The 70,484-nt window shown below is 43.7% G+C and overlaps 3 protein-coding genes and 2 non-coding genes across 56 annotated transcripts; 2 read left to right on the plus strand and 3 right to left on the minus strand.

Annotated features, from left to right (window-relative positions):
- Positions 1-6,442: 6,442 nt before the first annotated feature.
- cct2 (chaperonin containing TCP1, subunit 2 (beta)) lies at positions 6,443-21,391 on the minus strand. Of its 48 annotated transcripts, none has more exons than XM_052509838.1 (18): positions 21,249-21,391; positions 20,136-20,210; positions 18,505-18,570; positions 17,707-17,818; positions 16,519-16,595; positions 16,127-16,239; positions 15,283-15,485; positions 14,447-14,547; positions 14,057-14,184; positions 11,503-11,726; positions 10,798-10,926; positions 10,451-10,654; positions 9,211-10,161; positions 8,856-9,160; positions 8,375-8,699; positions 7,495-7,549; positions 7,390-7,444; positions 6,443-7,179 (listed from the first exon to the last, which is right to left on the minus strand). In XM_052509838.1, exons 1-13 carry the CDS (start codon positions 21,249-21,251, stop codon positions 10,016-10,018), a joined length of 1,581 nt encoding a protein of 526 aa, XP_052365798.1. In that variant the 5' UTR covers positions 21,252-21,391; the 3' UTR covers positions 6,443-7,179; positions 7,390-7,444; positions 7,495-7,549; positions 8,375-8,699; positions 8,856-9,160; positions 9,211-10,015. The 48 variants fall into 48 exon arrangements, with proteins under 48 accessions (XP_052365798.1, XP_052365794.1, XP_052365791.1 ...); XM_052509834.1 differs by having other exon boundaries at positions 8,325-8,699; XM_052509831.1 differs by having other exon boundaries at positions 8,275-8,699.
- LOC127925073 (small nucleolar RNA SNORA47) lies at positions 11,192-11,333 on the minus strand. The gene has a single exon (XR_008119641.1). It is a non-coding gene; the product is annotated as a small nucleolar RNA SNORA47 (small nucleolar RNA).
- LOC127925074 (small nucleolar RNA SNORA47) lies at positions 14,887-15,028 on the minus strand. Its single transcript, XR_008119642.1, has one exon. It is a non-coding gene; the product is annotated as a small nucleolar RNA SNORA47 (small nucleolar RNA).
- Positions 21,392-21,735: 344 nt separating the features above from the next.
- cpsf6 (cleavage and polyadenylation specific factor 6) lies at positions 21,736-41,700 on the plus strand. 4 transcript variants are annotated; one of them, XM_052509786.1, is made up of 12 exons: positions 21,736-21,890; positions 23,579-23,791; positions 24,026-24,129; positions 24,370-24,515; positions 24,882-25,061; positions 29,870-29,983; positions 32,808-33,318; positions 33,748-33,885; positions 34,478-34,593; positions 34,975-35,128; positions 35,663-35,866; positions 41,172-41,700. In XM_052509786.1, the coding sequence occupies exons 1-11, from the start codon at positions 21,831-21,833 to the stop codon at positions 35,859-35,861; spliced, it is 1,935 nt and encodes a 644-aa protein (XP_052365746.1). In that variant the 5' UTR covers positions 21,736-21,830; the 3' UTR covers positions 35,862-35,866; positions 41,172-41,700. The 4 variants fall into 4 exon arrangements, with proteins under 4 accessions (XP_052365746.1, XP_052365747.1, XP_052365748.1 ...); XM_052509787.1 differs by having other exon boundaries at positions 35,678-35,866; XM_052509788.1 differs by lacking the exon at positions 33,748-33,885.
- Positions 41,701-46,023: 4,323 nt separating this feature from the next.
- Positions 46,024-49,515, plus strand: yeats4 (YEATS domain containing 4). Of its 2 annotated transcripts, none has more exons than XM_052509840.1 (7): positions 46,024-46,281; positions 46,548-46,694; positions 46,806-46,872; positions 46,962-47,056; positions 47,569-47,658; positions 47,764-47,851; positions 48,557-49,515. In XM_052509840.1, exons 1-7 carry the CDS (start codon positions 46,231-46,233, stop codon positions 48,724-48,726), a joined length of 708 nt encoding a protein of 235 aa, XP_052365800.1. In that variant the 5' UTR covers positions 46,024-46,230; the 3' UTR covers positions 48,727-49,515. The 2 variants fall into 2 exon arrangements, with proteins under 2 accessions (XP_052365800.1, XP_052365801.1); XM_052509841.1 differs by having other exon boundaries at positions 46,025-46,281; positions 46,575-46,694.
- Positions 49,516-70,484: the final 20,969 nt, after the last annotated feature.

A 70,484-nucleotide genomic window follows, 5' to 3' on the forward strand; every position in this document is an offset into this window, starting at 1 on the left:
GTCAGTGGCTGCTGCAGACCAGACGCTCACTGAACACAGGCTGTCTGGCTGCCGTTCAGCACTGAGAGGAAAGGGAGGAGGTGAAAATGGGTGGATCTCATTTCCTTGATTCCTCACGTCCTCTCTTTATGCCTCCTCTGAATTCTCATTCAATGGATTTGGAGGTGAGGAGTCAGAGAAACGCAATTGATATTCCCCAATGGACTTCTGATCCCAGTAAGACCAGCCCTAACACAGCCCAGCATATCCCTCCAGGGGAAATGACAGAGAGACAGTAAAACTACGAGGATCTGTGTGTTATGCATGTGTAACGTCCAGGATTGATGCATTCTTGAATGCTTTTTCAAGTGGATATTGTACTTCCTTGATTCTGGGTATTTGAGATTGTTGGATTCCAAAATATACATAAAAACACCTCCCATATTAGTCTAAACATCTATCTGGATACGTTTACCAGACTCTCAGGTTGAGGTGACCGAGACCTGCTAATGGTGTTCACGTTAGGTAAATACCCGTGTTTACTAGAGATCAAAGAGTCAATCAGACGATAACCAAAAGCAGCTCAGGTAGTACAATGTGTACAGAAGGGACTTTAGATGTCAGAGTCAAACGCGTGATTGTCTTCTTGTCATGGTGTTACGTTAAAAATAGAGTCATATCCTTAACATTATAGTACATCTATATCCTTAATATGTTATAGTACATCTATATCCTTAATATGTTATAGTACATCTATATCCTTAATATGTTATAGTACATCTATATCCTTAATATGTTATAGTACATCTATATCCTTAATATGTTATAGTACATCTATATCCTTAATATGTTATAGTACATCTATATCCTTAATATGTTATAGTACATCTATATCCTTAATATGTTATAGTACATCTATATCCTTAATATGTTATAGTACATCTATATCCTTAATATGTTATAGTACATCTATATCCTTAATATATTATAGTACATCTATATCCTTAATATGTTATAGTACATCTATATCCTTAATGTGTTATAGTACATCTATATCCTTAATGTGTTATAGTACATCTATATCCTTAATATGTTATAGTACATCTATATCCTTAATGTGTTATAGTACATCTATATCCTTAATATGTCATAGTACATCTATATCCTTAATATGTTATAGTACATCTATATCCTTAATATGTTATAGTACATCTATATCCTTAATATGTTATAGTACATCTATATCCTTAATATGTTATAGTACATCTATATCCTTAATATGTTATAGTACATCTATATCCTTAATATGTTATAGTACATCTATATCCTTAATATGTTATAGTACATCTATATCCTTAATATGTTATAGTACATCTATATCCTTAATATGTTATAGTACATTTGGGCTTCCGGGTGGCGCAGCGGTCTAAGGCACTGCATCTCAGTGCTAGAGGTGAACACTACAGGCCTTGGTTGGAAACCAGGCTGAATCCCATAGGGTGGCGCAGCGGTCTAAGGCACTGCATCTCAGTGCTAGAGGTGAACACTACAGGCCCTGGTTGGAAACCAGGCTGAATCCCATAGGGTGGCGCAGCGGTCTAAGGCACTGCATCTCAGTGCTAGAGGTGAACACTACAGGCCCTGGTTGGAATCCAGGCTGTATCACATCTGGCCGTGATAGGGAGTCCCATAGGGTGGTGCAGCGGTCTAAGGCACTGCATCTCAGTGCTAGAGGTGAACACTACAGGCCCTGGTTGGAATCCAGGCTGTATCACATCTGGCCGTGATAGGGAGTCCCATAGGGTGGCGCAGCGGTCAAGGCACTGCATCTCAGTGCTAGAGGTGAACACTACAGGCCCTGGTTTGAATGACCAGGCTGTATCACATCTGGCCGTGATAGGGAGTCCCATAGGGTGGTGCAGCGGTCTAAAGGCACTGCATCTCAGTGCTAGAGGTGAACACTACAGGCCCTGGTTTGAATCCAGGCTGTATCACATCTGGCCGTGATAGGGAGTCCCATAGGGTGGCGCAGCGGTCTAAGGCACTGCATCTCAGTGCTAGAGGTGAACACTACAGGCCCTGGTTTGAATCCAGGCTGTATCACATCTGGCCGTGATAGGGAGTCCCATAGGGTGGCGCAGCGGTCTAAGGCACTGCATCTCAGTGCTAGAGGTGAACACTACAGGCCCTGGTTTGAATCCAGGCTGTATCACATCTGGCCGTGATAGGGAGTCCCATAGGGTGGCGCAGCGGTCTAAGGCACTGCATCTCAGTGCTAGAGGTGAACACTACAGGCCCTGGTTTGAATCCAGGCTGTATCACATCTGGCTGTGATAGGGAGTCCCATAGGGTGGCGCAGCGGTCTAAGGCACTGCATCTCAGTGCTAGAGGTGAACACTACAGGCCCTGGTTTGAATCCAGGCTGTATCACATCTGGCCGTGATAGGGAGTCCCATAGGGTGGTGCAGCGGTCTAAGGCACTGCATCTCAGTGCTAGAGGTGAACACTACAGGCCCTGGTTTGAATCCAGGCTGTATCACATCTGGCCGTGATAGGGAGTCCCATAGGGTGGCGCAGCGGTCTAAGGCACTGCATCTCAGTGCTAGAGGTGAACACTACAGGCCCTGGTTTGAATCCAGGCTGTATCACATCTGGCCGTGATAGGGAGTCCCATAGGGTGGCGCAGCGGTCTAAGGCACTGCATCTCAGTGCTAGAGGTGAACACTACAGGCCCTGGTTTGAATCCAGGCTGTATCACATCTGGCCGTGATAGGGAGTCCCATAGGGTGGCGCAGCGGTCTAAGGCACTGCATCTCAGTGCTAGAGGTGAACACTACAGGCCCTGGTTTGAATCCAGGCTGTATCACATCTGGCTGTGATAGGGAGTCCCATAGGGTGGCGCAGCGGTCTAAGGCACTGCATCTCAGTGCTAGAGGTGAACACTACAGGCCCTGGTTTGGAATCCAGGCTGTATCACATCTGGCCGTGATAGGGAGTCCCATAGGGCGGTGCAGCGGTCTAAGGCACTGCATCTCAGTGCTAGAGGTGAACACTACAGGCCCTGGTTGGAATCCAGGCTGAATTGACCCAGCGTTGTTCAGGTTTGGCCGCCATTGTAAATAATAGTTCTTAACTGACTTAGCTAGTTAAATAAATAAATAAATCTATCCTTAATATGTTACAGTATCATCAATACAATTTATATGTTATAGTAAGTACATCTACAGTTGAAGTCGGAAGTTTACGTACACTTGAGTCATTAAAACTTGTTTTTCAACCACTCCAAATTTCTTGTTAACAAACTATAGTTTTGGCAAGTCGGTTTGACATCATGAGAAAATCTAAAGAAATCAGCCAAGACCTTAGAAAAAGATTTGTAGACCTCCACAAGTCTGGTTCATCCTTGGGAGGAATTTCCAAATGCCTGAAGATACCACGTTCATCTGTACAAACAATAGTACGCAAGTATAAAACACTATGGGACCACACAGCCATCATACTGCTCAGTAAGGAGACGCGTTCTGTCTCCTAGAGATGAACGTACTTTGTTGCGAAACGTGCAAATCAATCCCAGAACAACAGCAAGGGACCTTGTGAAGATGCTGGAGGAAACAGGCATAGAAGTATATATATCCACAGTAAAATTAGTCCTATATTGACATAACCTGAAAGGCCGCTAAGCAAGGAGGAAGCTACTGCTCCAAAACCGCCAGACTAAGGTTTAAAACTGCACATGGAGACAAAGATCGTACTTTTTTGAGAAATGCCCTCTGGTCTGACTAAACAAAAATAGAACTGTTTGGCCATAATGACCATCGTTATGTCTGGAGAAAAAATGGGGAGGCTTGCAAGCCGAAGAACACCACCCCAACCATGAAGCACGGGGGTGGAAGCATCATGGTGTGGGGGTGCTTTGCTGCAGGAGGGACTGGTGCACTTCACAAAATAAATGGCATCATGAGGGAAAATTATGTGGCTGTACTGGAGCAACATCTGAAGACATCAGTCAGGAAGTTAAAGCTTGGTCGCAAATGGGTCTTCCAAATGGACAATGACCCCAAGCATACTTCCAAAGTTGTGGCAAAATGGCTTAAGGACAACAAAGTCAAGGTACTAGAGTGGCCATCACAAAGCCTTGACCTCAATCCTATAGAAACTTTGTGGGCAGAACTGAAAAAGCGTGTGCGAGCAGAGGCCTACAAGCCTGACTCAGTTACACCAGCTCGGTCAGGAGGAATGGGCCAAAATTCACCCAACTTATTGTGGGAAGCTTGTGGAAGGCTACCCGAATTGTTTGACCCAAGTTAAATTTAAAGGCAATGCTACCACATACTAATTGAGTGTATGTGAACTTCTGACCAACTGGGAATGTGATGAAAGAAATAAAAGCTGAAATAAATCACTCGCAACTATTATTCTGACATTTCACATTCTTAAAATAAAGTGGTGATCCTAATGGACCTAAGACATGGCATTTTTACTAGGATTAAATATCAGGAATTGTGAAAAACTGAGTTTAAATGTACTTGGCTAAGGTGTATGTAAACTTCCAACTTCAACTGTATATCCTTAAAAGTACATCAATATTCTTCATATGTTATAGTAGTACATCAATACAATTAATATGTTATAGTAGTACATCAATACAATTAATGTTATAGTAGTACATCAATACAATTAATGTTATAGTAGTACATCAATACAATTAATATGTTATAGTAGTACATCAATATTCTTCATATGTTATAGTAGTACATCAATACAATTAATATGTTATAGTAGTACATCAATACAATTAATGTTATAGTAGTACATCAATACAATTAATGTTATAGTAGTACATCAATACAATTAATGTTATAGTAGTACATCAATACAATTAATATGTTATAGTAGTACATCAATACAATTAATATGTTATAGTAGTACATCAATACAATTAATGTTATAGTAGTACATCAATATTCTTAATGTTATAGTAGTACATCAATACAATTAATGTTATAGTAGTACATCAATATTCTTCATATGTTATAGTAGTACATCAATATTCTTCATATGTTATAGTAGTACATCAATATTCTTCATATGTTATAGTAGTACATCAATATTCTTCATATGTTATAGTAGTACATCAATACAATTAATATGTTATAGTAGTACATCAATACAATTAATATGTTATAGTAGTACATCAATACAATTAATGTTATAGTAGTACATCAATATTCTTCATATGTTATAGTAGTACATCAATATTCTTCATATGTTATAGTAGTACATCAATACAATTAATATGTTATAGTAGTACATCAATACAATTAATATGTTATAGTAGTACATCAATACAATTAATGTTATAGTAGTACATCAATACAATTAATATGTTATAGTAGTACATCAATATTCTTCATATGTTATAGTAGTACATCAATATTCTTCATATGTTATAGTAGTACATCAATACAATTAATATGTTATAGTAGTACATCAATACAATTAATATGTTATAGTAGTACATCAATACAATTAATGTTATAGTAGTACATCAATATTCTTCATATGTTATAGTAGTACATCAATATTCTTCATATGTTATAGTAGTACATCAATACAATTAATATGTTATAGTAGTACATCAATATTCTTCATATGTTATAGTACATCAATACAATTAATATGTTATAGTAGTACATCAATACAATTAATATGTTATAGTAGTACATCAATACAATTAATATGTTATAGTAGTACATCAATATTCTTCATATGTTATAGTAGTACATCAATATTCTTCATATGTTATAGTACATCAATACAATTAATATGTTATAGTAGTACATCAATATTCTTCATATGTTATAGTACATCAATATTCTTCATATGTTATAGTAGTACATCAATACAATTAATATGTTATAGTACATCAATACAATTAATATGTTATAGTAGTACATCAATATTCTTCATATGTTATAGTAGTACATCAATATTCTTCATATGTCATAGTAGTACATCAATACAATTAATATGTTATAGTAGTACATCAATACAATTAATATGTTATAGTAGTACATCAATACAATTAATGTTATAGTACTACCTCAATACAATTAATATGTTATAGTAGTACATCAATACAATTAATATGTCATAGTAGTACATCAATACAATTAATATGTTATAGTAGTACATCAATACAATTAATATGTTATAGTAGTACATCAATACAATTAATATGTTATAGTAGTACATCAATACAATTAATATGTTATAGTAGTACATCAATACAATTAATGTTATAGTAGTACATCAATACAATTAATATGTTATAGTAGTACATCAATATTCTTAATATGTCAGTAGTCCATCTATATCATGAATATAAAATATAAATCTATAAAGTCTAAATATACATTTCAAACTAAGGTTCTCAGGGCATAAAACACTCCACAGACACGGATTCAGAGTGAGTTTTTTTATTTATTATTATTTCAGTAAACAAACATGTCCATACAGCCATCTGCATGAGATATCAAGTGCGTTGACAGTCTGGCCTCTGCAGTGGTTCGTAACACACCCCCGACAGACTAAAAGGAGCATTTAGACTAACCAACCAAAAGAGACTGAAGCTTTGACTTTGGGACAACGGTACAGAACACATCAGGGTTTTTTATTTCAAAGTGACGTATGGTACACAGCCTTGGACAGGAGTATCATAAATACAGGCTTTTCTGTTCCCCTTCCCCTACCAGCAACTCCTGTTCCCCTCTCTCATCTTCCTCACCCCCCCTCCTCTTCCTCCTGGTGGTATTAACAGGGGTGATGGTCTGGTACTCGCTTCCTGCAAGGGGAAAGAGGGAGGAATCAGTAATAAAGGTGAATTACTACGTTTTACAGGAATGAAAACAACCTACTCACCATTTCAGAGCAGTAAGCAAATGATCAACGTACAAAATGAGAACAACTGCATTTGCAAAACATGTTTTTGACTGTCTACTGCAAAGCAGTTTGGGAAAACAAGGATGCTCTACTCTAGTCATGTGGTAGACTGCCATCTGTAGACTTGACCAATCAGAATGAACCAGGCATTGAGGATAGAAGCAGAATTACAAGGAACATTCTGGTAGCGGAAGATACTGGACCTGTTATCCCTCCATAACAGACAGGAGAACATTCTGGTAGTGGAAGACACTGGACCTGTTATCCCTCCATAACAGAAAGGAGAACATTCTGGTAGTGGAAGACACTGGACCTGTTATCCCTCCAGACAGGAGAACATTCTGGTAGTGGAAGACACTGGACCTGTTATCCCTCCATAACAGACAGGAGAACATTCTGGTAGTGGAAGACACTGGACCTGTTATCCCTCCAGACAGGAGAACATTCTGGTAGCGGAAGACACTGGACCTGTTATCCCTCCATAACAGACAGGAGAACATTCTGGTAGCGGAAGACACTGGACCTGTTATCCCTCCAGACAGCAGAACATTCTGGTAGCGGAAGACACTGGACCTGTTATCCCTCCATAACAGACAGGAGAACATTCTGGTAGTGGAAGACACTGGACCTGTTATCCCTCCAGACAGGAGAACATTCTGGTAGTGGAAGACACTGGACCTGTTATCCCTCCATAACAGACAGGAGAACATTCTGGTAGTGGAAGACACTGGACCTGTTATCCCTCCAGACAGCAGAACATTCTGGTAGTGGAAGACACTGGACCTGTTATCCCTCCATAACAGACAGCAGAACATTCTGGCAGTGGAAGACACTGGACCTGTTATCCCTCCAGACAGCAGAACATTCTGGTAGTGGAAGACACTGGACCTGTTATCCCTCCAGACAGCAGAACATTCTGGCAGTGGAAGACACTGGACCTGTTATCCCTCCATAACAGACAGGAGAACATTCTGGTAGTGGAAGACACTGGACCTGTTATCCCTCCAGACAGCAGAACATTCTGGTAGTGGAAGACACTGGACCTGTTATCCCTCCAGACAGCAGAACATTCTGGTAGTGGAAGACACTGGACCTGTTATCCCTCCAGACAGCAGAACATTCTGGCAGTGGAAGACACTGGACCTGTTATCCCTCCATAACAGACAGGAGAACATTCTGGTAGTGGAAGACACTGGACCTGTTATCCCTCCATAACAGACAGGAGAACATTCTGGTAGTGGAAGACACTGGACCTGTTATCCCTCCAGACAGCAGAACATTCTGGTAGTGGAAGACACTGGACCTGTTATCCCTCCAGACAGCAGAACATTCTGGTAGTGGAAGACACTGGACCTGTTATCCCTCCAGACAGCAGAACATTCTGGTAGTGGAAGACACTGGACCTGTTATCCCTCCAGACAGCAGAACATTCTGGTAGTGGAAGACACTGGACCTGTTATCCCTCCAGACAGCAGAACATTCTGGTAGTGGAAGACACTGGACCTGTTATCCCTCCATAACAGACAGGAGAACATTCTGGTAGTGGAAGACACTGGACCTGTTATCCCTCCATAACAGACAGGAGAACATTCTGGTAGTGGAAGACACTGGACCTGTTATCCCTCCATAACAGACAGGAGAACATTCTGGTAGTGGAAGACACTGGACCTGTTATCCCTCCATAACAGACAGGAGAACATTCTGGTAGTGGAAGACACTGGACCTGTTATCCCTCCATAACAGACAGGAGAACATTCTGGTAGTGGAAGACACTGGACCTGTTATCCCTCCAGACAGCAGAACATTCTGGTAGCGGAAGACACTGGACCTGTTATCCCTCCATAACAGACAGCAGAACATTCTGGTAGTGGAAGACACTGGACCTGTTATCCCTCCCAGACAGGAGAACATTCTGGTAGTGGAAGACACTGGACCTGTTATCCCTCCAGACAGGAGAACATTCTGGTAGTGGAAGACACTGGACCTGTTATCCCTCCAGACAGGAGAACATTCTGGTAGTGGAAGACACTGGACCTGTTATCCCTCCAGACAGGAGAACATTCTGGTAGTGGAAGACACTGGACCTGTTATCCCTCCATAACAGACAGGAGAACATTCTGGTAGTGGAAGACACTGGACCTGTTATCCCTCCAGACAGGAGAACATTCTGGTAGTGGAAGACACTGGACCTGTTATCCCTCCAGACAGGAGAACATTCTGGTAGTGGAAGACACTGGACCTGTTATCCCTCCAGACAGGAGAACATTCTGGTAGCGGAAGACACTGGACCTGTTATCCCTCCATAACAGACAGGAGAACATTCTGGTAGTGGAAGACACTGGACCTGTTATCCCTCCATAACAGACAGGAGAACATTCTGGTAGTGGAAGACACTGGACCTGTTATCCCTCCATAACAGACAGGAGAACATTCTGGTAGTGGAAGACACTGGACCTGTTATCCCTCCAGACAGCAGAACATTCTGGTAGTGGAAGACACTGGACCTGTTATCCCTCCATAACAGACAGGAGAACATTCTGGTAGTGGAAGACACTGGACCTGTTATCCCTCCATAACAGACAGGAGAACATTCTGGTAGTGGAAGACACTGGACCTGTTATCCCTCCATAACAGACAGGAGAACATTCTGGTAGTGGAAGACACTGGACCTGTTATCCCTCCATAACAGACAGGAGAACATTCTGGTAGTGGAAGACACTGGACCTGTTATCCCTCCATAACAGACAGGAGAACATTCTGGTAGTGGAAGACACTGGACCTGTTATCCCTCCATAACAGACAGGAGAACATTCTGGTAGTGGAAGACACTGGACCTGTTATCCCTCCAGACAGGAGAACATTCTGGTAGTGGAAGACACTGGACCTGTTATCCCTCCAGACAGGAGAACATTCTGGTAGTGGAAGACACTGGACCTGTTATCCCTCCATAACAGACAGGAGAACAGGGAGACAGCGTGCATGCCAGGAATGGAGGTTTAAGTCAGGCATTTGACTGCACCTACAGCAAGGATTTCTGGGATATCTGGAACAATAAAAGAGAGCTGCAGGGTGTGTGTGTGTCAGGTGTTGGTCCTCACCTGGGCGCAGCCTTGATGATGTTGTCGACACGGAGGATCATCTCTGCAGCCTCGGCAGCAGACAGCAGAACCTGCCTCTTGACCTGGAAGCTCTCCGTCACCCCCATCTCTGACATGTCACCGATGGTACCCTGGTTCATATCTGAGGGACCCGGGGACACACACACACACACACACACACACACACACACACACACACACACACACACACACACACACACACACACACACACGAGCCTAAGTGTGATGGTGTGATGTATCGGATTCACATATTCAATCTGTTTTAATTAATCTGGCCCCGTTCAAATAAAATGACTACAAGAAGAAGAAAAAAAAAAGGTCACAGGTCAAAAGGAAGGAGAATGAGGCACATGCCAAAAGCCCGGTTTGAAACATCTAGGAGAGCGGAGGTGTCCTGAGACGGTACTCACTCAGACCCATGGTGGTTTTCCCCTCCTGGTGAGCAGCTCTCAGCTGGGCCACCAGATCGGCGCTGTCGTAGCCGGCGTTGTCTGCGATGATGGTGGGCAGCATCCGAAGAGCTTTGGCGAAGGACTCCATGGCCACAGCCTCTTTGCCCGGTGTCCTGAGAGCCAGGTCTGTCACCACCTTGGCCATCAGCATCTCAGAGCAGCCTGGAGGGACAGCAGAGTGGTGATTCTCACACTGGGTTCAGACAGTAGGGGGGCTGTGTTGAGCTTGTTGTTGGACTTTCAGCCTGTTATTTCCCCACAGTATCCATGTAGATGGGCAGTGTGTGTGTGTGTGTAGACCTCACCTCCTCCGTAGACGGTACGTGTCTCCTTGACGGTCTGAGCCAGGACACACAGGGCATCGTGGAGAGACCTCTCGGCCTCGTCCAGGATCTGCTGTGTGGCTCCACGCAGCACCACGGTACACGCCTCACCTGGGAGAGGCAAAGATGGTCAGGACTTACAATCCAGAGAAAACACGAGGAGGATAAATCCCTGACCATCAAGCCGTTATCCTCCTATAAACCTCAGAAGTATAAACCATTTGTAAGTCAGCCGTTGTATCACTGACCCATGGCCACTCAACCACACTTCTGTATTAAAGAATATTTCATTCAGATCTAGGATGTGTTATTTATGTTCCCTTTATGTTTTTGAGCAGTATATGTGTATATATATATATATACACACACAGTCCACTAGTTTTGTGCACAGACGCAACATTGGCTGTAATGAAGGTGTCATGAAGCCAGTTTGCTGCGTCGACCTGTTTTTCATTTAGGAGGTTATTAACCAGTAATAACAGCACAGTGTGAAGCTGCTACACCTTCTCAATCCTCCCAGAGCCCCTACACACGCACACACACACCTCACCTGGGAGAGGCAAAGATGGTCAGGACTTACAATCCAGAGAAAACACGAGGAGGATAAATCCCTGACCATCAAGCCGTTATCCTCCTATAAACCTCAGAAGTATAACCCATTTGTAAGTCAGCCGTTGTATCACTGACCCATGGCCACTCCTGAGAAGTGGATCAGAGTGTCCTCGCCGATCATCACCTCCTCGATCAGCTTGCAGTGGCCCAACTTCACCAGCTCGGGGTGGTCGAAGGTGGACGTGATCTCTCCCCCCGTGACGAGAGCCAGGCGCTCCACTCCGGAGAAGTCTGCGTGTTCTATGGCCATGACGCCTGCCGCAGCAAACAGCTGCTCTGGGTAGTTGTAGATCAGCTGTCTGGTGATCAATCCTTATTGATTACTACATTACTACATTACTACATTACTACATTACTACATTACTACATTACTACATTACTCACATCACTGGAAAAACCCTTGATGAATAGGTGAACTTGTACTTAGTACATGTGTGTGTGTGTGTGGTGTAGTGTGGTGTAGTGTGGTGTAGTGTGGTGTAGTGTGGTGTAGTGTGGTGTAGTGGTGTAGTGTGGTGTAGTGTGGTGTGGTGTGGTGTGGTGTGGTGTGGTGTGGTGTAGTGTGGTGTACGTGTGGTAGTATGTGCGTGGGGTGTGTGGTGTAGTGTGGTGTAGTGTGGTGTAGTGTGGTGTGGTGTGGTGTAGTGTGGTGTAGTGTGGTGTAGTGTGGTGTAGTGTGGTGTAGTGTGGTGTAGTGTGGTGTAGTGTGGTGTAGTGTGGTGTAGTGTGGTGTAGTGTGGTGTAGTGTGGTGTAGTGTGGTGTACGTGTGGTGTACGTGTGTGTAGTATGTGCGTGGGGTGTGTGTGTGTAGTGTGGTGTAGTGTGGTGTAGTGTGGTGTAGTGTGGTGTGGTGTGGTGTAGTGTGGTGTGTGTGGTGTAGTGTGGTGTAGTGTGGTGTAGTGTGGTGTAGTGTGGTGTAGTGTGGTGTATGTAGTGTGTGTGTGTGTGGTGTAGTGTGGTGTAGTGTGGTGTACGTGTGTACTTAGTATGTGCGTGGGTGTGTGTGTGTGTGTATGTACTAGTGTGGTGTAGTGTGGTGTAGTGTGGTGTAGTGTGGTGTAGTGTGGTGTAGTGTGGTGTAGTGTGGTGTAGTGTGGTGTAGTGTGGTGTAGTGTGGTGTAGTGTGGTGTGTACTTAGTATGTGCGTGGGGTGTGTGTGTGTATGTACTTAGTAGTGTGGTGTGTGTGGTGTAGTGTGGTGTAGTGTGGTGTAGTGTGGTGTAGTGTGGTGTAGTGTGGTGTAGTGTGGTGTAGTGTGGTGTAGTGTGGTGTAGTGTGTGTGTGTGGTGTAGTGTGGTGTAGTGTGGTGTAGTGTGGTGTAGTGTGGTGTGTGTAGTGTGGTGTGTGTGGTGTAGTGTGGTGTACTGTGTGTACTTAGTATGTGCGTGGGGTGTGTGTGTGTAGTGTGGTGTACTTAGTAGTGTGTGTAGTGTGTAGTGTGGTGTGGTGTAGTGTGGTGTAGTGTGGTGTAGTGTGGTGTGTGTGGTGTAGTGGTGTGGTGTGGTGTAGTGTGGTGTGGTGTAGTGTGGTGTGTGGTGTGGTAGTGTGGTGTGTGGTGTAGTGTGGTGTAGTGTGGTGTAGTGTGGTGTAGTGTGGTGTAGTGTGGTGTAGTGTGGTGTAGTGTGGTGTAGTGTGGTGTAGTGTGGTGTGTGTATGTACTTAGTATGTGCGTGGGGTGTGTGTGTGTGTGTGTGTGTGTGTATGTACTTAGTACGTGTGTGTGGTGTAGTGTGTGTGTGTGTATGTACTTAGTGTGTGCGTGGGGTGTGTGTGTAGTGTGTGTGTGTGTATGTACTTAGTGTGTGGAGTGTGGTGTAGTGTGGTGTGTGTATGTACTTAGTGTGTGTGTGTGGTGTAGTGTGGTGTGCGTATGTACTTAGTATGTGCGTGGGGTGTGTGTGTGGTGTGTGTGTGTGTATGTACTTAGTACGTGTGTGTGTGGTGTGTTTGTGGTGTGTGGTGTGTATGTACTTAGTGTGTGTGTGTGGTGTAGTGTGGTGTGTGTATGTACTTAGTGTGTGTGTGTGGTGTAGTGTGGTGTGTGTATGTACTTAGTGTGTGTGTGTGGTGTAGTGTGGTGTGTGTATGTACTTAGTGTGTGTGTGTGGTGTAGTGTGGTGTGTGTATGTACTTAGTGTGTGTGTGTGGTGTAGTGTGGTGTGTGTATGTACTTAGTGTGTGTGTGTGGTGTAGTGTGGTGTGTGTATGTACTTAGTGTGTGTGTGTGGTGTAGTGTGGTGTAGTGTATGTACTTAGTACATGCGTGTGTGTGTGGTGTAGTGTGGTGTGCGTATGTACTTAGTACATGCGTTGGGGTGTGTGTGGTGTAGTGTGGTGTACGTGTGTACTTAGTATGTGCGTGGGGTGTGTGTGTGTGTATGTACTTAGTACGTGTGTGTGTGGTGTGTTTGTGGTGTGTATGTACTTAGTACATGTGTGTGTGTGCGTGTGTGGTGTGTGTACATGGTACGTGCGTGTGGTGTGTGTGTGTATGTACTTAGTACGTGCGTGTGTGTGTGGGGTGGTGTGTGTGGGGTGGTGTGTGTGTGTGGTGTGGTGTGTGTGTATGTATGTACTTAGTACGTGCGTGTGTGTGTGTGTGGGGTGGTGTGGTGTGTGTGTGTGTACCTGTTGATGAAGCAGTTGATCCCGTGCTTGAGGATCCGTTCCACCTTCTCCTTCATCTTCTCCTTCTCAGCCATCTCTATCTCCGCCACCTTGGCCGTGGAGTCCACACGCACTCTGGAGCCGAAGATCTGACACAAGACCACACAGCTGGTTGGTTACAAACGGAAAGGGGGATTTTCACAACACTTCTTAAGAGGCTAATAGGAGATAGTAGGGATGAATATCAGGGACGGATTTAAATCAGATTCACTCAGCTGGAATTTAAAAACAAAAACATGTTCCCTGTTGTTTTTCCAAAGAGGAAAATTGGAACAGGAGTTTACAGTTGACTTCCTGATTTGATAAAGAATTGCTGGTCTGTAACCCTGAGAGCAAATAAAAAGGGCAAACCTTGATCTTATCGGTGTCCATGCCAGTGTTGGAGATGAGGATGTTGACGTTCTCCAGCCTCTTGGGCTGGTTCACACCAATCTTCTTGTCCAGCAGAAAGCCTAGCGAGACAACCAACACATGAAGCTACATTAAAACACAACACAGAGTAGATGTTAGAACAATCTGTCCTCTAACTAAGAGAGTGGTTTATTATAATTAATGTTCACACACACACACACACACATATATATATCACACACACACACACACATATATATACCCACATATACACTGCTCAAAAAAATAAAGGGAACACTTAAACAACACAATGTAACTCCAAGTCAATCACATTTCTGTATTTAATAAGAATATTTCATTCAGATCTAGGATGTGTTATTTTAGTGTTCCCTTTATTTTTTTGAGCAGTGTATATATAATATATATTACACACAGTCCACTAGTTTTGTGCACAGACGCAACATTGGCTGTAATGAAGGTCTCATGAAGCCAGTTTGCTGAGTCGACCTGATTTTCATGTAGGAGGTTATTAACCAGTAATAACAGCACAGTGTGAAGCTGCTACACCTTCTCAATCCTCCTAGAGCCCCTACACACGCACAGCTCTGGGTCAGACTAGAGCTCTTTAGACCTCTTCATTAGGTCACACCGTAGCAAAGGTTTAGCAACGTGAACCCCCCCGACAACGTTTCTTATTGGTCATCTTCAGGTAATCCCTCCCCGTTTCAGTCAGTTTTATTTCCGTTTGGTACCCGAATGAATATGACCCAGATGAGACCAACTGCTGTTTTCTGTCAGAGGCAGAGAATATGCATCAGCCTCCCCAGTGGTCTCACCCTCGTCCAGGTAGGAGTCGATGAGGCTGCCTCCGAGCTTCTTGATGACGTGGATGGCCTCCAGGTTACCGGAGCTCTTCAGCCGGAGCACAGCCTCCACAGCCAGCTTGGCAAAGTGGTCCTTGTGGTGGGTCAGCAGCTTGGACGACAGGGTGGTGCGGGAGATGTTCAGGAGGTCCTCCTGGAACTTCACCTGGTCGTTACTGAGGGGGAGAATAAACAGGAGGAGAGGGAGAATAAACAAGAGGAGAGGGAGAATAAACAAGAGGAGAGGGAGAATAAACAGGAGGGAGGAGGAGAATAAACAGGAGGGAGGAGGAGAATAAACAGGAGGGAGGAGGAGAATAAACAGGAGGGAGGAGGAGAATAAACAGGAGGGAGGAGGAGAATAAACAGGAGGGAGGAGGAGAATAAACAGGAGGGAGGAGGAGAATAAACAGGAGGGAGGAGGAGAATAAACAGGAGGGAGGAGGAGAATAAACAGGAGGAGGAGAATAAACAGGAGGAGGAGGAGAATAAACAGGAGGAGGAGGAGAATAAACAGGAGGAGGAGGAGAATAAACAGGAGGAGGAGGAGAATAAACAGGAGGAGGAGGAGAATAAACAGGAGGAGGAGGGGAATAAACAGGGGGAGGAGGGGAATAAACAGGAGGGGGGGTAGGATGGTATTTTTCACAGCTTAGCAATGTGTGTAGTCTTTCTTTATGCTTTTGGATGGGTGATTACTCATCTATGTAAGAGCCTATTAAGAACGTATAACATCTCATGACATTAGCGGAGTTGTGTGATAGAGACCTCGTAGTTAAACATGACATCTAGAAATGCTTCATCATTGAAGGCCTACCCATGATCCACAGCAGCCTCCTTCAGAGCCTGGCGGGCTGCCTGGGTGGCCTTCCTCCAGCCAGAGATTATGATCTGGGGGTGGATCTTCTTGGCGATGAGGAGCTCAGCTTCCTAAAAGACAAGACACCAGGGTTGTATTCATTTGGGTACACCGTAGAAAACCCATTTTGCAACGAAAAAAAAAAAAAAAAAAAAAAAACATGCATTTGTTATTGGATCGTTGATAACTTAAGGAAGTATCACCAAGACAACACACTACAGCTGGTGTTGATAACGGTTTTACTCCCAGGAGTTAATCTCTTCACAACAGACTGCGATGTGAAATACAGTATTAGCTAGATGTGCTGAAGAGGGTGATTAAGGGTTGTTAAGTAAATCATCCACTCTTACCCTGAGCAGTTCAGCAGCCAATACCGTGACAGAGGTGGTGCCATCTCCAACCTCATCATCCTGGGTCTTGGACATGTCTGGAAGACAGAAGGACTAAAGGATCAGAGAGGGTCTTGGACATGTCTGGAAGACAGAAGGTGTAAAGGATCAGAGAGGGTCTAGGACATGTCTGGAAGACAGGAGGACTAAAGGACCAGAGAGGGTCTTGGACATGTCTGGAAGACAGAAGGTGTAAAGGATCAGAGAGGGTCTAGGACATGTCTGGAAGACAGAAGGTGTAAAGGATCAGAGAGGGTCTAGGACATGTCTGGAAGAAAGGAGGACTAAAGGACCAGAGAGGGTCTAGGACATGTCTGGAAGACAGAAGGTGTAAAGGATCAGAGAGGGTCTAGGACATGTCTGGAAGACAGAAGGTGTAAAGGATCAGAGAGGGTCTAGGACATGTCTGGAAGACAGAAGGTGTAAAGGATCAGAGAGGGTCTAGGACATGTCTGGAAGACAGGAGGACTAAAGGACCAGAGAGGACAACAACAGTGTCCAGAAAGACAGCATAGCAGAGGGCCACTGCCTTGGGGAGCAGCATTATACCGTGTGAAGGCCTTTCATATTTCCCTACAGCCACATAGTTCAACTGGTGAACACAACACTCACCAACCAGAGAAATACACAACGCAGAGGTCAAGAGGAGGAAAAGTCAGAGTAATAACGATCAATGGAAATAGTGTTTTTATGTAATAGGGGATTAACGATCAATGGAAATAGTGTTTTTATGTAATAGGGGATTAACGACCAATGGAAATAGTGTTTTTTATGTAATAGGGGATTAACGATCAATGGGTCAGAGACATGGGAGGAATTTCAGTCCGGGACTCATAGCTACATGGCAAGTTCTCATTGGTCCAAATTGTTTATACATTGAACCTGAAATAGGATACTTGTTATTTAGCCATGGGCCCAGTTTCATTTCAGGGAATTATAATTCCTCAACCACAGGCTAGGGCTGGGTTATGAAGTACATCCTGTCCCCTTGTTCTGTGGGGAGAATTACAGGAGAGAATCACTGAGGACAGGGGAGAATGAACAATTCCTCTTTGAATAAATCCTATTCTCCTCCCCCTGATTTGCTTTGGGGTCCGTGTTATTTAAGAGTAACATCAACTGCTAACACTGGTGAACATCAAAACTCACCAACCAACACTTTGGCAGCGGGGTTGTCCACTCCGATGGCTTTGAGGATGGTGGCCCCATCATTGGTGACTGTAACAGTTCCCTCCCTGCCACCTCCGATAAGGATCTTGTCCTGCAAGGTTGTTATTTATTTATATATATATATATATTTTTTATTTAACCAGGTGGGCCAGTTGAGAACAAGTTCTCATTTACAACTGCAACCTGGCCAAGAGAAAGCAACACAGTGCGACAGAAACAATACAGAGTTACACATAAACAAACGTACAGTCAATAACACATTAGAAACATCTATGTACAGTGTGTGCAAATGTAGTAAGATTTGGGAGGTAAGGCAATAAATAGGCCATAATACAAAATACAATTTAGCATTAACACTAGAGATACTGGGGTGCAAACGAGCAAAAATAAAGAAATAACAATTTGGGGATGAGGTAGTTGGGTGGGCTATTTACAGATGGGCTGTGTTCAGGTGCAGTGATCGGTAAGCTGCTCTGACAGCTGATGCTTAAAGTTGTTGAGGGAGATATAAGTCTCCAGCTTGATGACTTTTGCAATTCGTTCCAGTCATTGGCAGCAGAGAACTGGAAGGAAAGGCGGCCAAAGGGGGCGTTGGCTTTGGGGACGGACAGTCAATGTGAGTTTGAGCCATGCAAACTATACCTTTGTTCTAGTTGAGTTTATCAAGTCACTTAGGGATTGTTTCTTTTTGTGTTTGTTAGTATAATTGTTCATAATTGGGAATTTGGTATGAATAATTAATTGATGTCAATGACAGACTTGCTGAGTGATGCATACCATTCCTTTTGGTCCCAAGGTACTCTTCACCAGATCTCCAATGGCGATGGCACCGATGAAGGACGACTGGAGAAAACCCAAAACATTAGTGTAGCACGATATACCGGTAATATCACAGGACCAAAACATCAGTGTAGCACGATATACCGGTAATATCACAGGACCAAAACATCAGTGTAGCACGATATACCGGTAATATTACAGTACCATAACATTAGTGTAGCACGATATACCGGTAATATCACAGTACCAAAACAGTGTAGCAGAATATACCGGTAATATCACAGTACCAAAACATTAGTGTAGCAGAATATACCGGTAATATCACAGTACCAAAACAGTGTAGCAGAATATACCGGTAATATCACAGTACCATAACATTAGTGTAGCACGATATACCGGTAATATCACAGTACCAAAACAGTGTAGCAGAATATACCGGTAATATCACAGTACCAAAACGTTTTATGAATCCAACATTTTAGAATACTTGAATAGCGTAGTACCATTTCATATGATACTACCACATTTTAGAATACTTGAATAGCGTACAACCATTTCATATGATACTACCACATTTTTCAGCCCTACAACTGACACCTGTAATGTTAATAAAGCCAGTTTTGTATTTTATTTTTTAAACAGCCACTAGTCTCTTGTATGTGCTGGTTCAATAATGTCCACTTGACTTTCATGCACATATCAGGTGTGGGAGCTGCAGTTTGTCAGCTGCATCCTCTTCCAGCCATCACTCATCTGTGCGTGTTAGCGGTTGAGAGGACGATGCGCGTGTTAGCGGTTGAGAGGACGATGCGCGTGTTAGCGGTTGAGAGAACGATGCGCGTGTTAGCGGTTGAGAGAACGATGCGCGTGTTAGCGGTTGAGAGAACGATGCGCGTGTTAGCGGTTGAGAGAACGATGCGCGTGTTAGCGGTTGAGAGAACGATGCGCGTGTTAGCGGTTGAGAGGACGATGCGCGTGTTAGCGGTTGAGAGGACGATGCGCGTGTTAGCGGTTGAGAGGACGATGCGCGTGTTAGCGGTTGAGAGAACGATGCGCGTGTTAGCGGCAGAGGGAACGATGCAAGTGTTAGCGGCAGAGAGAACGATGTGCGTGTGAGTGTTTCTGAGAGGGAGGTTTCAGGCAGTGTTTTCTCCTTACTGCTAAGATGACATCCAGATCATTATGCATGTATATTCCTTCCTCCCATTCCTCCAATCAGATCACAGATCGGTCTTTGCCAATATGAGCAAATCAGCTGTTCTATGCCGTATTCTATTATACAGTGTGAAGTTAAATTCTATGTGTTGTTCTGAGTAGAGGTGTGAATATCAGTGACATATGTTTGCGTGTAGCACGTGTATAATGTTTAGAATATGGGAACAAGAGTCGGAGGGAAGGGACAAACAGGACATTAGGCCACTGAAATGTTTCCCCTGTGGTATCGCGATACTTGGCCTGGTACCGTTGGCCTGGTACCGTATGTAAAATGTTGGTATCGTGACAACATTACAAAACATTGTTATAAATGAATGGTACAGTAGAAAAGCAACTATTAATGTAGAATAATATAAAGGGAAAGGGGGATAATATACTAATGTAACATAAACATCACAGAGCACTCAACTCACCAGACGGGCGGTCTCAGCTTTCTCCTCGTCAGCTCCTTGTCTGAAGATGTTCACTGGGGCCATGGATAGGGACGCCTGCAAGACAGGTTAGGATCTCAGACAACGCAATCTTGCCAGAGTCACACACCCCTCAGACAACGCAATCTTGCCAGAGTCACACACCCGACGCAATGCAAACTGGTGAATGCTTGTGTAAAGTTACATCTTTTGACAATCTCTATGATAATAAATTAATTAGGTCAAAGAAATATACATAATTATGGTAGTGTCAAGATGACGAACATGTGTAAGAAGCCAAGGGCTGCTGACATAATTTGACAGTTGATGTGAATGATGCATTGAAATGTCTAGACTCATGCTTACATTTGTGTCAAATCAACAACAAAATGTTTTATTATCAAACTCAAAACTGTACATCGCCGACCATACATGGTCATAGGTGGACTTGTATGTCTGAACAGCAGTAGCATGGCGCTGTAACAAGGACCAGTTGATGACTCCACCCACTGCTCCTAAGAAACCGCTAGAAGCTTTGTGGCCCAAACTAAGTGCGTTTTGACAAACGCTATAGCTAGCCATGTAGCCTTCCTAGTTGTGTCTGTGCAAGAACATGAAAACTTCGAAATTTGTCGTGTCATGCTACTGTTAGATGGCCAAGCCCAACAATTAGTTAGCTAACTACAAATCTAGGGATACTGACGGGAGACAATGTAGCTTAGCTCGTTAGCTCAACCCCTTAGCAAGTTGCAATAAATAATAACTACTGCTACGTTCATTCAAAGTTAATCTGGTTTCAGGTGAAAATGAATTGTTTCTACATCAGGCTTGATTTTTCTGTTGATCACATAATGCCATCCACATAAAATTACCACATGACGCTATTAGCTAACCGGCTACCTTAGCATGCTAGCTAACTAGTTGGCTGCGTCCAGGACCCATGTGCTTCCTCGGTCAACGTTACACCCGTCAGAAATAAAGAAATGAACAAAAACCCATATTTATGCAAGATACTGCAAGTTTAAGATAATGTTGTTTTTACTCAGTGTAGTTAACGATTACAATAATGTCGTTGAAATAAAAATGTTTATAAACGGAACAAAGAGGTTCGCTTACCATGATTTCTGTGAGTTGATAGCGGACGCCTTGCACGCACCGGGAAGGAACAGATAGGAGTGACGCAGCTACGTAAGGACACGCCAGAGCAAAGGTGCATTCGATTTTGTAGCCCCGGGGGGCAGCGTTTGCACTTTTGGTACAATATCTCTCCTCTCTGCTGATCCGGCATTTAGGATGCGCTAAATAAAATACACCTAATTTAGAGAGTATTTTGCAGATTGTGCGAATTCACTGCACACCCCTCTCTTCTCTTCAAGCCAATGCAGAATAAATCATTTTAAATACTATTTTTTATACAGTAACCTACTATACTCAGGGCATGAGTCATAAGATTTGATCTTCAATAAACCAGTGAATAAGAGAACATTTTGACAAAATAAGCATAAACCTCATGTTTATACATAATGTACACAGTTACATGTACCCCAAACAAAACACCACTGTCATTCAAACAATTTGGCAATGTTTTTAATAGAAAATGTGATAACTAGGATTAATGTCCCCAGATGTGACGTTTTCTGCTTTCCTGTTTGCATTTTGTCTTGTTCAGGTCGATCGGTGGAGGAGGTGGTCTGGAAAATGGCTGACGGAGTTGATCACATCGACATCTACGCCGATGTTGAAGAGGATTTCAACCAGGTATGCAAACCGTTACATTTGTTTAAATCCTGCACCGTTATATACATATTTTTGGTTTGCCCTATGATTTGTATTTGCTAAAATGATTTTTGAAAGTTAAACCGAGTTATCTGGCGTCCGATGAGACCTGCAAAGCGTTGCCTGTGTTCGTCGCAGCGTTTTCGAATTGCAACAACGCAATGACTTGTCAAATATTTTTTTAAAATAGTAACGTGGATGTTGTGTCCCTCCTTAGTTTTATGGTTGTTGGCCAATGTATACATTTTGATAGGTAAATATGTTTCCCTTTGCAAGGCAACGTGGTCGTTCCATTGTTAACGACAGTGTTGTACCGGAGGCGAAGTGGCGGGTGAAGGCCTCCGCAACACACAAACACCGTGGCCTGCTTTTGTGGTCGTGCGCTAACATTATATTTGTATTCAACTACCTAGTTATAACTGTTTGGCTAATAGTATAAAACAGTAAGGACTGTGCTAATAACGAGTTTAATTTTTAAAATATAATTAAAGTGTAGTTTCCCTCCGGTCGGCGACTGTTTTAAAAGGTTGTTGCGCTCTCGGCGTCACTCCCCCTGCTTGCTGGCGAGGCTGAAGTTAGCTGTTATGTTGGTGTTATAATCTTTTAATTTTTCTCAAAGCAAAGATACCATGTTGCACAAACATGAATGGTTTTATTTTATTTTTATCAACTGCCTTTCTAAATCTGATATTTTTGTTTATTTACTGCATTTTTGTTAATGCCAAATGGAAATGCTATTCAAATCAAACTGTATTTGTCACATGCGCCGAATACAACAATTGTAGACTTTACCGTGAAATGCTTCGGTACAAGCCCTTAACCCAGCAGTGCAGTTCAAGAATAGTTAAGATGGAAATGCTATTCGTTTTGAGTTGAGTTTGATTCTCATTGATCAATCACATAGGACTGATTTGTTCATTTACGTGGGGGATATTTGACCCAGTTCTCACACAAAAAAAATGTAGATATCTCTATGGTTTCGCATGTCAGCTTTCTGCAAAGATTGCCAACTGCACTCTGATGCAGTGTGTGTAGACTGTTGTGTTCTGTATGCTGAGGGTTGGTCATACTTGAGTCTTTTACATTGTGCATCTGTACACTTTAAAGGGATATTTCCAGAAATGTTCAAAGTCATAATCTCCAGAGCAATAGTCCATTTGTACCGAACAAATCTTGCATATTGCAAACGCTCATTTGGATCTTTTACTTATTCAAATTCTGTGTTGTTGACTCAAAGCAAAGTACCCAAAAGTGTTTGTTAGGAACTCATTATCACGGGGACTTTCCAAAATATTATACTGTTGGACTGAAAATACAACCAGCTCTAGGAAACAAACTGTTACTGTTGAAATGTTGGCTAGATAATATGGCTCACATTGTTTGCCTATTCAGATGTGCAGTAATGTCTGCATCTTTTGTATTTCATGTCCTGAATATCACACATCGTTTTAACTACAAAACAGCTGAGACCTCATTCTGCTCTCTGACCGCCACACGTGTCAAAGCATGTTGTTGGGGCTCGTTCCAGATCGTCTTTGTTGATATCATCTGTAGGACCCAACATTGTTTCTTCACGTCAATCTCAGAGTTTTAAAGACATTCTGGAGCACAACTATCGATTGACTGACTGTGATGTAAGGTTGACCTATTGTGTTCTACCCCCCCCACAGGAATCAGACTACCCTGCCCATGACCAGATAGACTTGTATGACGATGTTATCTCTCCTTCGGCCAATAATAACGGAGACGCACCTGAGGACCGGGACTACCTGGACAACCTACCCCCACCTGCTGGCTCCGAGGGGAACAAGAGCACCCCGCCCAACGTGGTTTACACGTACACTGGCAAGAGGATCGCCCTGTACATAGGCAATCTCACATGGGTAGGTTATGGGTTTGGATAACAGTCTGCTGAATGACAAAGATGAATATAAACGGGCCAGTTACTCAGACCCAGATGAAGCTGATCTCCGGAGATAAAAAGCTCAGTGGGTCTTTGAGGATCGCCACTGGAAGTGTTTTTTAAAGTCCAGAGATGGGCTTAGTCGGGGTCAGGGAAACGAGCCCTTAATGTGCATCAATTATGTAATGGGTGTTGATGTGCCTCCCCTTTCCAGTGGACAACAGACGAAGATTTGACAGACGCCATTGGATCAATAGGCATTAAGGATCTGCTGGAGATCAAGTTCTTTGAGAACAGAGCCAACGGCCAGAGTAAAGGGTGAGCTTTCTCCTTGCCTTTCATGATTCCTCATTACACACGGACACTCTGAACAGACAGTGTGTTTTTTTGTGGTTGACTTTCCTAATACATTTGAACTACACACAGGTAGTTGTACTCTGAGCTTCATTTATTCAATTATTTTAAAGAGAAAAACAGGAAAGAAATACCCAAATAAAAGCCTTAAGGAAAGAAAGAGATGGTGACTTGGTTCCGTTATGCCCTGGTGTGTCCCATTAGGTTTGCCCTGGTGTGTGTGGGCTCAGACACGTCCTCTAGGAAGCTACTGGACCTGCTGGCTAAACGGGAGCTCCACGGACAGAACCCCATTGTTACCCCCTGCAACAAACAGTCCCTCAGCCAGTTCGAGATGCAGTCTCGGAAAAGTAGGTGAACCTGCGTGCCTCCACACGGGGATGGGCAATTAGAGTTATAGAACAATAATTATAAATGAGTTATCTGGTTTTTCTGCACGGTTTAATGACAAGGTAGGTCCGATAACCTGGGAAGACCCAAATACGCTGAAGCAGACCCAAGTATTTGGGGCTTGAGTCTGCCTCTGCTGTCAATGCAGAAATGTTATAAAAATAGTTTATACATTTGATTAATAACTACATTTATTTGAATAAATACATTGATTTAGTGAAGTCATTCGAGTTTTTTTTTTGTGTTCAGAACTACCTAATTGGGTGAGCACAATGAGTTGGGGATTTGAATGTTCTCTCTGCCCTCTTCTTTCCCTTTATGCCCAGGTACATCGGGTGGGCAGATGTCCGGAGATGGGAAGGCGGGACCCCCCACCATGGGCCCCCGCGGTGGCTTCCCCATGGGCATGGGTAGGGGCCGAGGCCGCTTCCCCGGGCCTCCTGGTCCTGGAGGAGACCGCTTCCCTGGGCCCATCGGACCCGGAGGGCCCCCACCACACTTCCCAGGTGAGTACTCTTCCCACTCCCGAGGTCGGGACGGTCTGTTCGCACGGCTCTCGGCTAAAACCAGGGTGTCTGCTGGTTCTTAAAAAGTCTGTCTTAAATTGATTTTTAGTAAGTCTTAAATCTTAAATTCAGTTTTCAAATGTCTTTAAAAAATGTGACCGAGATGACTACATTGTGCTACTGCTTAATGTTATATTGTGCTACTGCTTAATGTTATATCGTGCTACTGCTTAATGTTATATCGTGCTACTGCTTAATGTTATATTGTGCTACTGCTTAATGTTATATCGTGCTACTGCTTAATGTTATATCGTGCTACTGCTTAATGTTATATTGTGCTACTGCTTAATGTTATATTGTGCTACTGCTTAATGTTATATCGTGCTACTGCTTAATGTTATATTGTGCTACTGCTTAATTGTTGACACGCGGCAAAAACTAAAATTAACAATGGAACGTCAAATAATACTGTTGGCCACTTTCAAGACGTTTGAGAGAGCTATCCAATCACATGTTCTTAAAGGGACTTACTGTTAACCCATAAGTCAAAGCTCTAAGCCTGGGGCTGGGGTTCTACGAGGCTATATGGAATTGTTTTAAGAAGGTCATCCCAAGGATAATTTTACTATACTGAGCAACAAGAAAGGCAACATGCAAGAATTTAATCTTATACCGAGTTACAGTTCATATAAGGAAATCAGTCGATTTGAAATGTATAAATTAGTCCGTAATCTATGGATTTCACATGATTAGGTATCCGTTGGTAACAGATGCCTAAACAAAATGCGCCTCGCCATGTTATCTCTGCATTCAAATTGCCATCGATTTAAAATGCAATTGTGTTTGTTGTCCGTAGCTTATGCCTGCCCATACCATAACCCACCGCCAACATAGGGCAATCTGTTCACAACGTTGCCCTCGGCAAACCGCTCACCCTCACAAAGCCAAACGCGTGTTCTGCGGTTGTGAGGCCGGTTGGACGTACTGCCAAATTCTCTAAAATGACGTTGAAGGTGGCTTATGGTAGAGGAATTAACTTTCAATTTTCTGGTCAACGGCTCTGGTGGACATTAATGCAGTCAGCATGCCAATTGTGCACTTCCTCAACTTGTGCGCTTCCTCAAACTGTGGCATTGTGTTTTAGTGGCTATTTATTGTCACCCGGGCACAAGGTGCACCTGTGTTATGATCATGCTGTTTAATCAGTTTCTTGATATGCCACTGGATGGATTATCTTGGAAAACAAGAAATGCTCACTAACAGGGATGAAAACAAATTTGAACAACATTTGAGAGAAATATTACTTTTTCTATTTATTTTCGTTTATTCAACATGGGACCTACAATTTACTTGTTTTTTGTTTTATATTTTAGTTCGGGGTATTTGCTTTTGAATTTTAAGACCCCTTAAAGTATCAAGATATTTAGCAACATTTTGGGGGGGGTTAATCTTTTTTTGGCCTCTCTGCTATTAGTTTAATGCAAACACATTGAATAGGATTCATTACATGAACAATAGATAGTAGCAGACCCCCGAACTCTAAAGGAAGTTTGTTCTGACGTGTCTGTCCTATAACATTTAACTCTTTATTTATGGAACTAAACCGTCTAATCGCTGTCATTCTAATCCCAGTCTAAACTGGGGGTCTACTAAACTATATGAACTTGTTTTAAGAAGTTATTACCAAGGATTAATTGAGCTATTTTATGATGTTTTTTTGATCTAAAATGTTTTGAACATTTGGCCGTACTGCTATTAGCCCATACAAATGCAATGATTTAAAAATTGACAGCCTCAGGTTATTGTGTGTCATTGAGATGTCACAGCGGAGTGGGCCAATAACACAACTTTACGGAGTATGTCATTGAGATGATGTCACAGCGGAGTGGGCCAATAACACCACTTTACAGAGTATGTCATTGAGATGATGTCACAGCGGAGTGGGCCAATAACACCACTTTACAGAGTATGTCATTGAGATGATGTCACAGCGGAGTGGGCCAATAACACCACTTTACAGAGTATGTCATTGAGATGATGTCACAGCAGAGTGGGCCAATAACACCACTTTACAGAGTATGTCATTGAGATGATGTCACAGCGGAGTGGGCCAATAACACCACTTTACAGAGTATGTCATTGAGATGACGTCACAGCGGAGTGGGCCAATAACACCACTTTACAGAGTGACATTGATATGACGTCACAGCGGAGTGGGCCAATAACACCACTTTACAGAGTGTCATTGAGATGATGTCACAGCGGAGTGGGCCAATAACACCACTTTACAGAGTGTCATTGAGATGATGTCACAGCGGAGTGGGCCAATAACACCACTTTACAGAGTGTCATTGAGATGATGTCACAGCGGAGTGGGCCAATAACACCACTTTACAGAGTATGTCATTGAGATGATGTCACAGCAGAGTGGGCCAATAACACCACTTTACAGAGTATGTCATTGAGATGATGTCACAGCGGAGTGGGCCAATAACACCACTTTACAGAGTATGTCATTGAGATGATGTCACAGCGGAGTGGGCCAATAACACCACTTTACAGAGTATGTCATTGAGATGATGTCACAGCGGAGTGGGCCAATAACACCACTTTACAGAGTATGTCATTGAGATGATGTCACAGCGGAGTGGGCCAATAACACAACTTTACAGAGTATGTCATTGAGATGATGTCACAGCGGAATGGACCAATAACACCACTTTACAGAGTATGTCATTGAGATGATGTCACAGCGGAGTGGGCCAATAACACCACTTTACAGAGTATGTCATTGAGATGATGTCACAGCGGAGTGGGCCAATAACACAACTTTACAGAGTATGTCATTGAGATGATGTCACAGCGGAATGGACCAATAACACCACTTTACAGAGTATGTCATTGAGATGATGTCACAGCGGAGTGGGCCAATAACACCACTTTACAGAGTGTTATTGAGATGTCACAGCGGAGTGGGCCAATAACACCACTTTACGGAGTATGTCATTGAGATGATGTCACAGCGGAATGGACCGGAGTGGGCCAATAACACCACTTTACAGAGTGTCATTGAGATGATGTCACAGCGGAATGGACCGGAGTGGGCCAATAACACCACTTTACGGAGTGTCATTGAGATGATGTCACAGCGGAATGGGAGTGGGCCAATAACACCACTTTACAGAGTATGTCATTGAGATGATGTCACAGCGGAATGGACGGAGTGGGCCAATAACACCACTTTACAGAGTATGTCATTGAGATGATGTCACAGCGGAATGGACGGAGTGGGCCAATAACACCACTTTACAGAGTATGTCATTGAGATGATGTCACAGTGGAGTGGGCCAATAACACCACTTTACAGAGTGACATTGATATGATGTCACAGCGGAGTGGGCCAATAACACCACTTTACAGAGTGACATTGAGATGATGTCACAGCGGAATGGGCCAATAACACCACTTTACAGAGTGTCATTGAGATGATGTCACAGCGGAGTGGGCCAATAACACCACTTTACAGAGTATGTCATTGAGATGATGTCACAGCGGAGTGGGCCAATAACACCACTTTACAGAGTGTCATTGAGATGATGTCACAGCGGAATGGACCGGAGTGGGCCAATAACACCACTTTACGGAGTATGTCATTGAGATGATGTCACAGCGGAGTGGGCCAATAACACCACTTTACAGAGTATGTCATTGAGATGATGTCACAGCGGAATGGACCGGAGTGGTCTACCGATGGAGTGTTTTTGTAGGACGTGACATTTACTGTTAAATCAATTGCACGGCTTTCTAACAGCAATATCATCTTTAGAGTTAGCGATCTCGCTAATGTGTTTAGAGTTCCTACTAACTCCGGTGGTGAATAGCCTCGGCCCCCTCGGCCAATGGGTACAAAACACATTCAGGTTAATTCATCTCTAAAGATCCAAATATATATATATATATATCTGATTTATTCTGGATCCTATTTTGACACGTTGCACATGGTTGTATTTTCATCATGTGTTCCCTGAACAAGTAGATGAAATGGCTAACTTATTTTATGTTTGTCTTGACACTGGAATAACAGCCAGTCCCAAAAAGACTCCTTTGTACCGTCATGGGCTCATTTCTGGAGGGGAATATTAGCAGCTGTGGCAGACCTCAAAATAACTATTACATTGTGTTCAAAGTGGAGTTAAAACAGGTTTAGTCTTCAATTCAACTAAATGGAACCTGCAGATACCTTGGAAAAACAGTACAGAAAGGAAGCCTTGTTTTAATTGGTTAAATTTAAACCGTGCCCTGATTTACAACCAATGAAATGGCTTCCTTGCTGGTGTACTGTTTCTGCTGTAAGCAGTGTGAATGGATCTTCCACTGACAGCCAGGCCAGTACTGTTGGTGTTATGCTCTGCATGGACTGAACTGAAGATGGCTCCTCCTGTCTGGGTATTATCCTGTCTTCCACGTGACCATATGTAGAAAGGATTAGAAAGCACCAACCTACCATCTCTACACATTTTGTCTGTTTCAATACATTCTGACTCCTGTTCTCTGTCCCCTTGCTTTCAGAATTGAGTGAAGTACCTGAATTGTGTTGGGATGGGGGGGGGTATTATTCAACATTTGTTTTATCTAGTTTGCCCCTGTCTTTACCCCCCCTCCCCCCTACAGATAATAATAATAAAAAAAAACACAATTAATTTTCTGTTTTGGCAACTTCTTCCTGTGTTGCTAGCTGCGCCTCTGCCATTGGCCGGATGGCCAGTGTGGTCACAGCCTTGTTGTGATTGTGTTTTTCCTCCCACTAGGGTCGGGGATGAGGCCACCTGAACTCATTAACCATAGACACCAAGAAGGCCACCTGATGGATATGAATTTCAATTGCTTCCCGCCGGGACGTGATGGGAATTGGCGACCCAGAGGTGAAATGCCTCGACTCCTGTTGACAACAGTTCTAGGGTTGGCAAATCTTCCCCAAATCTTCCCAAAAATCCCAGATTTTCCAGAAATCCCAGCGGAGGGTTTATGTAATTCTCAGGGAATTCGCTACAATGGAATCTTCCAACCTGGAATTTTTGGGAGTTTTGGTAATGTTTTGGATTTTTGCAACCCTTCACAGTGCTAATGTATTAAATAAGAATGATTACCCCCCTCTACCCCCTGCTTACATGTTCTCTTTTATTAAGGCCTGTCTGTCTATGGAGTCCTGCACTGACTGACTGACTGACCAAGCTTCTTCTCCCCCCCCACACTTTAAGTCCTGTGTTATTGATCATTCTGTCTTAACTGTCAATCTTTATATGCTGTGTTGCTTGCTCTGTTTCTATTGGCTGTCCAGCACTCTTGGAAGCTAGACAACACAATGAGTATAGAAGTGGTGTCTTGGATGGCTGACCTCTTACCATCCAGACCAGTCAGTCCTGCCTGCTCCATACCAAGATGGTCTTTCCAGCCATCCAGGCCTGTCTGTCCTGATACTCGGCCAACTGGTTCTTGACTTCCGTTGCTAATAGCTTGCAAAATTTATAATCTCGCTCAATCTTGCATTTTAATTCACAGGACGCCTAGGGTGGGTTGTACCAACATGGTTTAAATTAATCTCAGATTACAGCTAATCTAGGTTTATAATTAATCTCAAATTACAGCTAATCTAGGTTTATAATTAATCTCAGATTACAGCTAATCTAGGTTTATAATTAATCTCAGATTACAGCTAATCTAGGTTTATAATTAATCTCAGATTACAGCTAATCTAGGTTTATAATTAATCTCAGATTACAGCTAATCTAGGTTTATAATTCATCTGGGATTAGAGCTAATCTAGGTTTATAATTCATCTGGGATTAGAGCTAATCTAGGTAATCCAGGTTTATAATTAATCTTAATCTGCCTTAGACCACTGCGCCACTCGGGAGGCTCTAGCTAGCTAGCATGTGATATTATGTATTATTGTCATTACTTAACGTCATTACTTAACGTCATTTGGCCACTTATTATTTGTCCGCTAGCCACCTGATCATGGCAAGTCAAAGAAGTTCAAATATATCAGTTTATTAAAAAAATACAAATATGTTTATTTATTGTCGGAGCTGATGGAGGAATTTAGTAAAGTATTGGAGGATAAAAAGACTGACAACACAACTGTCAAAAAGAAGGGAGACACCTGGGTGACATGTTTAATGGAGCGACACGGATTAAAGAGAAGAGGGACCCAAATCGGGTGAAAGCGTGCTGGGGGAATTAATCATTTTAACAAGAGAAAGACAAAAAAGATGTGGCAGAAGACAGGCAGGGTCTATTTCAGACCAGAGGGCGGGTCTCCGATCACCCAGAAGATATACGAGACCATTCCCCAGCAGTTTGCCCCTCTCCGCAACTCCTATTATGACGATGGACAACTCCACCCACCAATATTTAGGAAGCATAAATAACTGGTAAATATGAATACCTATAATGCATGTTAAAATGAAGGTTAATGCTACTTCACTACAATGCTACTATTATCAGGTCCGTTACAGCAGGTTCCATAACAGCATCATTCGTACCAAGGCTGGGCATATCACAAGCCCCAATTCAATTGTTGTACAAATTGGGAACGTACATAGCCTGTTAATAATAAAGTTAATTATTATAAATCTCAACAAGATTCAAACTGTCTAATTATTCTCTGACGAACTCTGTCGTTTTGTATCTAGGTTTTAAAGTGAACATAGAAAAGAGGAAGGGTTTAATTTAACTAGGATTAATTTAACTAGGATTGAACTAGGATTCAATTTAACTAGGATTCATTAAAAACTAGGTTTAATTTAACTAGGATTCATTAAAATCTAGGTTTAATTTAACTAGGATTCATTAAGATCTAGGTTTAATTTAACTAGGATTTCATTTAAAACTAGGTTTAAAATTTGGTGCAAAATGTGGTGCAACAAGATGATTTAACCCAGTTTAAGAGTTGATGCAGCCCGCCCCTTGTGTCAAACAGAGATGTGAATGCGGTCCTTCACGTTGTACAACGTCAGTATTCACGGCTTCTGTTTGAGTACTTTGCTGTGTTGCCTTCTCAGCTTTAACTTTGATCCCACTAAGTCAAGGTGGCCTCCAAGGCAGGGACTTAAACATACAGGATCACACATTTGACCATTTTTCATATCTTCTCACCAACACGCCATGCAACTTAAAATGTCACAGTTCCTATCCAGAAGTCATCAAACCCAAGCGAAGACATTTTCTGCAGTACTTGAGTTCCCTGTTCGTGGTCTCTGGATTCCAAGAACGTCTCGGTGCCGTCTACTGACACTGGGAACGTCTCGGTGCCGTCTAGTGACACTGGGAACGTCTCGGTGCCGTCTAGTGACACTGGGAACGTCTCGGTGCCGTCTACTGACACTGGGAACGTCTCGGTGCCGTCTAGTGACACTGGGAACGTCTCGGTGCCGTCTAGTGACACTGGGAACGTCTCGGTGCCGTCTAGTGACACTGGGAACGTCTCGGTGCCGTCTAGTGACACTGGGAACGTCTCGGTGCCGTCTAGTGACACTGGGAACGTCTCGGTGCCATCTAGTGACACTGGGAACGTCTCGGTGCCGTCTAGTGACACTGGGAACGTCTCGGTGCCGTCTACTGACACTGGGAACGTCTCGGCGCCGTCTACTGACACTGGGTCACCACAATGCTTTAATTTGCTTTCAAACAGTTGGTAGTGAATTCAAACTCAAGGAGGTTCTGTTTTGTGTTTCTGTGTTCCAGGTGGTATGCAGGGCCCACCTCGACCCCCTCCTGGCCCACTAGGTCCCCCTGGACCCCTAGGCCCCCCTCCCCCAGGACAGGGCCTCCCCCCTCCCATGCAAGGCCCCCCCAACCGTGGCGACCGCCCCCCACCCCCGGTCATGTTCCCCGGCCAGTTCGGCCAGCCCCCCATGGGTCCTCTCCCCCCTGGCCCTCCCCCACATGGCTTCGGCCCTCCTCCTGGCCCCCCACCCCCCCAACAGGGCCCTCCACCCCCGGGTCATTTCCCTCCTCGCCCCCCCGGGCCTCTTGGACCACCTCTGGCCCTCGCTCCCCCACCACACATGACCGGGCCCCGACCTGGAGGCCCCCCACCGGCTCCCCATGTCAACCCAGCGTTCTTCCCTCCTCCTGGGGGTCCTAACAACATGGGGGGCCCTCCTGGAGGAGACGGCAGGGGCCCCAACGGGCCCAACGACCCCTATGGACGGCCACCTCCGTATGACCGGGGAGACTTCGGCCCCGCCGGCAGGTAATATAACCCAACAGGATCACGACGTCACGTACTGCCAGTTCTACAGGAAGTCAGTTTCCCTCTTCTTCTTCGGTTCTGTTCCAACCTCCTTTACTCTACTCTAGATGATGGTTCGTGTTGGAAGAAAACTGATCTATTGAATGACAAATACTGCCAGTTGTAGTCTGAATGTATTTCAGTATGTAGAACAGCTGTGGTAGAAGCAACACCAGGACATCATCCAACACCTTGATTTATAGCACTGTCAGGTTCCCTTAGCAACAGTCCGTCATCGTTTTGTGTTTGTGTTGGGTGCGTCTTTTAAAGGGGGATCTTTTTTTACTTTAGTATTTTGACTACGAAGCGTGGTTTCTTTAGTGACCCTCCTGAATCTCCCTTCCTCCATCCACCCTTCCTTCCCTCCCTTCCTCCTCTGGCTGCCTACAGTAACCAGCGTCCCCCGCTAATCTGTGAGTTTGACCTCAGGGCCCCCCTGCCCCGCGGCTGCCCAGACCCCTGGATTAACGAGGGTTTGGTCGATCTGAAAAATGGCGGCCAGCACTTGCACAATGCGAGTGACCCAGGGTTAGTAGAAATACTACCAGACCCGCTGAACGAACACTAGGAACTAGCTTCCCCTGTAATGACCTGGTGCCTGGCTTTGTTGAATTTTGAGAGTGGATGCTTGTTGTGGTTGATGGTTTGGCCGAGCTATGATTTTGATAAGCTGATAAGTAAACTGTGTGGTGTGTGTGTGTTGTGTGTTTCCTTAGATTAGCTAGTTATCACTGGTGTTAATTCCCACAGGCTTGGATAACGTGGTTTGCGTCTGCTGTGTCGTTTTAGCTGTCCATTAACTGTGTGTTCCTTGACTCATCTGATTGTCTCACCCCTCTGTTTTCTCAATCTCTCTTTGCTCTTGATCAATTTCTCCATTTCGTGCGACCTCGCAAAATTCATTGGCGGAGAACAGTCACGGGCCCTCCCCTCTGACCTTCTCCTCCAATGACTTTTGAGAAGGCGAGGAGTTAGGAAAGACTAATTGAAAAAAAATAGCTTTTCCTTCCTCTAAAACGTCCTCTTTCCTGTATCTAGTGGTTCTGAGTTTTGTCGTTGAGTTTGACGACTTAAAAAAACTATATTGACGCTGTCTCCTTCCTGCTTGTCTCTGTCCCAGGGAGATGGAGTCGGCGCGGACACCGCTGAGCGAGGCAGAGTTTGAGGAGATCATGAACCGGAACCGAGCCATCTCCAGTAGTGCCATCTCTAGGGCGGTGTCAGATGCTAGCGCTGGTATGGATCATGCCCTACACACACACACACACACACACACACACACACACACACACACACACACCTCACAAATACTACAACACACTCTACCGTGGGGCTGAATACACACACACACCTCACAAATACTACAACACACTCTACCGTGGGGCTGAATATACACACACACCTCACAAATACTACAACACACTCTACCGTGGGGCTGAATATACACACACACCTCACAAATACTACAACACACTCTACCGTGGGGCTGAATACACACACACACTCACACACATTTTATCTATGTGCTGTAGATGGTATTGCGTACTTTCACAAGTGACCCTTATCTAAGTGTCTGAGCTGTACCATGTGATGTTAATGTCTCCCTCTCTCCATCAGCTGACTACGGCAGTGCCATAGAGACTCTGGTGACAGCCATCTCTCTGATCAAGCAGTCCAAGGTCTCTGCTGACGACCGCTGCAAAGTCCTCATCAGCTCTCTACAGGACTGTCTCCACGGCATCGAGAACAAGTCCTACGGCTCTGCCTCCAGGTAAATACAACCTCTTCCTCATTCTGCTGTGGTTCCTGTCAGGGAGGGGGGGTCAATTTCATTTCAATTTGGGGGTCAGTTCCATTTCAATTCAGGTAGCACACAGTAATTCAAATTCTTCTTGAGTTTTAATATGGTTTACTTTCTGAATTGACTGGAATTATAAGGGAATGAACCGATTTGACTCCCAACCCTGGTTGTTATAACAGACAACTGAGAGAAGTGAATGAATTGAAGGTGTCTGATAATTCAGGATGATGTTTGGTTCCTGCTCGTCATTGTGCTTATATTCCTGTACTATTCTGTTCTTATTGACTGGGAATGGTTGTGATGTTTTTTTTTTACCAACTTTAGTTAAATGCACTTATTATAAAACAGTCTGGGTAATATTGTCTCAAATGTAATTGATTGACAGATCAAAGTGTTCGTGACAGTTGTATTGGTGACGTCGTTGTTTATGAAATGATTGATGGTTTTGTCCGATGGACAGACCTGTTTTGGCGGTTGGTTAAGAGTTTGATGTATGAATGTAAGTTCTGCCCCTAAAAGACGCGAGAGGTCGAGGGAGCGAGACCACAGCCGATCCCGGGAGAAGAGCCGGCGCCACAAGTCCCGTAGCCGCGACCGCCACGAGGACTACTACCGCGAACGCAGCCGGGAGAGAGAACGTCACCGCGGGGACAGAGAACGAGAACGTGAACGAGACCGTGAGAGGGAGTACCGACATCGTTAGCGGAGGTGTGTATTCCTCGTTCAAACTCCTTACCCGTAACCATGTCACCACTCTTCTCCCTCAGCTTAATGCAGGCCAGGGGCCAGGGTCGCTACGGCCCAGAACAAGAGGCCCCGAGCGGGACGCGCCCTGCGGAGCCCGACGGTAGGTGGAGGTGGTAGGTAAAGGCGTTGTTCCATCGGTCATTATTGTAGTCTTGACCAGAACTGACTCATTGCTGCCGTGTGTGTAAAGATATATTATTTTGTCTGAAACTTGTTGTAGGTTTTGACTGTGTTTTTACTTTCATCCTTTGAACATTGACTGTGTCGTCAGGCTTCTACTGCATGAGTGTGTGTTGTAGGGGAGGTTTTATGTGGAAGCCCTGGTAAGCTTGTTTTAATGTTTTAAATCTCTTTAAGTTGGAAAAAGTACTTTATGACAAGTGATCAACACCTGTGAAAGGTTGTAAAAATACACCTATTGTTTATTGAAGGGTTTCTTTGACACCTGATGCCACAATGTGCCAGGAAATGATTAGTCTGCATTTTGCAGGGGTCAAAGGTTGAACTCTGTGACGGTACAACTTAAGGGGGTTGTTTGTATGAGTTGTTTTGTAGGCCACCAAATGATGACCAAAACTGTAGGTGGTTCTGACTCTTGCTACTCTGAGGTAATGGTTACATGCAAATTGAAATGTCTAAAACTATTTTAAAACCACTCTCAGTTCTCTAATATAAGCCAAAGTATGGTTTTGGGGGTTAAATAATGGAAAGGATTTTGGTATATCGTCTGTGAACTTGACACATATCTGTGCCATATTTTGTATTTTTATCACGCTGAAATTGATGGTCTTGAAGAAAAATACTTGTTGTTAATGTTTTTGTATAATTAATGACATTAATATCAAGCTGGTAAAATGTTTTGTCTATATTAATTTTTAGGCAAATGGTTATCTGGTCATACTGCCTTAACGGTCCACAGGAATGTGGTAACTAGGTAACTAGGCCGCTATGTCTCCTGTAGCGTAGTTGGCCTTCACTCTAAAGCCCCGGTTTTTGTACAACAGACCATTTTGAGTGTTGCTACTGCTTTTGGTTGTTAACATTAGATTAACACACTTTACCTTTTGCATATCATTTCTGTATGTGCCATTTTTTTTTGTGCGTTTTTCCCATAACATTGAAGGATTGATTTCCCCCAAAAAATGATGGCTCAGGTTTTTTTAATCCATTTTGTGTACCTTGATGGTAGCATGTGGTTATATATTATATATGCATACTTCATGGCAGTGTAGGGCCCTATAAAATCCACGTTGTGGAGAATGTGGACAGAACCACAGAATCCAGACATTTAAAACGGAATGACTCAATATTCAATAGTGTTAGTAGGAAGTCAACTAAATGTGTCGAGGCTGGTGGGGCGTCGACTAGTGGGGCGTCGCCTAAATGTGTCGGGGCTGCTGGGGTGTCGCCTAAATGTGTCGGGGCTGGTGGGGTGTCGGGGCTGGTGGGGCGTCGCCTAAGTGCGTCGGGGCTGGTGGGGCGTCGCCTAAGTGCGTCGGGGCTGGTGGGGCGTCGCCTAAGTGCGTCGGGGCTGGTGGGGCGTCGCCTAAGTGCGTCGGGGCGTCGCCTAAGTGCGTCGGGGCGTCGCCTAAGTGTGTCCAAGATCATCATAAAATATGAATGAAATGCATCAGTGAATCTTATTTTTCTGTAACTTTCTAAAGAGGAAACGTCAGTGTCTGTCCGACTGTCCACCACTTTGTTAAGCCGTGTTTATGATGATGCTAATATATTGACGACAGTCTTCGGGTAGATGGAAAGGTTTTCCCCAAAAACATTCTCAGTTAAACACAGGCTTCTCTGTAGTTAATATTTACTTGGCAGAATGGTATCGTGATTATTTGCATAAATCCACTGGCCATTTGTTTAGCAAACTCTGCAATCACATGAGTGCTGCAGAAACAACACTCACCAAACAGTGACGCTCACTGGTGCACAGTTGAACTAAAGGGTAACGACACCCAAAAACACTGGTGCACAGTTGAACTAAAGGGTAACGACACCCAAAAACACTGGTGCACAGTTGAACTAAAGGGTAACGACACCCAAAAACACTGGTGCACAGTTGAACTAAAGGGTAACTACACCCAAAAACACTGGTGCACAGTTGAATTAAAGGGTAACGACACCCAAAAACACTGGTGCACAGTTGAACTAAAGGGTAACTACACCCAAAAACACTGGTGCACAGTTGAACTAAAGGGTAACGACACCCAAAAACACTGGTGCACAGTTGAACTAAAGGGTAACGACACCCAAAAACACTGGTGCACAGTTGAACTAAAGGGTAACGACACCCAAAAACACTGGTGCACAGTTGAATTAAAGGGTAACGACACCCAAAAACACTGGTGCACAGTTGAACTAAAGGGTAACGACACCCAAAAACACTGGTGCACAGTTGAACTAAAGGGTAACTACACCCAAAAATGTAATTTCTGGTCTCCTGTTTAAACACGGTTGTGCACTTAGAACATCCAATGTTTTTATTTGATATATATATATGTATATTTATATATATGGAATTGGGCAGGGGGAAATTTTCAATTGATTTTATAGGGCCCTAGCGATGTCTGTTTGCGTGTCAATTTGAGGTCAATTTGATGACTTTTCTTCCCTTAATACTGGGCTTCACAATGTGCTGATCCTGTAAACCAATAAGAAAACCATAAAATATTTTTGCCAGAGGTACAGTACTTGAAAAGATGCTGATAATACTGTACAGGTACAGTAGTTATCTGATATTTCAATGAGGACTAAATAATCCTCACTATTGTCCACAATTCAATGGCAGCCATTTTGTTAATGTGGGTATTTTAGGTTTCTAATGGTACACCTAATTTGAAGTGGATCTCAAGATTTTGCTGTCGGTTGTCTTGTTTTTAGGCTGTAGTTTGAAATAAACAGCCAGAAAATTTGACATGGTACCAAATATCTTGTAGGAATTGAAGGTCGATGGGTGTTTCACTGAAATGGTGTCGTCAAGAAAAGAATTGTGGTGTTTGTCCTATTTTTAAATGGGTTGATGGTCACTCAAATTTAATGTTGACGTTTGTAAATCCCAGTAGTGATTTGAATGTATACCCCAACATCTGATTGTGTTACCGGTAACTGATATATATTATTTTGTATTGGATTGGTTAGTTTGCTGAGTAGTGACTCCATGCTTGCATTAAATGGGAAAACTCCTGTGAATGTACATGTTCGATTTAAGTAACTTCTCTGCACCCCCCCAACCCATTTTTAAATGGCAATAACATTTTTGTTAAATTATTCAAATAAACGTAAGACTTTTAAATAATACAACTGACAAAATCAATCTAAAAAAAAATAAAGTTTTGGTCATTACTTTTAAATGACAAGGAAACAGAGTGAAGAGAGGTTACTTTACTAACCTGTACTCCTCATGGTACAGGAAATGCTTTGATCTATGCTTACTACCTGTCAATCTATGTTCACAGATCTCAACATTTGTTTCATTTAGCGTTGGGATCATATGTGCCCAATTACAGGGAAGAAATGACTAGCTATTTTTCCAATTTGTCTATAGGTGTCAGTGATGTTTTGCAGGCATGGAGAAAGCAGCCCTGATTTCCTGATAACATATTTCTACGTCTGTTTTAACTGTCTCTCTCTCTCTCTCTCTCTCTGGTGTGTTCATCCTTCACAACTACACATCATGTGCTTCCTAAAACACTCATTGGTGTCCACACCATCTCAAGAAGGTTCATTTTGACGACTGTTCCAACCACCTCAAACTCGTTCAATGTCTCCTGCAAAAATAGACTCTGCAGGAAGTTAGTACCAAAAAGAGCAACTGGTCACGTTCTTTAATCCATTAGTTATAATTATAATTGTTAGTGTTTTGAGAACATGTCTTGGTGATGCTGTGGGCCCTTTGAGATGCTCAATGGATCTGAAATGATTGTGCGGATGGTGATGGGACATCTGTTCAATGAAATGTTGGTTGGTATTAACTTTTTCTAAATGTGATATTGTCAACTATGCACCATGTAAATTCACTAATTGAACAAAACCGGGGCTTCAATTTGATTAAAAAATGATATTGATAAACAATTAAACTAATAATTACTACTAGGCTATTAACTAGTTTTTTTTAAACATTTTATAAATGTAAATTGTCATTGACAACCAAAACGTACAGAATATTCCTTTTACCTGGTGTATGAGTTTGGAAACTGTCTGGGGGGTGATCTATGAACTGAAATATTAATGAATGGTTATGTGGTTTGCAATTCCAATGAATTGTCAGTGTAATGTTGATCCTGTGCATGCCAGGCTCTGGTTGTCAGAGTAGTTTCAGACTACTGATACATGTGTGTTATTCTACCATTTATCCTGATGTAATAATACCATTCCTCTATGGAGATCTGACCATGTTAGTCCTCTGCTTCTCCCAGTGCTCTGGGCACAGTTTTATCCCCCCCCCCCAAATGTAATCTAATTGGATTTCACCTATCGGATATGTTTAAACACATAGCTGTAGAATGACTAGAACGATGGTCTGCATTCAAGTCAATGGCTCGTCTGTTCTATTTATTATTTCTATGCGTTTTTAAATCCTATCCAATAGGTAAAATCTGCGTTAACGTTTGGGGAGGACTATTGCCCTCATCACCTCTCAGACTAGGGGACCGATCCCCCCCCCAAACTGGCCGCTAACACCTTTTGGTTTTATGGACTTGTTGAAAATCTGAGAGGATTTGATAGGTGGAATTCTCACATTTACTTCCACCTATCAGAGGACAAGGTAGACGTAATACCATATTTTGTCCATCTGTGAAATCCTCTAAAGATATTGAGAAGTGCGTACGGTCTAAGGGGTTGGGATTGAGCGTTCTGTAGATACCATCTTCTGTCCATGCACTTTCAGATTAGATTATAAGATGTTCTGTGAGCACCCTTAAACAGCTTTATCCAATCCACACAAATTGATTGTAAAACCTTCTCTGAAATGAGTTGAGTACTTTAGTGCATGGCACATTGGAATACATTCTACATTCAGATCTCAACAGTATAGCAGGGTCAGTCATTGTGGGCACTACATCGTTCTTACTCACTGTAATGTGGAATCACTCTCTTGACAAGTTGACTACCATTAGAAAGATCAGTACCTGCATGTATTTGTTTCGTGTCCTCTGTGTGTTTGTGCTGTAAAATTAGAGGGGATATGACATAAACAACAAACTGTATACTGTTGGGCTGCCCCAAACCAAACTCCACCCTTCGTTTTCACACATTTCAGCCTACGGAAGAGGACAGGGACGAGGACGCCTCTTCACAACCAGCAGGCCCTACATCAGGATCGCCTTGTCAACTAGCCCCCCCTCTCTCTGTCTGTGTCTCCATGGTTACCAGGGGACTGACTACCTGGGAATCGCTCACAGCTGTGTAAGGCTATAAGTAGTGTTCTTTAAAATCATTCTCATGGTATAAAAAAAACTACTCAACAGCTATTTTTATTTTACTGAAATTTTATTTGATGTGAACGAAAAAATGATTACCTACCTGTGTTGACAGGCTTCTTTCAAGCTTTGCGAAAATAACAAATGACTACATTTGCCTGCTCTATTCCAAAACGGACAACTTTTGACTGCTATAATGTGTACATTTTGTCAGGTTAAGAGCTGATTTTTACAGGGAGGTTTTTTTGTTTTTTCGTCTTCATTTCCTCTCGTGCCCCTCCCTACTTTTCTCGTTAGGATAATGTTTGTAAATGTCTCTGCTTTGAATATTAAAATAGATTCTGTGTTGTAATAAACTTGTTTACTGGGGTTTTGACACTTAATAATAATTTACATGTGTACATTTTTGCCTTGCATACATTTTTCATGTTGATTTTTACAAAAGTTATTTTAAATTTACTCTCACTTAAGTTGCAAAGTTGTGCTGTTATTGACCAAATGAAGCACAGTTGACCAAAAAATTGTATTTGTCCCGATGCCCAGAATTAGTGAAATCTGACTGAATTTAGCGTTAACTACTTATGCATTGAATGATCATGTGACAGATATTTTAATCTTTGACTTATCAGTTTGTTCTAAAAGTTCTACTTCAAATGTAGCTACTTGTTGACAAACGTTTGTTTTAGTCTCCATATACTTCTGTTTGCCATTTGAATTCCAAAGGTGAAAATCCATGTCTTTGCTGAGTGATTTTAGAGGTATTCAGGACTTGATTATACTTGGGCAAAACCTTATTTTATATTTTATTTTTCTTGATTTTATTTTTTTTCATGTTACCAGGAAGTACATTCCAAGGGTTCATTACTCTAATATTATTGACACAAGTAGAACAAAATGATTGACTTATATGGAATTATTTTAGTGATAGATCAACCTTCACAGATCTGGACAATACTACTACTGTGAACCGAATTGGTCTCTTATCTGCAAACTTGTGCTCTGATTGGCTGGCTGATGTACTGCACTGATTTCTTATTGAGTTGCTTATCCCACTGGTTTAGGCCAGTGAGGGTTGTAGCCTGGTCCCAGATCTGTATATACTACTTCTTATTGAGTTGCTTATCCCACTGGTTTAGGCCAGTGAGGGTTGTAGCCTGGTCCCAGATCTGTATATACTACTTCTTATTGAGTTGCTTATCCCACTGGTTTAGGCCAGTGAGGGTTGTAGCCTGGTCCCAGATCTGTATATACTTTGGCAGAGTCTTGACTCGTTGTCTTGTCTACATTGAATAGCAATAACAACTAGTTGGCTAAAACACATACAGACCTGAGCGGTATACTACAAAGCAGGACCAATGCGTTAGCCAGCTAATTTGCATAAATATTCTGAAATAATTTGGATTTTTTTTTGGGGGAAGAAGCTCGACTCCATAAGCAAAAACGCATATCTAAGTTTGGCTTTCTTAATGAGCCAGAAAATCAAATGTTTATCAAAGTTAGCTGGCTAATGCATTGATCCTGTTTTGTAGGATCCCCTTCTGGGACCAGGCCATGGGGCTGGGTGTAGTAAATGGTTGATTACAGTAGTAATGAGGGTCTGGGACCAGGCCATGGGGCTGGGTGTAGTAAATGGTTGATTATAGTAGTAATGAGGGTCTGGGACCGAGCCAAGGGACTGGGTGTAGTAAATGGTTGATTACAGTAGTAATGAGGGTCTGGGACCGAGCCAAGGGACTGGGTGTAGTAAATTAATGGGGATTACAGTAGTGAGGGTCTGGGACAAGGCTGAGGGTCTGGGTGTAGTAAATGGATGGGGATTACAGTAGTGAGGGTCTGGGTGTAGTAAATGGATGGGGATTACAGTAGTGAGGGTCTGGGTGTTGTAAATGGATGGGGATTACAGTAGTGAGGGTCTGGGTGTTGTAAATGGATGGGGATTACAGTAGTGAGGGTCTGGGTGTTGTAAATGGATGGGGATTACAGTAGTGAGGGTCTGGGTGTTGTAAATGGATGGGGATTACAGTAGTGAGGGTCTGGGTATTGTAAATGGATGGGGATTACAGTAGTGAGGGTCTGGGTGTTGTAAATGGACGGTGATTACAGTAGTGAGTATCTGGGTGTTATAAATGGACGGTGATTACAGTAGTGAGTATCTGGGTGTTATAAATGGACGGTGATTACAGTAGTGAGTATCTGGGTGTTATAAATGGACGGTGATTACAGTAGTAAGAGTATTCAAGGGAGGTGTCCATTTTTGTAAAGCATGAGAGCACAATCCTTCCCTGGCTTCTCAGGGTCTGTGCACTGACTGGTCTGCCAGATTTAAAATAACTGCTATTGATGCCTGTTTTAAGGCGGTAAAACCTACCTCTCTACTCCCATGTATTTTCTAAATGGCCCTGATAGGCATTAGTGGTGCTCTCCTGCTTGCATTGTGTTGTCACTATAAAGATCGATATTTAGGTGGTTATTGTGGCTAGAATCATTCACTGAAACAACTTGCTTCAGTCAACTAAACTTTTTTTTTTTTGAATTTTATTGGTTAGACTTTACATCCAACTATTGGCACATAAATATCTCCCAAGTTTTTATCAATATTGTCCACTCGCTACAAAAGAGCATTTTGAGGACTTTACAATGTGTTTGACATGGAATGTTATTGAATGGAATATTTTAGTAAAGTTCTCCTTCAGGTAAAGTTTGCATGACAGACGCTTCGTTTTTTTTATACGTGGAACTTTTGTATTGCATTTTATTGTATAAATGCACTGAGATATTGAATATGGTGTAGAGCATTATGAATGCTCTATGTAGCTAGTATACCATGTTTATTGTGCTAATGGACAGGTTATCAATGCTTTGTTACCTACACACAGATCATTACGAATAGCTTTCCAGCCCCAACGTCTTTTCAAACCGGATGAATATTTGAGTGGAGCTGGTTTGATACGTCAATACTGTACATATATACGCAGTCGACAAGTGTTACTCATACTCGATTAGTGTTGTCATTTTGTACATATAATAATGCACCCATCTTAGATATTACCTTCAAATACTTTTTACAATCAGATCCAGAGTTTTATCTGATGAATTTCTCTCTCGGACGTGTTCAGGAAATTGAACTGTCTTGTTTTGAGTGGTTTCAATAAACTAGTTTTCTCCGTCTTTGATGTTCGGGTCTCCGTGAACCATTAGGCCAAATGTTACTGTTCCGGACATCGCTGATTTGGCTTCATCAAATGTACACTTAATCAATAGAATGCAATGTATACAGGCCGGGAAATAAGACCGGAGGGTATTACTGAGGTCTGTGGTTTTTCTGTTTTGTGAAAATATTGTAACGGTCTAATTTACTCGAACTTAAAACCATGTTTATTCTCAGGTATGATTGACTCGATAAAAAAAAGGGGGAACCTAGTTATAGGCCCTTCAAGGATCTTGATTTTCTTTAAATTATATATAAATACTCATAGTTACACTTACACCAAATGCTGAATTGTACAGTAGGCTGTAGTTCTTTTTGCCCTGATTTAATTTACAGCTCCATGACATTCACCCGAAGGTAAGTCGTCGGTTCCAGATCCATGAAGAATGACGGCTGCACATTGTCTGAAGTAGTTGCTAGTCAATATACTTAATGTGTTCCTCTTCGCGTTACAGCAAAGTAAGGAAATCATTAGTGATGGAACTATAATTACATGGATAATTGTTATCAAATATACAAGATAAATGTCTCAATCAGACAGGATTGATTATTGCATTATTACACTGCGGACTAAAACACTCAATGTGTGTTTTATTTCAGATTATATTGCTATTTTAATAAATTATTTATTAGACTATTTGCAGTAAGAATAAAGGCAGTAGGTTCTCTGAGTTTGTACCACCTTGTGCCTTCTCAAAAAATAAAATAATCTAAACTACATTGTGACTCCATTTATTCTGTTTATTAGTTACGATATGAGGCTTTTGGATATATTTATACAAATTGCAACGATCGCAATCAAGTCAATAGCGGATCAAGACCGTGTGTGAAGCAGTTGGTGTTGGCGAAAGGCTGGCAGGTGGTAATCTGGTGGTTTCATTTTTGCAAACGACTCGATATCGCCATCTGCCGGCCTTTGGGCTACAGTTGGTGAGAAATGCTTATTAAAAAAACCACTAGTCCGAAGCCTTGGCTCACATTAAACACATTTTTATTAATTTCAGTAGCCGATGTGAACGTCAGCATGTGGGATTATGTATAAACGGCCTAGCTTCGATGATCACTCGAACCCTGACTCATATGTCCAGAAGAGAGTCTGCAGAATAATTCACCAGCTACCCGGGAAGCCCTCGGAATCATGTCATTGGAGAGCAAACGGGAGCAGATCTGCCGGACATTTGCTAAATAATTCACTAAACTGACCAATGCACACACCATATTGCCGAGGGGCCTTAATAATGCCGTCTTTAAAGCTCCTAAAATGTATTTATTTTAGCTGCCACCCCAAACATTGTCGTTGTATTATTGTTGTTTTGTATAATATTGCATAGTTTATTGCATAGTATTACATGTTTTGCTAGTTTAGGATTTTACTATTTGATGATTGTAAATTGCTTTACACAATTCAGTCTATATGACTGCAATACATTTACTACTACAGGGCACAAAACAGAACATTATAGACAAGGGGACCATAAATCGTTTTAGCTCCCGTGTTCACATCGGACCACGAACAATTTAACGTACTTCCGGTGCTTGTTTGGCTGGCAATTTGAAATGTGTACAATGTAAAATCGTGTTGTTTTCGTAGATTTAATGGCAATCTTATTAAATGACACGTTCCAAATCACTACTGCAAGAGTCCTATAGTGACATATACGAGTTTAACGTCCCTTTCTAGTCTCTATACTATGTTTAAAAGGATGGCTGAATTTGGACCAGATTCCGGGGGTAGAGTGAAGGTAGGGGATGGATGTCAATAATATTTGATACCGGTGACTATAATATGATCGATAAAAAGTTTTATGTTAATTAATAAGAGACAATTTGACTAAGTGTGTTCCCTAATTATAATATATTTCCTTTTTAATAAGTCTATGGAAGCGTGTCAGTGAAGTGCTTGTCGTGAAGACACGGTTGGAAAGGCAGGCAACAAACCGCATCACTTCTTACTATCTTTGCCAGCCGGTTCACCATATTATCATCACTGATCTGCATGATGTTGCAGAAAACATCAGTTGTCTGTTATCCACAGGGTGTTACGATCGTCAAACCCATCGTTTTCGGAAACGTTGCTCGGTATTTTGGAAAGAAGCGAGAGGAGGATGGACACACTCACCAGTGGTCTGTGTACGTGAAACCATACAGAAACGAGGTAAACTCAACTGTAATCTTGGAAAATGGATGGTGTTGACTTCAATGTCTCATTGGATAATGATAATGATCATTGGATAATACAGTATTGACCTGACCAATTATATTCCAGGATATGTCTGCATATGTGAAGAAAATACAGTTCAAGCTCCATGAAAGTTATGTGAATCCACTCAGAGGTAAAGTTTGTAATGTATCCACGTATTAACAGTGATGTAATTTGTCATGAATGTAGGGCTCATGGTGTTCTCTTTCTGATCCGTCGTAGTCGTGACGAAGCCTCCGTACGAGATCACAGAGACGGGCTGGGGAGAGTTTGAGATCATCATCAAGATATTTTTCATCGACCCCAATGAGAGGCCGGTGAGCGGTGCTCGACTATGTCATTTAGGGACCTCGTTCCAATCAAACTTGATTATTATAGCACCTTTTTTTTAACAGAGGATGAATTTCAGAGTGCTTAACACAATAACATAATAGGAAGGTGAGAAAAATACAACACGTTTTCTAAATTAGGACACATTAAAATAGTAAAACAATAGTTTAATAACAGTGGACTTGTGTGTGTGTATCTATCTATCTATCTATATCTGTCTATCTGTCTGTCTGTCTGTCTGTCTGTCTGTCTGTCTGTCTGTCTGTCTGTCTGTCTGTCTGTCTGTCTGTCTGTCTGTCTGTCTGTCTGTCTGTCTGTCTGTCTGTCTGTCTGTCTGTCTGTCTGTCTGTCTGTCTGTCTGTCTGTTTATCTATCTATCTATCTATCTATCTATCTATCTATCTATCTATCTATCTATCTATCTATCTATCTATCTATCTATCTATCTATCTATCTATCTATCTATTAATCTATCTAATCTAATCTAATCTATCTACAGGTGACTCTCTACCACCTACTGAAGCTTTTCCAGTCAGACTCCAGTGCCATGCCCAAGAAGACAGTGGTCTCTGAATTCTATGATGAAATGGTGAGACATTTTATTTATTTTTCAAACAGTGAACCAAAACAAAGGTGAGGAAAGAAAGCAGAGAGGCCCCGTCTCAACTCTCTGTCCTTCCTGTTCCTCTCTCAGATCTTCCAGGACCCCACAGCCATGATGCAACAGCTCCTTAGCACCTCTAGACAACTGACCCTGGGGGCCTATAAGCACGAGACGGAGTGTGAGGAGCTCACACACACACCTGCACATTTAGTACCTGTAGATTCATATTGTAACTAGTAACTACTGTATCTAGCAATGTCTTTTTAACCCTCGTCAGGCAAATGTGTTTCAATGCAAATTACAGACATCATCAACTAGATTCTTTTCTTTTTTTTCTTGAGAGGCTGTTTGGGGCCCGGAACATAATTACACATCATTTGTAGACTGCAAATTGACCTCAAAGAAGCCCAAACAGATATAATATTTGACTAAAACACCATTTCAAACCTGGCTTACATGTGTGTATATATAATCACATCTCTCTATCATACATGGGAATACTTGAACACATTTTGCCAAATGAAAATCACTTGGAGCTGATTTCCTGGTGTTGTTAGTCTTTTATGTCCAACAATGAAAAATAATTGCTTAAAAAACTTGGGGAGCCTATTAAAACCGCCAGCGGGTCCCCAGTTGGGGAACCCTGCAGTAGGGGCTTAGATTAAAAATCCATGGCTGCGTTTACACAGGCAGCCCAGTTCTGATCTTTTGCCCAATTATTGGTCTTTTGACAGATCAGATCCTTTGCCAATGAGATCAGATTTGGACTGCCTATGTAAAGGCAGCCAATAAAACCCAATGTCTTTGTCCTCATTGTTCAGTGACACCACAGCAGTGCTGAGTGGACAGTGTCACTGGTGACTGACCCTTCCTGTGTCTGTAGTTGCGGAGCTGGAGCTGCGGACGCGGGAGAAGCTGGAAGCAGCGAAGAAGAAGACCAGTCAGGAGATCACAGACCTGAAGGATAGACTGAAGGCCAGCAGAGAGACCATCAACTTCCTGAAGGGAGAGATACGCAAACTGGAGGAGGAGGACCAGATCAAAGACCACTGATACACACACTGGGTGAATCTCAATTGTATTTTCTTGATTCCTCATACCTTCTCTCCTTGCATCCTTCTCAAAACTCATTGGAACACAAGATATGAGGTTCCTTGTCTTGGATCTTCTCTTCCTATGTGTTTTGAGAAGGAGATGAGAGAGGACGCAATGAATCATGGATATACAATTGAGACACACCCTAAATTCCAAATCAACCTATAGGCCATCTTCCCGAGGCACCCCTGTAGATCTGAAGGGTTTGGATAGGTGGATGCAATATGGTGCTTATGACTCACCCTGTCTTCTGATTTCTGATAGGCTGGATGGAGTTTACGCCTTTTTTCTTCCACCTATCCAACCCCTTCAGAGCAAAGGGAGGTGCCAGGGAGGAGGGGCTAGGGATGGATTTGGAAATCTGGAATCCACACAGAATATCACTCCATTTTACGATTGTTTAATTCCATAATATAATATCTGTCATTTCTCTGATGCTTTCATCCAAAGTGACCGAGTCATGTGTGTTTATACTGGTCGTACTGGTGGGTCCCTGGAATGGGCTCCACTATACTGGTCGTACTGGTGGGTCCCTGGAATGGGCTCCACTATCCTGGTCGTACTGTCACCATGCTCATCCTGGTCGTACTGTCACCATGCTCATCCTGCCAGTACTGTCACCATGCTCATCCTGCCCGTACTGTCACCATGCTCATCCTGGCCGTACTGTCACCATGCTCATCCTGCCAGTACTGGTGGGTCCCTGGAATGGGCTCCACATCCTGCCAGTACTGTCACCATGCTCATCCTGGCCAGTACTGTCACCATGCTCATCCTGGCCAGTACTGTCACCATGCTCATCCTGGTCGTACTGGTGGGTCCCATGCTCCACTATCCTGCCAGTACTGTCACCATGCTCATCCTGCCAGTACTGTCACCATGCTCATCCTGCCAGTACTGTCACCATGCTCATCCTGCCAGTACTGTCACCATGCTCATCCTGCCAGTACTGTCACCATGCTCATCCTGGCCGTACTGTCACCATGCTCATCCTGCCAGTACTGTCACCATGCTCATCCTGCCAGTACTGTCACCATGCTCATCCTGCCAGTACTGTCACCATGCTCATCCTGCCAGTACTGTCACCATGCTCATCCTGCCAGTACTGTCACCATGCTCATCCTGCCAGTACTGTCACCATGCTCATCCTGCCAGTACTGTCACCATGCTCATCCTGCCAGTACTGTCACCATGCTCATCCTGCCAGTACTGTCACCATGCTCATCCTGCCAGTACTGTCACCATGCTCATCCTGGTCGTACTGTCACCATGCTCATCCTGGTCGTACTGTCACCATGCTCATCCTGCCAGTACTGTCACCATGCTCATCCTGCCAGTACTGTCACCATGCTCATCCTGCCAGTACTGTCACCATGCTCATCCTGGCCGTACTGTCACCATGCTCATCCTGCCAGTACTGTCACCATGCTCATCCTGACCTCACATCATTATGGATGATTGCACTAACAATAGAGACATTCAGTTTGAATACCAGACTTAACACTGCCTAGCAGAATGGTTTTATATGATCATGTACATAATAAACAAGACAACTGAACATAATCCATGTTTGTTTTACCCCACTCTCAATTCCACTCAGATTTACCACAGATGGCTCTCAATTCCACTCAGATTTACCACAGATGGCTCTCAATTCCACTCAGATTTACCACAGATGGCTCTCAATTCCACTCAGATTTACCACAGATGGCTCTCAATTCCACTCAGATTTACCACAGATGGCTCTCAATTCCACTCAGATTTACCACAGATGGCTCTCAATTCCACTCAGATTTACCACAGATGGCTCTCCATTCCACTCAGATTTACCACAGATGGCTCTCAATTCCACTCAGATTTACCACAGATGGCTCTCAATTCCACTCAGATTTACCACAGATGGCTCTCAATTCCACTCAGATTTACCACAGATGGCTCTCAATTCCACTCAGATTTACCACAGATGGCTCTCAATTCCACTCAGATTTACCACAGATGGCTCTCAATTCCACTCAGATTTACCACAGATGGCTCTCAATTCCACTCAGATTTACCACAGATGGCTCTCAGTGCAACATGTCACATTTGTGTAGACTGGTCTGAATGTGAATAAGGTTTTGAACTTCTGTTTTTTAATTTGTATTTTTTCTGTAAAACTCAAACCAGTTTTTCTTAGATTTCTCCTATGTTCAAAATGATTAGAAAACGATTGTTAGAACTGATGGATAAAACATGTCTTAGATGCTATTCAGGGTTATTATTTTGTCAAGGATTGATCTCTTTAACACATCTGGATATAGCCTGGGCATTGCCAACTGTCTCGGTATCAATACATGTGTCAATTGTAAATGAGAACTTGTTCTCAACTTGCCTACCTGGTTAAATAAAGGTGAAATAAATAAAAACCCTCCTGATATTTAAGAACAAATTCTTATTTTCAATATTTATTTTCAATGACAGACTAGGAACAGTGGGTTAATTGCCTGTTCAGGGGCAGAACAGTACTTTGTCAGCTCGGGGATTTGAACTTACAACCTTCTGGTTACTAGTCCATCGCTCTAACCACTAGGCTACCCTGCCACCCCATATGACTTCACTTCTTGATCACCATTAAGTAAAAGATCGAGAACGACAGCAGGCATTTTCATCTCTGTTGGAGAGCGCAAAACGGTTGTTTACCTTGTAAGGAGACCAGAGCGCTGTAATGTTTAATGAATATACAGCCTCTGCATTACCCTTCCACCACCACTAGAGAGCGGTGATGAGCAAATATTTATTGGAAGTGGGAGGTGGCAACATTGTTTGTATTAGAAGAGGGAGGTGGCAACAATTGTTTGTATTAGAAGAGGGAGGTGGCAACACTTGTTTGTATTAGAAGAGGGAGGTGGCAACAATTGTTTGTATTAGAAGAGGGAGGTGGCAACACTTGTTTGTATTAGAAGAGGGAGGTGGCAACACTTGTTTGTATTAGAAGAGGGAGGTGGCAACACTTGTTTGTATTAGAAGAGGGAGGTGGCAACACTTGTTTGTATTAGAAGAGGGAGGTGGCAACACTTGTTTGTACTAGAAGAGGGAGGTGGCAACACTTGTTTGTATTAGAAGAGGGAGGTGGCAACACTTGTTTGTATTAGAAGAGGGAGGTGGCAACAATTGTTTGTATTAGAAGAGGGAGGTGGCAACACTTGTTTGTATTAGAAGAGGGAGGTGGCAACAATTGTTTGTATTAGAAGAGGGAGGTGGCAACAATTGTTTGTATTAGAAGAGGGAGGTGGCAACACTTGTTTGTATTAGAAGAGGGAGGTGGCAACAATTGTTTGTATTAGAAGAGGGAGGTGGCAACACTTGTTTGTACTAGAAGAGGGAGGTGGCAACACTTGTTTGTATTAGAAGAGGGAGGTGGCAACACTTGTTTGTACTAGAAGAGGGAGGTGGCAACACTTGTTTGTATTAGAAGAGGGAGGTGGCAACACTTGTTTGTATTAGAAGAGGGAGGTGGCAACACTTGTTTGTACTAGAAGAGGGAGGTGGCAACACTTGTTTGTATTAGAAGAGGGAGGTGGCAACACTTGTTTGTATTAGAAGAGGGAGGTGGCAACACTTGTTTGTATTAGAAGAGGGAGGTGGCAACACTTGTTTGTATTAGAAGAGGGAGGTGGCAACACTTGTTTGTATTAGAAGAGGGAGGTGGCAACACTTGTTTGTATTAGAAGAGGGAGGTGGCAACACTTGTTTGTATTAGAAGAGGGAGGTGGCAACACTTGTTTGTATTAGAAGAGGGAGGTGGCAACACTTGTTTGTATTAGAAGAGGGAGGTGGCAACACTTGTTTGTATTAGAAGAGGGAGGTGGCAACACTTGTTTGTATTAGAAGAGGGAGGTGGCAACACTTGTTTGTATTAGAAGAGGGAGGTGGCAACACTTGTTTGTATTAGAAGAGGGAGGTGGCAACACTTGTTTGTATTAGAAGAGGGAGGTGGCAACACTTGTTTGTACTAGAAGAGGGAGGTGGCAACACTTGTTTGTATTAGAAGAGGGAGGTGGCAACACTTGTTTGTATTAGAAGAGGGAGGTGGCAACACTTGTTTGTACTAGAAGAGGGAGGTGGCAACACTTGTTTGTATTAGAAGAGGGAGGTGGCAACACTTGTTTGTATTAGAAGAGGGAGGTGGCAACACTTGTTTGTATTAGAAGAGGGAGGTGGCAACAATTGTTTGTATTAGAAGAGGGAGGTGGCAACAATTGTTTGTATTAGAAGAGGGAGGTGGCAACAATTGTTTGTATTAGAAGAGGGAGGTGGCAACACTTGTTTGTATTAGAAGAGGGAGGTGGCAACAATTGTTTGTATTAGAAGAGGGAGGTGGCAACAATTGTTTGTATTAGAAGAGGGAGGTGGCAACAATTGTTTGTATTAGAAGAGGGAGGTGGCAACAATTGTTTGTATTAGAAGAGGGAGGTGGCAACACTTGTTTGTATTAGAAGAGGGAGGTGGCAACACTTGTTTGTATTAGAAGAGGGAGGTGGCAACAATTGTTTGTATTAGAAGAGGGAGGTGGCAACACTTGTTTGTATTAGAAGAGGGAGGTGGCAACACTTGTTTGTATTAGAAGAGGGAGGTGGCAACAATTGTTTGTATTAGAAGAGGGAGGTGGCAACAATTGTTTGTATTAGAAGAGGGAGGTGGCAACAATTGTTTGTATTAGAAGAGGGAGGTGGCAACAATTGTTTGTATTAGAAGAGGGAGGTGGCAACACTTGTTTGTATTAGAAGAGGGAGGTGGCAACAATTGTTTGTATTAGAAGAGGGAGGTGGCAACACTTGTTTGTATTAGAAGAGGGAGGTGGCAACAATTGTTTATTAGAAGAGGGAGGTGGCAACACTTGTTTGTATTAGAAGAGGGAGGTGGCAACAATTGTTTGTATTAGAAGAGGGAGGTGGCAACACTTGTTTGTATTAGAAGAGGGAGGTGGCAACAATTGTTTGTATTAGAAGAGGGAGGTGGCAACACTTGTTTGTATTAGAAGAGGGAGGTGGCAACATTGTTTGTATTAGAAGAGGGAGGTGGCAACAATTGTTTGTATTAGAAGAGGGAGGTGGCAACACTTGTTTGTATTAGAAGAGGGAGGTGGCAACAATTGTTTGTATTAGAAGAGGGAGGTGGCAACACTTGTTTGTATTAGAAGAGGGAGGTGGCAACACTTGTTTGTATTAGAAGAGGGAGGTGGCAACACTTGTTTGTATTAGAAGAGGGAGGTGGCAACAATTGTTTGTATTAGAAGAGGGAGGTGGCAACAATTGTTTGTATTAGAAGAGGGAGGTGGCAACAATTGTTTGTATTAGAAGAGGGAGGTGGCAACAATTGTTTGTATTAGAAGAGGGAGGTGGCAACAATTGTTTGTATTAGAAGAGGGAGGTGGCAACAATTGTTTGTATTAGAAGAGGGAGGTGGCAACACTTGTTTGTATTAGAAGAGGGAGGTGGCAACAATTGTTTGTATTAGAAGAGGGAGGTGGCAACAATTGTTTGTATTAGAAGAGGGAGGTGGCAACACTTGTTTGTATTAGAAGAGGGAGGTGGCAACAATTGTTTGTATTAGAAGAGGGAGGTGGCAACACTTGTTTGTATTAGAAGAGGGAGGTGGCAACACTTGTTTGTATTAGAAGAGGGAGGTGGCAACACTTGTTTGTATTAGAAGAGGGAGGTGGCAACACTTGTTTGTATTAGAAGAGGGAGGTGGCAACACTTGTTTGTATTAGAAGAGGGAGGTGGCAACAATTGTTTGTATTAGAAGAGGGAGGTGGCAACAATTGTTTGTATTAGAAGAGGGAGGTGGCAACACTTGTTTGTATTAGAAGAGGGAGGTGGCAACAATTGTTTGTATTAGAAGAGGGAGGTGGCAACACTTGTTTGTATTAGAAGAGGGAGGTGGCAACAATTGTTTGTATTAGAAGAGGGAGGTGGCAACAATTGTTTGTATTAGAAGAGGGAGGTGGCAACACTTGTTTGTATTAGAAGAGGGAGGTGGCAACAATTGTTTGTATTAGAAGAGGGAGGTGGCAACACTTGTTTGTATTAGAAGAGGGAGGTGGCAACAATTGTTTGTATTAGAAGAGGGAGGTGGCAACACTTGTTTGTATTAGAAGAGGGAGGTGGCAACACTTGTTTGTATTAGAAGAGGGAGGTGGCAACACTTGTTTGTATTAGAAGAGGGAGGTGGCAACACTTGTTTGTATTAGAAGAGGGAGGTGGCAACACTTGTTTGTATTAGAAGAGGGAGGTGGCAACACTTGTTTGTATTAGAAGAGGGAGGTGGCAACACTTGTTTGTATTAGAAGAGGGAGGTGGCAACAATTGTTTGTATTAGAAGAGGGAGGTGGCAACACTTGTTTGTATTAGAAGAGGGAGGTGGCAACAATTGTTTGTATTAGAAGAGGGAGGTGGCAACACTTGTTTGTATTAGAAGAGGGAGGTGGCAACAATTGTTTGTATTAGAAGAGGGAGGTGGCAACAATTGTTTGTATTAGAAGAGGGAGGTGGCAACACTTGTTTGTATTAGAAGAGGGAGGTGGCAACACTTGTTTGTATTAGAAGAGGGAGGTGGCAACACTTGTTTGTACTAGAAGAGGGAGGTGGCAACACTTGTTTGTATTAGAAGAGGGAGGTGGCAACACTTGTTTGTACTAGAAGAGGGAGGTGGCAACACTTGTTTGTACTAGAAGAGGGAGGTGGCAACACTTGTTTGTATTAGAAGAGGGAGGTGGCAACACTTGTTTGTACTAGAAGAGGGAGGTGGCAACACTTGTTTGTACTAGAAGAGGGAGGTGGCAACACTTGTTTGTACTAGAAGAGGGAGGTGGCAACACTTGTTTGTATTAGAAGAGGGAGGTGGCAACACTTGTTTGTATTAGAAGAGGGAGGTGGCAACACTTGTTTGTATTAGAAGAGGGAGGTGGCAACACTTGTTTGTATTAGAAGAGGGAGGTGGCAACACTTGTTTGTACTAGAAGAGGGAGGTGGCAACACTTGTTTGTACTAGAAGAGGGAGGTGGCAACACTTGTTTGTACTAGAAGAGGGAGGTGGCAACACTTGTTTGTACTAGAAGAGGGAGGTGGCAACACTTGTTTGTACTAGAAGAGGGAGGTGGCAACACTTGTTTGTATTAGAAGAGGGAGGTGGCAACACTTGTTTGTACTAGAAGAGGGAGGTGGCAACACTTGTTTGTAGAAGAGGGAGGTGGCAACACTTGTTTGTATTAGAAGAGGGAGGTGGCAACACTTGTTTGTATTAGAAGAGGGAGGTGGCAACACTTGTTTGTATTAGAAGAGGGAGGTGGCAACACTTGTTTGTATTAGAAGAGGGAGGTGGCAACAATTGTTTGTACTAGAAGAGGGAGGTGGCAACACTTGTTTGTATTAGAAGAGGGAGGTGGCAACACTTGTTTGTACTAGAAGAGGGAGGTGGCAACACTTGTTTGTATTAGAAGAGGGAGGTGGCAACACTTGTTTGTACTAGAAGAGGGAGGTGGCAACACTTGTTTGTACTAGAAGAGGGAGGTGGCAACACTTGTTTGTACTAGAAGAGGGAGGTGGCAACACTTGTTTGTATTAGAAGAGGGAGGTGGCAACACTTGTTTGTACTAGAAGAGGGAGGTGGCAACACTTGTTTGTACTAGAAGAGGGAGGTGGCAACACTTGTTTGTACTAGAAGAGGGAGGTGGCAACACTTGTTTGTACTAGAAGAGGGAGGTGGCAACACTTGTTTGTACTAGAAGAGGGAGGTGGCAACACTTGTTTGTACTAGAAGAGGGAGGTGGCAACACTTGTTTGTACTAGAAGAGGGAGGTGGCAACACTTGTTTGTACTAGAAGAGGGAGGTGGCAACACTTGTTTGTACTAGAAGAGGGAGGTGGCAACACTTGTTTGTACTAGAAGAGGGAGGTGGCAACACTTGTTTGTATTAGAAGAGGGAGGTGGCAACACTTGTTTGTATTAGAAGAGGGAGGTGGCAACACTTGTTTGTATTAGAAGAGGGAGGTGGCAACACTTGTTTGTACTAGAAGAGGGAGGTGGCAACACTTGTTTGTATTAGAAGAGGGAGGTGGCAACACTTGTTTGTATTAGAAGAGGGAGGTGGCAACACTTGTTTGTATTAGAAGAGGGAGGTGGCAACAATTGTTTGTATTAGAAGAGGGAGGTGGCAACACTTGTTTGTATTAGAAGAGGGAGGTGGCAACAATTGTTTGTATTAGAAGAGGGAGGTGGCAACACTTGTTTGTATTAGAAGAGGGAGGTGGCAACACTTGTTTGTACTAGAAGAGGGAGGTGGCAACAATTGTTTGTATTAGAAGAGGGAGGTGGCAACACTTGTTTGTATTAGAAGAGGGAGGTGGCAACACTTGTTTGTATTAGAAGAGGGAGGTGGCAACACTTGTTTGTATTAGAAGAGGGAGGTGGCAACACTTGTTTGTATTAGAAGAGGGAGGTGGCAACACTTGTTTGTATTAGAAGAGGGAGGTGGCAACACTTGTTTGTATTAGAAGAGGGAGGTGGCAACACTTGTTTGTATTAGAAGAGGGAGGTGGCAACACTTGTTTGTATTAGAAGAGGGAGGTGGCAACACTTGTTTGTACTAGAAGAGGGAGGTGGCAACAATTGTTTGTATTAGAAGAGGGAGGTGGCAACACTTGTTTGTATTAGAAGAGGGAGGTGGCAACACTTGTTTGTACTAGAAGAGGGAGGTGGCAACATTGTTTGTACTAGAAGAGGGAGGTGGCAACACTTGTTTGTATTAGAAGAGGGAGGTGGCAACACTTGTTTGTATTAGAAGAGGGAGGTGGCAACACTTGTTTGTATTAGAAGAGGGAGGTGGCAACACTTGTTTGTACTAGAAGAGGGAGGTGGCAACACTTGTTTGTATTAGAAGAGGGAGGTGGCAACACTTGTTTGTACTAGAAGAGGGAGGTGGCAACACTTGTTTGTATTAGAAGAGGGAGGTGGCAACACTTGTTTGTATTAGAAGAGGGAGGTGGCAACAATTGTTTGTAGAAGAGGGAGGTGTACTAGAAGAGGGAGGTGGCAACACTTGTTTGTACTAGAAGAGGGAGGTGGCAACACTTGTTTGTATTAGAAGAGGGAGGTGGCAACACTTGTTTGTATTAGAAGAGGGAGGTGGCAACACTTGTTTGTACTAGAAGAGGGAGGTGGCAACACTTGTTTGTACTAGAAGAGGGAGGTGGCAACACTTGTTTGTACTAGAAGAGGGAGGTGGCAACACTTGTTTGTACTAGAAGAGGGAGGTGGCAACACTTGTTTGTACTAGAAGAGGGAGGTGGCAACACTTGTTTGTACTAGAAGAGGGAGGTGGCAACACTTGTTTGTACTAGAAGAGGGAGGTGGCAACACTTGTTTGTACTAGAAGAGGGAGGTGGCAACACTTGTTTGTACTAGAAGAGGGAGGTGGCAACACTTGTTTGTATTAGAAGAGGGAGGTGGCAACACTTGTTTGTATTAGAAGAGGGAGGTGGCAACACTTGTTTGTATTAGAAGAGGGAGGTGGCAACAATTGTTTGTATTAGAAGAGGGAGGTGGCAACACTTGTTTGTATTAGAAGAGGGAGGTGGCAACACTTGTTTGTATTAGAAGAGGGAGGTGGCAACACTTGTTTGTATTAGAAGAGGGAGGTGGCAACACTTGTTTGTATTAGAAGAGGGAGGTGGCAACACTTGTTTGTACTAGAAGAGGGAGGTGGCAACACTTGTTTGTACTAGAAGAGGGAGGTGGCAACACTTGTTTGTACTAGAAGAGGGAGGTGGCAACACTTGTTTGTACTAGAAGAGGGAGGTGGCAACACTTGTTTGTACTAGAAGAGGGAGGTGGCAACACTTGTTTGTACTAGAAGAGGGAGGTGGCAACACTTGTTTGTACTAGAAGAGGGAGGTGGCAACACTTGTTTGTATTAGAAGAGGGAGGTGGCAACACTTGTTTGTATTAGAAGAGGGAGGTGGCAACACTTGTTTGTATTAGAAGAGGGAGCAACACTTGTTTGTACTAGAAGAGGAGGTGGCAACACTTGTTTGTACTAGAAGAGGGAGGTGGCAACACTTGTTTGTACTAGAAGAGGGAGGTGGCAACACTTGTTTGTACTAGAAGAGGGAGGTGGCAACACTTGTTTGTACTAGAAGAGGGAGGTGGCAACACTTGTTTGTACTAGAAGAGGGAGGTGGCAACACTTGTTTGTACTAGAAGAGGGAGGTGGCAACACTTGTTTGTATTAGAAGAGGGAGGTGGCAACAATTGTTTGTATTAGAAGAGGGAGGTGGCAACACTTGTTTGTATTAGAAGAGGGAGGTGGCAACACTTGTTTGTATTAGAAGAGGGAGGTGGCAACAATTGTTTGTATTTGTGGCAACACTTGTTTGTATTAGAAGAGGGAGGTGGCAACACTTGTTTGTATTAGAAGAGGGAGGTGGCAACACTTGTTTGTATTAGAAGAGGGAGGTGGCAACAATTGTTTGTATTAGAAGAGGGAGGTGGCAACACTTGTTTGTACTAGAAGAGGGAGGTGGCAACACTTGTTTGTACTAGAAGAGGGAGGTGGCAACACTTGTTTGTACTAGAAGAGGGAGGTGGCAACACTTGTTTGTACTAGAAGAGGGAGGTGGCAACACTTGTTTGTACTAGAAGAGGGAGGTGGCAACACTTGTTTGTACTAGAAGAGGGAGGTGGCAACACTTGTTTGTACTAGAAGAGGGAGGTGGCAACACTTGTTTGTACTAGAAGAGGGAGGTGGCAACACTTGTTTGTTTAGAAGAGGGAGGTGGCAACACTTGTTTGTACTAGAAGAGGGAGGTGGCAACACTTGTTTGTACTAGAAGAGGGAGGTGGCAACACTTGTTTGTACTAGAAGAGGGAGGTGGCAACACTTGTTTGTACTACACTTGTTTGTACTAGAAGAGGGAGGTGGCAACACTTGTTTGTACTAGAAGAGGGAGGTGGCAACACTTGTTTGTATTAGAAGAGGGAGGTGGCAACACTTGTTTGTATTAGAAGAGGGAGGTGGCAACACTTGTTTGTACTAGAAGAGGGAGGTGGCAACACTTGTTTGTACTAGAAGAGGGAGGTGGCAACACTTGTTTGTATTAGAAGAGGGAGGTGGCAACACTTGTTTGTATTAGAAGAGGGAGGTGGCAACACTTGTTTGTATTAGAAGAGGGAGGTGGCAACACTTGTTTGTATTAGAAGAGGGAGGTGGCAACACTTGTTTGTATTAGAAGAGGGAGGTGGCAACACTTGTTTGTATTAGAAGAGGGAGGTGGCAACACTTGTTTGTATTAGAAGAGGGAGGTGGCAACACTTGTTTGTATTAGAAGAGGGAGGTGGCAACACTTGTTTGTACTAGAAGAGGGAGGTGGCAACACTTGTTTGTATTAGAAGAGGGAGGTGGCAACACTTGTTTGTATTAGAAGAGGGAGGTGGCAACACTTGTTTGTATTAGAAGAGGGAGGTGGCAACACTTGTTTGTACTAGAAGAGGGAGGTGGCAACACTTGTTTGTATTAGAAGAGGGAGGTGGCAACACTTGTTTGTACTAGAAGAGGGAGGTGGCAACACTTGTTTGTACTAGAAGAGGGAGGTGGCAACACTTGTTTGTATTAGAAGAGGGAGGTGGCAACACTTGTTTGTACTAGAAGAGGGAGGTGGCAACACTTGTTTGTACTAGAAGAGGGAGGTGGCAACACTTGTTTGTACTAGAAGAGGGAGGTGGCAACACTTGTTTGTACTAGAAGAGGGAGGTGGCAACACTTGTTTGTACTAGAAGAGGGAGGTGGCAACACTTGTTTGTATTAGAAGAGGGAGGTGGCAACACTTGTTTGTATTAGAAGAGGGAGGTGGCAACACTTGTTTGTACTAGAAGAGGGAGGTGGCAACACTTGTTTGTACTAGAAGAGGGAGGTGGCAACACTTGTTTGTATTAGAAGAGGGAGGTGGCAACACTTGTTTGTACTAGAAGAGGGAGGTGGCAACACTTGTTTGTACTAGAAGAGGGAGGTGGCAACACTTGTTTGTACTAGAAGAGGGAGGTGGCAACACTTGTTTGTACTAGAAGAGGGAGGTGGCAACACTTGTTTGTATTAGAAGAGGGAGGTGGCAACACTTGTTTGTATTAGAAGAGGGAGGTGGCAACACTTGTTTGTACTAGAAGAGGGAGGTGGCAACACTTGTTTGTATTAGAAGAGGGAGGTGGCAACACTTGTTTGTACTAGAAGAGGGAGGTGGCAACACTTGTTTGTATTAGAAGAGGGAGGTGGCAACACTTGTTTGTATTAGAAGAGGGAGGTGGCAACACTTGTTTGTACTAGAAGAGGGAGGTGGCAACACTTGTTTGTATTAGAAGAGGGAGGTGGCAACACTTGTTTGTATTAGAAGAGGGAGGTGGCAACACTTGTTTGTATTAGAAGAGGGAGGTGGCAACACTTGTTTGTATTAGAAGAGGGAGGTGGCAACACTTGTTTGTATTAGAAGAGGGAGGTGGCAACACTTGTTTGTATTAGAAGAGGGAGGTGGCAACACTTGTTTGTATTAGAAGAGGGAGGTGGCAACACTTGTTTGTATTAGAAGAGGGAGGTGGCAACACTTGTTTGTATTAGAAGAGGGAGGTGGCAACACTTGTTTGTATTAGAAGAGGGAGGTGGCAACACTTGTTTGTATTAGAAGAGGGAGGTGGCAACACTTGTTTGTATTAGAAGAGGGAGGTGGCAACACTTGTTTGTATTAGAAGAGGGAGGTGGCAACACTTGTTTGTACTAGAAGAGGGAGGTGGCAACACTTGTTTGTACTAGAAGAGGGAGGTGGCAACACTTGTTTGTATTAGAAGAGGGAGGTGGCAACACTTGTTTGTATTAGAAGAGGGAGGTGGCAACACTTGTTTTGTTTGTATTAGAAGAGGGAGGTGGCAACACTTGTTTGTATTAGAAGAGGGAGGTGGCAACACTTGTTTGTATTAGAAGAGGGAGGTGGCAACACTTGTTTGTACTAGAAGAGGGAGGTGGCAACACTTGTTTGTTAGAAGAGGGAGGTGGCAACACTTGTTTGTACTAGAAGAGGGAGGTGGCAACACTTGTTTGTACTAGAAGAGGGAGGTGGCAACACTTGTTTGTACTAGAAGAGGGAGGTGGCAACACTTGTTTGTACTAGAAGAGGGAGGTGGCAACACTTGTTTGTACTAGAAGAGGGAGGTGGCAACACTTGTTTGTACTAGAAGAGGGAGGTGGCAACACTTGTTTGTACTAGAAGAGGGAGGTGGCAACACTTGTTTGTACTAGAAGAGGGAGGTGGCAACACTTGTTTGTACTAGAAGAGGGAGGTGGCAACACTTGTTTGTATTAGAAGAGGGAGGTGGCAACACTTGTTTGTACTAGAAGAGGGAGGTGGCAACACTTGTTTGTACTAGAAGAGGGAGGTGGCAACACTTGTTTGTATTAGAAGAGGGAGGTGGCAACACTTGTTTGTATTAGAAGAGGGAGGTGGCAACACTTGTTTGTACTAGAAGAGGGAGGTGGCAACACTTGTTTGTACTAGAAGAGGGAGGTGGCAACACTTGTTTGTACTAGAAGAGGGAGGTGGCAACACTTGTTTGTACTAGAAGAGGGAGGTGGCAACACTTGTTTGTACTAGAAGAGGGAGGTGGCAACACTTGTTTGTACTAGAAGAGGGAGGTGGCAACACTTGTTTGTACTAGAAGAGGGAGGTGGCAACACTTGTTTGTACTAGAAGAGGGAGGTGGCAACACTTGTTTGTACTAGAAGAGGGAGGTGGCAACACTTGTTTGTACTAGAAGAGGGAGGTGGCAACACTTGTTTGTACTAGAAGAGGGAGGTGGCAACACTTGTTTGTACTAGAAGAGGGAGGTGGCAACACTTGTTTGTACTAGAAGAGGGAGGTGGCAACACTTGTTTGTACTAGAAGAGGGAGGTGGCAACACTTGTTTGTACTAGAAGAGGGAGGTGGCAACACTTGTTTGTACTAGAAGAGGGAGGTGGCAACACTTGTTTGTACTAGAAGAGGGAGGTGGCAACACTTGTTTGTACTAGAAGAGGGAGGTGGCAACACTTGTTTGTACTAGAAGAGGGAGGTGGCAACACTTGTTTGTACTAGAAGAGGGAGGTGGCAACACTTGTTTGTACTAGAAGAGGGAGGTGGCAACACTTGTTTGTACTAGAAGAGGGAGGTGGCAACACTTGTTTGTACTAGAAGAGGGAGGTGGCAACACTTGTTTGTACTAGAAGAGGGAGGTGGCAACACTTGTTTGTACTAGAAGAGGGAGGTGGCAACACTTGTTTGTACTAGAAGAGGGAGGTGGCAACACTTGTTTGTACTAGAAGAGGGAGGTGGCAACACTTGTTTGTACTAGAAGAGGGAGGTGGCAACACTTGTTTGTACTAGAAGAGGGAGGTGGCAACACTTGTTTGTACTAGAAGGGGAGGTGGCAACACTTGTTTGTACTAGAAGAGGGAGGTGGCAACACTTGTTTGTACTAGAAGAGGGAGGTGGCAACACTTGTTTGTACTAGAAGAGGGAGGTGGCAACACTTGTTTGTACTAGAAGAGGGAGGTGGCAACACTTGTTTGTACTAGAAGAGGGAGGTGGCAACACTTGTTTGTACTAGAAGAGGGAGGTGGCAACACTTGTTTGTACTAGAAGAGGGAGGTGGCAACACTTGTTTGTATTAGAAGAGGGAGGTGGCAACACTTGTTTGTACTAGAAGAGGGAGGTGGCAACACTTGTTTGTACTAGAAGAGGGAGGTGGCAACACTTGTTTGTATTAGAAGAGGGAGGTGGCAACACTTGTTTGTACTAGAAGAGGGAGGTGGCAACACTTGTTTGTACTAGAAGAGGGAGGTGGCAACACTTGTTTGTACTAGAAGAGGGAGGTGGCAACACTTGTTTGTACTAGAAGAGGGAGGTGGCAACACTTGTTTGTACTAGAAGAGGGAGGTGGCAACACTTGTTTGTACTAGAAGAGGGAGGTGGCAACACTTGTTTGTACTAGAAGAGGGAGGTGGCAACACTTGTTTGTACTAGAAGAGGGAGGTGGCAACACTTGTTTGTACTAGAAGAGGGAGGTGGCAACACTTGTTTGTACTAGAAGAGGGAGGTGGCAACACTTGTTTGTACTAGAAGAGGGAGGTGGCAACACTTGTTTGTACTAGAAGAGGGAGGTGGCAACACTTGTTTGTACTAGAAGAGGGAGGTGGCAACACTTGTTTGTACTAGAAGAGGGAGGTGGCAACACTTGTTTGTACTAGAAGAGGGAGGTGGCAACACTTGTTTGTACTAGAAGAGGGAGGTGGCAACACTTGTTTGTACTAGAAGAGGGAGGTGGCAACACTTGTTTGTACTAGAAGAGGGAGGTGGCAACACTTGTTTGTACTAGAAGAGGGAGGTGGCAACACTTGTTTGTACTAGAAGAGGGAGGTGGCAACACTTGTTTGTACTAGAAGAGGGAGGTGGCAACACTTGTTTGTACTAGAAGAGGGAGGTGGCAACACTTGTTTGTACTAGAAGAGGGAGGTGGCAACACTTGTTTGTACTAGAAGAGGGAGGTGGCAACACTTGTTTGTACTAGAAGAGGGAGGTGGCAACACTTGTTTGTACTAGAAGAGGGAGGTGGCAACACTTGTTTGTACTAGAAGAGGGAGGTGGCAACACTTGTTTGTACTAGAAGAGGGAGGTGGCAACACTTGTTTGTACTAGAAGAGGGAGGTGGCAACACTTGTTTGTACTAGAAGAGGGAGGTGGCAACACTTGTTTGTACTAGAAGAGGGAGGTGGCAACACTTGTTTGTACTAGAAGAGGGAGGTGGCAACACTTGTTTGTACTAGAAGAGGGAGGTGGCAACACTTGTTTGTACTAGAAGAGGGAGGTGGCAACACTTGTTTGTACTAGAAGAGGGAGGTGGCAACACTTGTTTGTACTAGAAGAGGGAGGTGGCAACACTTGTTTGTACTAGAAGAGGGAGGTGGCAACACTTGTTTGTACTAGAAGAGGGAGGTGGCAACACTTGTTTGTACTAGAAGAGGGAGGTGGCAACACTTGTTTGTACTAGAAGAGGGAGGTGGCAACACTTGTTTGTACTAGAAGAGGGAGGTGGCAACACTTGTTTGTACTAGAAGAGGGAGGTGGCAACACTTGTTTGTATTAGAAGAGGGAGGTGGCAACACTTGTTTGTACTAGAAGAGGGAGGTGGCAACACTTGTTTGTACTAGAAGAGGGAGGTGGCAACACTTGTTTGTACTAGAAGAGGGAGGTGGCAACACTTGTTTGTACTAGAAGAGGGAGGTGGCAACACTTGTTTGTACTAGAAGAGGGAGGTGGCAACACTTGTTTGTACTAGAAGAGGGAGGTGGCAACACTTGTTTGTACTAGAAGAGGGAGGTGGCAACACTTGTTTGTACTAGAAGAGGGAGGTGGCAACACTTGTTTGTACTAGAAGAGGGAGGTGGCAACACTTGTTTGTATTAGAAGAGGGAGGTGGCAACACTTGTTTGTACTAGAAGAGGGAGGTGGCAACACTTGTTTGTACTAGAAGAGGGAGGTGGCAACACTTGTTTGTACTAGAAGAGGGAGGTGGCAACACTTGTTTGTACTAGAAGAGGGAGGTGGCAACACTTGTTTGTACTAGAAGAGGGAGGTGGCAACACTTGTTTGTACTAGAAGAGGGAGGTGGCAACACTTGTTTGTACTAGAAGAGGGAGGTGGCAACACTTGTTTGTACTAGAAGAGGGAGGTGGCAACACTTGTTTGTACTAGAAGAGGGAGGTGGCAACACTTGTTTGTACTAGAAGAGGGAGGTGGCAACACTTGTTTGTATTAGAAGAGGGAGGTGGCAACACTTGTTTGTACTAGAAGAGGGAGGTGGCAACACTTGTTTGTACTAGAAGAGGGAGGTGGCAACACTTGTTTGTACTAGAAGAGGGAGGTGGCAACACTTGTTTGTACTAGAAGAGGAGGTGGCAACACTTGTTTGTACTAGAAGAGGGAGGTGGCAACACTTGTTTGTACTAGAAGAGGGAGGTGGCAACACTTGTTTGTACTAGAAGAGGGAGGTGGCAACACTTGTTTGTACTAGAAGAGGGAGGTGGCAACACTTGTTTGTACTAGAAGAAGCAACACTTGTTTGTACTAGGAGGTGGCAACACTTGTTTGTACTAGAAGAGGGAGGTGGCAACACTTGTTTGTACTAGAAGAGGGAGGTGGCAACACTTGTTTGTACTAGAAGAGGGAGGTGGCAACACTTGTTTGTACTAGAAGAGGGAGGTGGCAACACTTGTTTGTACTAGAAGAGGGAGGTGGCAACACTTGTTTGTATTAGAAGAGGGAGGTGGCAACACTTGTTTGTACTAGAAGAGGAGGTGGCAACACTTGTTTGTACTAGAAGAGGGAGGTGGCAACACTTGTTTGTACTAGAAGAGGGAGGTGGCAACACTTGTTTGTACTAGAAGAGGGAGGTGGCAACACTTGTTTGTACTAGAAGAGGGAGGTGGCAACACTTGTTTGTACTAGAAGAGGGAGGTGGCAACACTTGTTTGTACTAGAAGAGGGAGGTGGCAACACTTGTTTGTACTAGAAGAGGGAGGTGGCAACACTTGTTTGTATTAGAAGAGGGAGGTGGCAACACTTGTTTGTACTAGAAGAGGGAGGTGGCAACACTTGTTTGTACTAGAAGAGGGAGGTGGCAACACTTGTTTGTACTAGAAGAGGGAGGTGGCAACACTTGTTTGTACTAGAAGAGGGAGGTGGCAACACTTGTTTGTACTAGAAGAGGGAGGTGGCAACACTTGTTTGTACTAGAAGAGGGAGGTGGCAACACTTGTTTGTACTAGAAGAGGGAGGTGGCAACACTTGTTTGTACTAGAAGAGGGAGGTGGCAACACTTGTTTGTACTAGAAGAGGGAGGTGGCAACACTTGTTTGTACTAGAAGAGGGAGGTGGCAACACTTGTTTGTACTAGAAGAGGGAGGTGGCAACACTTGTTTGTACTAGAAGAGGGAGGTGGCAACACTTGTTTGTACTAGAAGAGGGAGGTGGCAACACTTGTTTGTACTAGAAGAGGGAGGTGGCAACACTTGTTTGTACTAGAAGAGGGAGGTGGCAACACTTGTTTGTACTAGAAGAGGGAGGTGGCAACACTTGTTTGTACTAGAAGAGGGAGGTGGCAACACTTGTTTGTACTAGAAGAGGGAGGTGGCAACACTTGTTTGTATTAGAAGAGGGAGGTGGCAACACTTGGAAACAACGTGTGAGTGATGAAGGGGCTTTTTGCATCAACAACAGGTGCATAGCAGCATTAATATCGTATTGTATTATTACATATGGAACAGCATTCCTTTATTCTGCATTTCACTTCAATTGTCATTGTAGTTTTTTAATGAAAACGAATTCCCGAGTAAAATCTAAATCTAATACATGGTGAATGCTGCAGTGAGTTTAGTAGATGGCCGACTCATTTCATTTCAGACTCTTCAAAACACAGAATACCACTAGTTAGTTAGAGGGTACAACTGAACAGATTGTGTGGCCCTCAACCCACACATCTCCAAAGAGATCTCCCACTCTCTTTACCTCTCACTCTCTTTCCCTCACTCTCTTTCCCTCACTCTCTTTCCCTCCCACTCTCTTTCCCTCTCACTATTTCCCTCACTCTCTTTCCCTCTCACTCTCTTTCCCTCACTCTCTTTCCCTCACTCTCTTTCCCTCTCACTCTCTTTCCCTCTCCCTTTCCCTCACTCTCTTTCCCTCTCACTCTCTTTCCGTCTCACTCTCTTTCCCTCTCACTCTCTTTCCCTCACTCTCTTTCCCTCTCACTCTCTTTCCCTCACTCTCTTTCCCTCACTCTCTTTCCCTCTCTCTCTTTCCCTCACTCTCTTTCCCTCACTCTCTTTCCCTCTCACTCTCTTTCCCTCACTCTCTTTCCCTCACTCTCTTTCCCTCTCACTATTTCCCTCACTCTCTTTCCCTCTCACTCTCTTTCCCTCACTCTCTTTCCCTCACTCTCTTTCCCTCTCACTCTCTTTCCCTCTCTCTTTCCCTCACTCTCTTTCCCTCTCACTCTCTTTCCCTCTCACTCTCTTTCCCTCACTCTCTTTCCCTCACTCTCTTTCCATCCCACTCTCTTTCCCTCTCACTCTTTCCCTCACTCTCTTTCCCTCACTCTCTTTCCCTCTCACTCTCTTTCCCTCACTCTCTTTCCCTCTCACTCTTTCCTCGCTCTCACTCTCTTTCCCTCTCACTCTCTTTCCCTCCCACTCTCTTTCCCTCACTCTCTTTCCCTCACTCTCTTTCCCTCTCACTCTCTTTCCCTCTCACTCTCTTTCCCTCTCACTCTTTCCCTCCCTATCTTTCCCTCCCACTCTCTTTCCCTCCCACTCTCTTTCCCTCACTCTCTTTCCCTCACTCTCTTTCCCTCTCACTCTCTTTCCCTCTCACTCTCTTTCCCTCACTCTCTTTCCCTCCCACTCTCTTTCCCTCTCACTCTCTTTCCCTCCCACTCTCTTTCCCTCTCACTCTCTTTCCCTCTCACTCTCTTTCCCTCACTCTCTTTCCCTCACTCTCTTTCCCTCCCACTCTCTTTCCCTCACTCTCTTTCCCTCACTCTCTTTCCCTCTCACTCTCTTTCCCTCTCACTCTCTTTCCCTCTCACTCTCTTTCCCTCACTCTCTTTCCCTCCCACTCTCTTTCCCTCTCATTGTCTTTCCATCTCACTCTCTTTCCCTCACTCTCCTTCCCTCCCACTCTCTTTCCTCTCACTCTCTTTCCCACTCTCTTTCCCTCTCATTGTCTTTCCATCTCACTCTCTTTCCCTCACTCTCTTTCCCTCACTCTCTTTCCCTCTCACTCTCTTTTCCCCCACTCTCTTTCCCTCACTCTCTTTCCTCTCACTCTCTTTCCCTCACTCTCTTTCCCTCTCACTCTCTTTCCCTCACTCTCTTTCCCCCCCACTCTCTTTCCCTCTCATTGTCTTTCCCTCTCACTCTCTTTCCCTCACTCTCTTTCCCTCACTCTCTTTCCCTCCCACTCTCTTTCCCTCACTCTCTTTCCCTCTCACTCTCTTTCCCTCACTCTTTCCCTCTCACTCTCTTTCCCTCACTCTCTTTCCCTCTCACTCTCTTTCCCTCCCTCTCTTTCCTCTCACTCTCTTTCCCTCTCACTCTCTTTCCCTCACTCTCTTTCCCTCTCACTCTCTTTCCCTCCTCTCTTTCCCTCCCTCTCTTTCCCTCACTCTCTTTCCCTCACTCTCTTTCCCTCTCACTCTTTCCCTCCCTCTCACTCTCTTTCCCTCTCACGCTCTTTCCCTCCCACTCTCTTTCCCTCCCTCTCTTTCCCTCACTCTCTTTCCCTCTCACTCTCTTTCCCTCTCACTCTCTTTCCCTCTCTCTTTCCCTCCCTCTCTTTTCCCTCTCTTTCCCTCTCTCTTTCCCTCACTCTCTTTCCCTCTCACTCTCTTTCCCTCTCACTCTTTCCCTCTCTCTTTCCCTCCCTCTCTTTCCCCCACTCTCTTTCCCTCACTCTCTTTCCCTCTCACTCTCTTTCCCTCTCACTCTCTTTCCCTCACTCTCTTTCCCTCCCTCTCTTTCCCTCCCTCTCTTTCCCTCTCCTCTCTTTCCCTCACTCTCTTTCCCTCTCACTCTCTTTCCCTCACTCTCTTTCCGTCTCACTCTCTTTCCCTCACTCTCTTTCCCTCTCACTCTCTTTCCCTCACTCTCTTTCCCTCCCACTCTCTTTCCCTCTCACTCTCTTTCCCTCCCACTCTCTTTCCCTCTCACTCTCTTCCCTCTCACTCTCTTTCCCTCACTCTCTTTCCCCCCCACTCTCTTTCCCTCTCATTGTCTTTCCCTCTCACTCTCTTTCCCTCACTCTCTTTCCCTCACTCTCTTTCCCTCCCACTCTCTTTCCCTCCCCTCTCTTTCCCTCTCACTCTCTTTCCTCTCACTCTCTTTCCCCTCCTCTCTTTCCCTCCCTCTCTTTCCCTCTCACTCTCTTTCCCTCACTCTCTTTCCCTCTCACTCTCTTTCCTCACTCTCTTTCCCTCTCACTCTCTTTCCCTCACTCTCTTTCCCTCTCCTCTCTTTCCCTCACTCTCTTTCCCTCCTCTCTTTCCCTCTCCTCTCTTTCCCTCCTCTCTTTCCCTCTCACTCTCTTTCCCTCCTCTCTTTCCCTCTCACTCTCTTTCCCTCCCTCTCTTTCCCTCACTCTCTTTCCCTCTCACTCTCTTTCCCTCACTCTCTTTCCCTCCCCTCTTTCCCTCTCCCTCTCTTTCCCTCCCTCTCTTTCCCTCCCTCTCTTTCCCTCCACTCTCTTTCCCTCCCTCTCTTTCCCTCCCTCTCTTTCCCTCCCTCTCTTTCCCTCCCCCTCTTTCCCTCCCTCTCTTTCCCTCCCACTCTCTTTCCCTCACTCTCTTTCCCTCCCTCTCTTTCCCTCCCTCTCTTTTCCTCCCCTCTCTTTCCCTCCCTCTCTTTTCCTCCCACTCTCTTTCCCTCCTCTCTTTTCCTCTCCCTCTCTTTCCCTCCCTCTCTTTCCCTCCCTCTCTTTCCCTTCTCTTTTCCTCCCCTCTCTTTCCCTCCCTCTCTTTCCCTCCCCCTCTTTCCCTCCCTCTCTTTCCCTCCCTCTCTTTCCCTCCCCTCTTTCCCTCCCTCTCTTTCCCTCCCCCTCTTTCCCTCTCACT

This window comes from Oncorhynchus keta, unplaced genomic scaffold (genome assembly GCF_023373465.1).
Source record: "Oncorhynchus keta strain PuntledgeMale-10-30-2019 unplaced genomic scaffold, Oket_V2 Un_contig_5015_pilon_pilon, whole genome shotgun sequence".
Classification (NCBI taxonomy): domain Eukaryota; kingdom Metazoa; phylum Chordata; class Actinopteri; order Salmoniformes; family Salmonidae; genus Oncorhynchus; species Oncorhynchus keta.

What these genes read in the sequence shown, in the direction of transcription:
- cpsf6 (XM_052509786.1), top strand. Translation starts at nt 21,831, where the DNA reads ATGGCTGACGGAGTTGATCACATCGACATCTACGCCGATGTTGAAGAG. An exon ending in CACAATGCGAGTGACCCAGG is followed by an intron (nt 33,886 to 34,477) that starts GTTAGTAGAAAT and finishes TCTCTGTCCCAG; the next exon opens with GGAGATGGAGTCGGCGCGGA. An exon ending in GGTGTCAGATGCTAGCGCTG is followed by an intron (nt 34,594 to 34,974) that starts GTATGGATCATG and finishes TCTCTCCATCAG; the next exon opens with CTGACTACGGCAGTGCCATA.
- cct2 (XM_052509838.1), bottom strand. An exon ending in GAGGCTGCTGTGGATCATGG is followed by an intron (nt 15,486 to 16,126) that starts GTAGGCCTTCAA and finishes TCTCCCCCTCAG; the next exon opens with TAACGACCAGGTGAAGTTCC. An exon ending in CGACTCCTACCTGGACGAGG is followed by an intron (nt 14,548 to 15,282) that starts GTGAGACCACTG and finishes TTGTCTCGCTAG; the next exon opens with GCTTTCTGCTGGACAAGAAG.
- yeats4 (XM_052509840.1), top strand. Translation starts at nt 46,231, where the DNA reads ATGTTTAAAAGGATGGCTGAATTTGGACCAGATTCCGGGGGTAGAGTG. An exon ending in TGAAACCATACAGAAACGAG is followed by an intron (nt 46,695 to 46,805) that starts GTAAACTCAACT and finishes ATTATATTCCAG; the next exon opens with GATATGTCTGCATATGTGAA. An exon ending in TTATGTGAATCCACTCAGAG is followed by an intron (nt 46,873 to 46,961) that starts GTAAAGTTTGTA and finishes GATCCGTCGTAG; the next exon opens with TCGTGACGAAGCCTCCGTAC.